At 43.1% G+C, this 72,089-nt stretch overlaps 1 protein-coding gene across 1 annotated transcript; it reads left to right on the forward strand.

Annotated features, from left to right (window-relative positions):
- The first annotated feature begins 11,903 nt into the window (after positions 1 to 11,903).
- On the forward strand, positions 11,904 to 57,987 carry LOC101603270 (zinc finger protein 420-like). The gene is given in 6 exon segments (XM_045139163.1): positions 11,904 to 12,015; positions 13,303 to 13,368; positions 15,116 to 15,242; positions 15,745 to 15,837; positions 18,243 to 19,577; positions 55,929 to 57,987. Coding segments are annotated over 6 exon segments (2,871 nt in total). The 5' UTR covers positions 11,904 to 11,955; the 3' UTR covers positions 57,119 to 57,987.
- Positions 57,988 to 72,089: the final 14,102 nt, after the last annotated feature.

A 72,089-nucleotide genomic window follows, 5' to 3' on the forward strand; every position in this document is an offset into this window, starting at 1 on the left:
GTTATAGAGACACTGCAGAAACTGACTCAGCCCTGGAGCCTGCTAGCTCAGGCAAGTCCTATTTTCTTTTGCTCATAGTCCAGAGGTATTCCAGGAGCTGACTCAGGCCCCTGGGCGGCTATCTTCCCTGGCCACATGTCAGGGTTGCCGTTGATTAACAATCCTTTGTTCCTAGTTTTCCCAGAAGTCTTTCCTGCCTCTCTGGGAAACAGAAACTTAGGCCTAGCTGTCAAGATCCTCTCACTGTAGCCATCATTATGATCAGTATTTGTTTCTTGAAGTGGCATGCAGAAAAACACAATTTTTTCTATGGTTTTCATGATTGGAAAGCTCTGACCTGCAGAAAATTATGCATCAGGAGACTCAGACAGAAATGACAACTGTGTGGTAGTAAAACTAAATTAAAAAAAAAAAAAAAGCTACAAACAACACAGGTTACAAAGGAATACTGCACAGGGTGAAGACAAAATCTCCGTTACATGCAGGTGCATGGATGAAGCTCTCAGAAATAAGGCAAATGGAAAACAGCATGCCACCAAAAAATACTCATCTTTCTACCTAATTTCAGGTCAAATCACACAGAGCTAAGTGGTATGTGACCACATGTGGTAACTCGACAAAAAGAATCAAGAGAATAAGACTTCCCACAGCAGAGACTTGGCGGGAGTACTAATCACAAGAGTAACGAGAACTTGGAGCAAAGATTTGACCACAGATTTAAGAGCTGTCAAATGCCAGGTCACTAAAACTAATAACAGCTGAGCCAGGAAAAAATATGAACCAATGTGGAGCTTGGATACTGTGTTCCTGGAATGCTCTATGCTCAGGAAAAGGAAGGTCCCAGGTCTGAGGTTCCTAAAAATGTAGGCTCAGGGCCCCCTCCTATGGATGTTACAGGGTCTCAAAGAGGACCAGGGGCATCAGTATAGATCAGCAACCAGGCAAAGACAACCATCTTTTATTCAGTTCAGAAAGCAGAAGTGCATACTGCTCAGAGATATTTAAAAATCCCAACTCTGGGCACTAGAGAGATGGCTTAGTGGTTAAGACACCTGCCTGCAAAGCCCAAGGACCCAGGTTCAATTCCCCAGAACCCACGTCAGCCAGTTGCATATGGTTGTGCATGCATCTGGGGTTCTGCATCTGCAGTAGCTGGAGGCCCTGATGTGTCCATACACCCATTCTCTCTCCCTCTCTCTCTCTCTTTCTCTCTGTGTGTGTATGTGTAATAAATAAATAAAAAATATTTTTTAATTTTATTAGCATTTTCCATGATTATAAAAAAAATCCCATGTTAATTCCGCCCCCCCTTTCTCCTTGAAATTCCATTCTCCATCATATTACCTCCCCATCACAATCATTGTACTTACATATATACAATATCAACCTATTAAGTACCCTCCTCCCTTCCTTTCTCTTCCCTTTATGTCTCCTTTTTAACTTATAAATAAAATATTTTTAAAAGCCCTTAATCAATGTGATTTCTAGTTGGAAAAAAAGGTATATTTTATCAAAACAAGCAACAGCTCATTATGAAGATTGCCTTTTAAAATTCCAAGTCACAGGCTGGAGAGATGGCTTACTGGTTAAGCGCTTGCCTGTGAAGCCTAAGGACCCTGGTTCGAGACTTGATTCCCCAGGACCCATGTTAGCCAGATGCACAAGGAGGCACACGCGTCTGGAGTTCATTTTCAGTGGCTGGAGGCCCTGGCTCACCCATTCCCTGTCTGTCTGTCTGTCTCTCTCTCTGCCTCCTTTTCTCTTTCGCTCTCAAATAAATAAATAAAAATAAACAAACAAAAAAATTAAAGTTCCAAGTCATCAAGGACAAGTCAAGGCTTCTGCAGGTAAACCACTTTTCTCTTTGGACCAGTGTTCTTTTGGTAAGGACAGATTTTAAACATTAATTAAATGTTCATATTGAGTCTCTAGATGAAACTCTAATTGCAATTAATTAAGCTGAGAGAATACCACAGTACCATTTCCTCCCTCACCCATTTCCAGAAGTATATTCAAAGATTAAAAAAATGAAACTCAGAAGTTTTAGTTGAAAAAATACTTAAGAAAATTTGTCTTTAAGAGCCTTTCTTCTTTTTTTTTTAATAATTAAAACAAGTGCTTTCTTGACTCCAATGAGCCTGTTTCAAAAGAGTCTTCCAAATTGTAGGATAATGGGCAATATAGCAATAGAATTGTGGCTGGCCACAAATATCCTTTCTTCTTTCTTACTTCAGTTTTAATTCTGAAAATATTATGTATTTACCTGACTTTATTACATTGTTCTGAGGGTCAAGATCTAGTCAAAAAGCAAGCAATTGGGATTATGTTCTGAACATTATTTTTTATCTCAAAATTGCCTTAAAAATTTTAATGTATTTTGTTTTGAACATGTAGCCATCCAAAATGTGAACTTGCCAGGTGTGGTGGCACACACCTTTAATCTCAGCACTTGGGTGGAAGAGGTAAGAGACTTGCTCTGAGTTCAAGACCAGCTCGGGACTACATGGTGAATTCCAGGTAAGCTTGGGTTAGAGCAAAACCCTACCTTGAAAAACAATAACAACAACAACAACAAATAAAATGAATTAAATATATTTAAACATCAGCTGAGGTGATTCCTGGGTTTGGGTAAAATACTGACAAAGAGGCTAATGATGGCAGTAAGTGGATAAACACTAGCTGCTGCCTATCCATCCCAGCCATTTGACAAAGGAGTTATGACAGTGATCAGAGAAGATGATACTCACTCCTTCTTCACTGTGACTTTCAAAAGGTTGCCAATGGTCAGTCCCTTTACAATAATAATTTGTTTCCCCTGCTCCAGAGAGTTATGATAAAAACTTCATGAAACTGGACTGGAGAGATGGCTTAGCAGTTAAGCGCTTGCCCATGAAGCCTAAGGACACCGGTTCAAGGCTCCATTCCCCATGTCCCATGTAAGCCAGATGCACAAAGGGGGCACATACATCTGGAATTTGTTTGCAATGGCTGGAGGCCCTGGCGCATCCATTCTCTCTCAATCTGGTCTTTCTCTGTCTATCTGCTGCTCTCATATAAGTAAATAAAAACAAACAAAAGTAAAAATAAAAATAAAACTTCATGAAATGTTAACACATTGGAAAAGCAGTATTTGGGGCAACCCAAGTCTGTATATGGTCATTCATATTTGGCTGCAGAATAAACTGTTTCATTCTGTTTCAGATGAGACCTGTGCTTTTTTGTTGACACAATTCCCATTTTCAAAGAGACATGTGAACAGGGCAACATGTCATAGCCACTCCTTCAGTTGTTGGTATTTAGTTCATTGTGGGACACTTGACTACCCAGGATAAGTCATTACAACTGCAGTACTAACATTACTATTTGCAAATATCACAAGAAGCCATCTTAAACTTGAGGCTATTTGAAGCCAAAAGGGTTGTGTAGCTGTCTCATAGGGTCATCACTTACATTTATTCCTTTAATTTTTTCCCCTTTAGTTTTTTAAAATATTTTATTTATTTATTTGAGAAGGAGAAAGAGGGAGAGAGAGAGAGAGAGCGAATGGACGCACCAGGACCTCCGCCACTGCAAATGAACTCCAGATGTGTGTGCCACCTTGTGCATCTGGTTTACATGGGTCATGGAAAATCAAACTGGGATCCTTTGGCTTTGCAGGAAAGCGCCTTAACCACTAAGCCATCTCTCCAGCCCTCCTTTAATTTTTAAGTTATTTGCATGCCCATTATGGCTTGCCACCTAACTTCAATAACCAATAATATTTTCCCTCATGAATTTTTATCATTGCAGCTCTCCTCCCCTGTTATAATGGATGCTCTTCCTGGGATCTTGCCACACTAACTACCTAAGTTACAACACCACCAGTGGATAAAAAAATGCCTTAAAAAAACATGTCAGCACTTCCCGTGGGGAGAAAGAGCTGACAGGCATTGGTGATAATGAGGAACTGAATGGAAGGTGATGGAGAATATTAACTTAGAAGTTTGTATTACCAACCAACACAAGAAAGGTTCCTCGGAGAGTAACAGGCTCGTCTCACATTACAGGATGTGGGTCTTTGAACAAGTAAGTGATCCTGAGTACTGCGAGAATCTTCAATCTGTGTCTAAATTATCTGGTTAGAAACATGTGCCTAAATTCCATCCACTTACAAATGACCCAGAGGGAAAGCCACTCAAGGGTTCTTCTAGAGAGGGGAACATTTTGATTTACATGAACCATAAGAGTTGGCCCAGAGCTGGAGAGATGGCTTAGGGGCTAAGCGCTTGCCTGTGAAGCCTAAGGATCCCAGTTTGAGGCTTGAGTCCCTAGGACCCACATTAGCCAGATACACAAGGGGGGGTGCATGCATCTGGAGTTCATTTGCAGTGGCTGGAGGCCCTGGCATGCCCATTCTCTCTCTATCTATCTGCCTCTTTCTCTATCTGTCACTCTCAAATAAATAAATCAATAAAAATAAACAAAATTTAAAAATAAATTAAAAAAAAAAAAAAGAGTTGGCCCAGTAGAAATACAGAGGAATGAGGCTACCAATATAGACTTCTTGCCAGGCTCTTGTTTAGCATGCAAAGGAACCTGGGTTTGATCTTTGGCACCACAAGAAAAACACAAAGCATTATTGTGTAAACACTGTTAAAACTACTTTATTATATGACATTATCATCTACAACAGAAGTAATGAGATGCCAGTTTGGGCAGACAAGAAGTGGGTAGATTTGGGAAAAGTAAGTACTGAGTGTGAATTTCTGAAATTATCAGTCATTAACCCTGAAGAAGTTGTGTAAAAATTTACATCCTGCAAGATTAATATAAAAACAATTCTAGGGCTGGAGAGATGGCTTAGCGGTTAAGCGCTTGCCTGTGAAGCCTAAGGACCCCAGTTCGAGGCTCGGTTCCCCAGGTCCCACGTTAGCCAGATGCACAAGGGGGCTCATGCGTCTGGAGTTCGTTTGCAGAGGCTGGAAGCCCTGGCACGCCCATTCTCTCTCTCTCCTTCTATCTGTCTTTATCTCTGTGTCTGTCGCTCTCAAATAAACAAATAAAAAATTTAAAAAAAAAAACAAAAAAAAAACAATTCTGAAAGTTGGCATTTCTGTTGTATATCTGGGACACTTTTTTTTTTTAATGCAAGCCCAACAGACTGGCTTTTTTCTTTATGCGAAAGAGTAAGAGAGAGTGGGAACGAGAGGACTGGCCTGTCAGGACCTCCAGCTACTGTAATCGAACACCACCTTGTGCGTCTGACTTATGTGGGATCTGAAGCGTCGAACATGGGTCACAAGCAAGCACCTTAACTGATAAGCCATCTCTCCAGCCTGAAACTTTTGATCAATAGTGATTATGTGGAGGTGAGAGGGAAAATCAGAACTCCATGGATCTAAATCAAAGTAGGCACAGTAAAGAAAAGGGACTAGAGTATGGTAGGATATTGACCAGCTTATATAATATAATTTCAGATTATTTGGGGGAATGGGAATTATGCATGTAAGTTACTAAAGTCAATGTGAACATTCAAGAGATGGTTTTGATCAGGTGTGGTGGCACATGCCTCTAATCTTACACTTGGGAGGCAGAGGTAGGAGGATGGCCATGAGTTTGAGTCTACCCTGAGACGACATAGTGGCTTCCAGGTCACCCTGGGCTAGAGCAAGACTCTGTCTAGAAAAAGCAATAAAAAAGAGAATTCCTTTTGGTTGGGTGGCTTGTTACTACAATGAGAAGGTAACTACAACTGAAAAATCAACACCCAGAGTAAAGTAATTGCAGCTATGAACCTCATCCTGTGGCTTCTAATCTTTGGAACTGATTTGCAGAAGGAATGTGGAAGGATTTTAACTTTGAGCTATAAAAGACTTCCAGAGCTTAACAGAGCTTAACAAACCATTCTGGTGAGGGTTTGGAAGATCCAAAGGCACAGACAACTGTGGGCTGTGGAGGCTTGGTTTATGAGGTCTCAGAGGGGATAAAAGGTCTTTGCCAGGAACTAGGCTAGAAGTCGCATTGTCTGGATTGTGAGAACTTTAGAAAAATTGAAATTAGAAAAGAGTGGACTGGTGTGTTTGGCAGAGCAGAATTTAGATATTTATAAAGTTTGTCACCAGAGGAAATGTGAACTGGGTTTGGGGGGTCTCGGGCCAGAGACTGTTCCTAGAGCAGCATCACTGAGGCCAGGGCAGCTGCTCTGCATTGGGACAAGGGGTGTAGAGCTGACTCTTTTCAAAGGACAGGGGCTGGAAGAAGAGTTCTGGAGGAAGTGTGCTTCTGGGGAACGGGCTTTGGAGTGGGATAACCCAGATCCTCCTTACCAGGGCTAGCTAACTCTCTTAACTTTTTATTGTCTACTTCCATACATATACAAAATAAACTGATCATGATCCCCTCCCTCCACTCTGCTTTGTTCCCACCTCACCTGCACACTCGCCCCTACATCTCTTCTTTCCAGTCAGTCCCTGTTCTATTTTGATTTCTTCACTTTCCAGTTTGATGGAGGTTGTCTTGTGTAGGTAGCATGAGCCACTGTGAGTTCATGAACGCAACGGGACTTTTCGGAAGACAATATTCAAAAGCACTCCTCCCTTCCTTTGGTTCTTACATTCTTTCAACCACCTCTTCTGCGACAGTCCCTATTCAGCTAGCTCACTCTTGCTGTTGCCTCCTGGCTGCATGATGGCAAGATGTGATGCTTAGCCTATGCTATACCATGCCGTGACGAAACTTAGCCTTGAGAGTGTAAGCTGAAATAACTCTTTTTATCTCATAAACCGCTTCTGTCAGATGTTTTACCCCAGCAAGGTGAGAAGATAAGTGCTCACCCCTCCAATGGTTGGATTTTCTCATATTATGTCTTATGCTGGCCACCAAAAACAAAAACCGTATCTTCCCTCCTCCTTTAACCCTCTTTCATGTCAGCTTCCTTTTCTCTGGTGTTTAATACTTTGGAATACCTGTGGTCTTTTGAATAGATGCCCCCCAACATTTTCGGGATATTATGAAAGCCTTTAATTGAGATCTCCAGCCACCTGGAGGAAGTGTCATGGGGCAGGTCCTAGGTCACAGCCCTAAGTGTGGGGATGGATTTAAAATATCAGTTTAAAGATATGAGTGGTGAAGCACACCTTTAATCCCAGCACTTGGGAGGCAGAGGCAGGAGGATCGCTGTGAATTCAAGGCCACCATAATGAATTCCAGGTCAGCCTGGACCAGAATGAGACCCTACCTCAAAATAAATAAATAAATAAAAATAAAGATATGCAAGGTACTGGAGCTTTGCCTGGGATTCCTGAAGAATGCTTGCTTACTTTTTGGTGGTGCCTTCTCCCTTTCTGTCTCTGTCTTGGTCCTGCGAAAGGCAGCTAACTTCTCCTGCCAATGTGGAACTTCCCTTGGATCTGTAAGTTTCAAATAAACCCCTTCTTTCTCCCATAAACTGTGTCTGGTCTGGAGGTTCATCCCAGCAACCTGATACTGTCTGCCACAATGCCCCACAGGAGCCCCACAGGTAGAAGGGCTTTGCCAACCCTGCACCCTCCTTCACTCTGCTCCATGGCTCTGCCCAGCCTCACAGCCCAGCTACAAGGATTTGGTAAAGAACATCTCACTGCCCTCTCACCACCCCTACCCTCTTGGTTCTACTTTCACAAAATATCTTCTGAAGATCACTGTGACCTGCCATTTCTTTTCATTGTGTACAAATTTACATTCATGAAAAATGTCACTGACATTTTGATAGGTATCGAATTTCCACTGTATCTTGCTTTTTGTGGCATGGGCATTTTAAAAAATGTTAATTATTCTAAACCATGAATATGAGATACATTACAATTGACTCATGTCTTTGATTTTTTTTTTTTTTTTTTGAGGCAGGGTCTCACTCTAGTTCAGGCTGACCTGGAATTCACTCTGTAGTCTCAGGTGACCTTGAACTCACAGCCATCCTTCTGCCTCTGCCTACAGAGGGCTGGGATTAAAAGCTTGTGCCACCACGCCCGGCATCAACTCAGCGTCATGGCTGGCCTCTTCAGAGACAGCCCCTGGTCCATATCAATCTGCTGTCCCTGGGGCTCACCTGAGCAGAAGGTAGGTGAAGGTGAGCCATCGTAAGCTTATTCATGCGTTTATGTGGAAGAGTTTCATTGTGCCAGTTTTTCACTTTCTTGGTTCAATTTTTTTCCTAGTATCTAATTCTTCTTGATACTATCATAAATCACTTCCTTGATTGCTTTACTGCTGTGGATGTAAAGTAATGCAATTTGTTTCTAACGTCCTTATTATTGATTTTTACTCCCTAAAACTTCATGGAGTTCATTAATTTAACATTCTTTTGCTTTTATTACTATTTTGGTTGAGTCGTTATGGTTTCCTATCCATGGGATTTTGTCACTTGGAAATGTTAATAATTTTATTTCTACCCTTCTGATTTAGGTGTTTTTTATGTCTTTCTGTTATCTGGAAATTCGAGTAACTACATTAGTATTATGTACAAATGATGAATGTGGGCATACTCACTCTGAATCATTTCTGGGAGAAAATGATTATAGATTTTTTTCTGACAATTATAATTCCAGGCAAAATACCCCTGAGTTTCTAAATTGTGTCACTCTGAGAGCGAGTCAAGTCCCTCTGTGACGCAGTTAGGGTGACTGGGCCCCCGAAAGTAAGAACTGGGGATGTCTTCGGGCCTATCCTTGCGCAGTCCACTTGGCTAGCCATCAAAGGACCATCAGATTCTTTATGTCTTGCCTAAAGGAGATCTGTCTTTCCACAAACAACCCGGGAACCTCCTGGGATGGGGGTCGATTTAAATCTAACCATGTTAGCTCGAGGGCAGCCCCCAGAACTCGGTGTCATGGCTGGCCTCTTCCAGGGACCTGGTGCGTATCAATCCGCTGTCCCTGGGGCTCCCCTGAGCAGAAGGTAGGGGAAGGTGAGCCGTCGTAAGTTTATACATGCTTTTGGGAGGCTGGATCTCCCCTGAACCTCCAGATTCTAGCCAGCATCCCTGACAGACGCCCCACGACGCACACAGCCCTCTCCTACCGGCTCCCGCGCAAGGGCTTGTGGGAAATGTAGTCCCGAGGCGGCGGTGACGTCACAGCGGGGCTCGGCGCACGCGCGCTCGGCGGCGGCCCTGGAAGTCGTCGTGGGCGGCGGCGGCGGCGCTCCGTCCTCCACCATGAAGGTGGGTCGGGATGACGTGCGCTGCGGGCGGGCGGCGCCCGGCGCGGGGCGGCGGCGGGGCGGGGCGGGGTCACCTGAAGGCGGGTCGAGGGAGCCCCGGGGCGGCGGGGCGAGGCTCAGGGCGCCGGGCTACGCGCCATCGGCGGGCTCCTTGCGGTGCGCATGCCCGGGGGCGCGGGCGGGGCGGGGCGGGCACGTGACCCGGCGGGGGGCGGAGCCTGTGCTCCCTGCGGCGGGGGTCGGGGGTCCCCGTACCGCTGCTCCAGGCGGTTCCGCTCTTCCGCATCGAGGCGCCATGCTCAGTGTTGAAGGCGCTTGCCTGCGGAGCTTAAGGACGCAGGTTCGATTCCCCAGGACCCACGTGAGCCACACGCACGGGGGGCGCACGCGTCTGGAGTTCATTTGCAGTGGCTGGAGGCCCTGGTACACCTATTCTCTCTCTCAAATAATAAATAAGATAAAACAAACTTTAAAATAATAACCGAGGGCTGGAGAGATGGCTTAGCGGTTAAGCGCTTGCCTATGAAGCCTAAGGACCCTGGTTCAAGGCTCGGTTTCCCAGGTCCCACGTTAGCCAGATGCCCAAGGGGGCGCACGCGTCTGGAGTTCGTTTGCAGAGGCTGGAAGCCCTGGCGCGTCCATTCTCTCTCTCTCCCTCTGTCTGTCTTTCTCTCTGTGTCTGTCACTCTCAAATAAATAAATAATTAATTTAAAAAAAAGAATAAAATAATAACCGAGTTTCTAAGGACAGTGTTCTGTGAGGGAGATTGGGTGCTATTGCAGACTTTTGAAGCACCGTGTCATTTAGCTACATCTTGTCTCAAGCACAGAGAAGTCGTACTTGTGACTAATTTTACTTATCTGATCTTTTATTCTGTTTAATTTATCCACTTGACCCATTAGTATAGTAATCAGACTTTTTGAATTACCCATGGTAATTCCCACACCCATGCCATTTTTGGTTTTGTTGATTCTTTTTCACTGCAAAGTGTGATTCTTCTTTTCTTCCTGCTTTTTTTGTGTAGTGTCTCATTTAGTCTCCCAAATCCTAGTTCCTGCCGTGTTTTCATCCGTGTTTTTGTTCAGTGTCTTGGGTTTCCTTCACACCATTCCAACCATGCTGATGGTGTTGGGCACAGATTGAAATTCTTTCACTTTCTAAAATTATTTAGCTTCAAATTACATCTTCCAGAAACTTAAGTCATAAATCCAGTTGGTAGCTTGACATCTCGTATATTATCAGTATGATGTGTTAAAGTCAGTTACACTTCTGCTTATTATTATAATATAAAGCTTTCATTTCCCAAATGTCCCTTTTCTTCACCAGTAATGTAGTGGGCCTGAAAATAAATCTCCTTTTTGTAATTGACAATCCACTATTCCTTGCAAAATTTAGAAACATATTCTTCCTATATTTTGGGATTAAGAATTGGCTCAGCACTTAAGGTGCTTTTGATGGTGTGATTCAGGTGTTCCCCCTAAAGTTAGATGTTCCTAGCTGATGGAGATTTGGGAATTAATGCCTCCTGGAGGCAGTGTAGTGTTAGGGGCGGGCTTATGGGTGTTATAGCCAGTGTCCCCTTGCCAGTGTTTGGTACACTCTGCTGTTGCTGTTGTCCACCTGATGTTGGCCAGGGGGTGATGTCCACCCTCTGCTCATGCCATCGTTTTTCTTGCCATCATGGAGCTTCCTCTCGAGTCTGTAAGCCAAAATAAGCCTTTTTTTTTTCCCCAGAAGCTGCACTTGGTTGGGTGATTTCTACCAGCAATGTGATCCTGGGTGCAACAGTCCTTAAAGTGCTTGCCTGCAACGCCTAACTACCTGGTTTCATTTCCCCGGTACCCATGTAAAGCCAGATGCACAAAGTTGCACACACATCTGGCGTTAGTTTCCAGTAGCTGGAAGCCAGGGCACACCTGCTCTTTGTCTGTCTGTCTTCTATCTCTCTGCTTCCAAATAAGTAAGATATTAAACAAAAAATGACTATTTCAACGAAAACTTGGAAAGCTATATCTGACACACAAAGCACTGAGTTTTTCTTTCACTTTGTTGTAATTGTCTCTTAACAACAATTTAACGTAACCATCTTTTTTTTTTTTTTTTTTTTTTTACAGATACAGGTCCCATTATAGCAAATGTCATAGTCAGCCTTATGTTGCTGGGATGAAGGGCATTTATTTGAAGCTTGCAGATCCAGGAGAAGTTCCAAAATGGCAGAAGTTGGCCCCTTTCACAAGTCCTGCACAGAAAGGGAGAAAGCAACCACCCCCAAAAGCAAGAAAACAGTCTTGGGGACTCAGACAGAACTTGGGCATATTCAAGTCCATCCCCACCCTTTAGAGCTTGACCCAAGGATCCTCCCACAGTGACACCTTCTCTAGCCAGGTGGCTGGAGATCTAAATCACCAGCTTTAATAAACTCCTGAATCTATTGAGGACATCCATTCAAACCACCACGGCAAGCATTTAAACACCGCTTTTGTTAAAAAGCATCGATGCAGCAGGATAAATGTTTGGCATTTCTGTGTACATCTTCTTTATTTTTATATATTTATTTGAACGTGACAGATAAAGAGGCAGATATATAGAGAGAGAGAGAGAATGAGGGAGAATGGGTGCGCCAGGGCCTCTGGCCACTGCAAATGAACTCCAGGCACATGCATCCCCTTGTGCATCTGGCTAACGTGGGTCCTGGGGAATCGAGCCTCGAACCAGAGTCCTTAGGATTCCCAGGCAAGCACTTAACCGCTAAGCCGTCTCTCCAGCCCATACATCATATGTCTCTTTCAGTTGCCTGCTTGCCTTTGCAAGAAAGCATGTCAATTACTCAAGGAAAGGTGAGAGCATAAAAATAAGTCACCTTCCCAGTGAGCTTCAGGAGCATACAGCCCTAAATGCAGAGTTATCCTTGAAGGCAAGGTTGTGCATGGCAGCATGAGAAGTCGTCCATCCCTTAAGCAGCAGAGACTTCTGGGCCACCTATTCATAAGTGTAAGGGCAGAGTGTCTTCTGAGACCCAGGGAGCCTCAACCATGAGCTCTTATCCCCGAAACAGTTTACATACATTCAACATACAAAGGCAGAGAGTAAATATGCCCAAATCATGTGGGATGGGAATTGGCAGTCTTAGAAATGTTCACACATTTTATGTCTAATAGAATAATGAATGATGGATTTTGTGAAAGTTGCAGATACTCTTGCCTTTTTGCTTTTCAGATGTGAGGTACAAGTGCCTCAGGTTTTTCTTTCTTACTAGATTTTTAATGATTTATTTACGTATGATTAACAAGATGTTTCATATAGATATGTATGTGTTGGTACCCTCTTTTCCCTTGTCCCTGCCCCCGTTCTGTTGGAGACACTCCCTGTGGGGTTGTGGTTTATGAGTTGTGGGATCAGCAGTCAGTTATTTTGGGGGGAAGGAATGCCTCTGGGCATGATGTCTCAACCTGTGGCTCTTAAAATCTTTCCGCCTTCTCTTCCACAAAATTCTCTGAGCTGTGGTGGGTGAGTTTTAAGTCTACTCCAGTGATGAGCTCTTAGTAGCTTCTGGATCTCTGCTTTGGTAGGTGTTGAGTATCGTTGGGTCTGTCTCTTCCCCCTGGCACTGATTATCAGGAGCAGCATGGAGCAGCACTCTTGGTTCGTGCCCCCATGCCTCTGTGAAGTCAGCTATGGCTTGGCTGAAGTGCCAGGGGCAGTTTATCTCCTCTAGTCTCACTAACTTCTGAAAAAGAACAACAGATTTCCACGTCTGCCTTATGCACCCTCTGATGCAGGAATTGGGGACCCAGGGGCACTTCAATTAGGAAGATGGAGCGAGGGGGCTGCTTCTGCAGCAAGCTTGCAGGGTCCACGCAGCCCAAGCCTCGTTTTTCTTTTCTATGTAGACAAAAGCAGTGCTTGGATGTTTGGTTTGAGAAGTAAGTGCCTCGTAGGTTTTTCTTATATAGACAAAATCAGAGTTCAGGTGGTTTTCTGGGTTCTTTGAACACTGACACTTTCTCATTAAAATCATGTCAAGAAAAGTGGGAAATAGAAAGCCCATATTGTTCAAGCTAAAAAATTAATTGTAAGTCCACACAAGGAGGTGCTTGATGACCCACATGTTTTTATGCCTCTAGAGCCACAGTCACAAGATGCAGGAAGAAGCCCTGAGGAGGGAGGAGGAAGAATTGGGTGGTTCTCAGGTAAATTTGCTCCAGAGAGGGCAGTTTGTCCAGTTTTCCTCCCAAAGTACTTATATTTGAATCATGCTATCTGTACCTCTCAGATTTCAATTAACTATTTTAACTGCATTTTCCCTCCTTTTCCTGTGACAGACATGATCATCTCTGTGAAACATGCTTGTATAGTCAGGTTATTCTCTCTTTGTTTCACTCCACTGTAGTCTTCTATACCAACAATTCCTTCCTTAAAATACTGGCCTGTTGTATGAAAACTACTTTCTCTTTGATGACTGCAATAAGGGAAACCATTGATACCCTACACTTCCATTGTGAATATGTGGGTCGTTATGCAGAAAAGTATTGTATTTACATTCTGTCTGGTTACTCTATTAGCTTAATGCATCTGACTTAATAAGAGCACGTTGAAAGAGATATACATTCATTTCCCAAACTCAGAAGGTTTTCTAAGTAATCTTTTTTTCAGTGCTAAGGACAGGTGAAATTTACAGGTTTCAGAAAGAGAACTTCAGACCTACAGTAAAACCACTGAAATGAAAGGCCATCACGGGTGCTAAAGACAGCAAGTAAGAGCTAAGCAGAGCAGAGTGAAGATGTCGGCAGTGACGCAGAAGCAGCGTCAGGCTTGGGGAAACTAGTGACATTGGGAAATAGTGACTGTGGGGGCTCTGACGGCCAGAGGAAGAAGCGTAGGGCACGCTTGCACTGAATGGTGACTGTAGGTGTTCTACATATTGTACCTTTCAGAAACCTAGAAGATAGGGGTTTGGACATTTCAACTAGAAGAAAATAATAAGACGCTTGAATAAGTATACATGTTTAAACTGATTTACATACTATACAAAGTAGGGATATTACATACATAGTATTCCATTAATATGTAAATTCTTTGTGTCTTATTTACCAATTGAAAATGAACAGAAAAATACTGCTCCCATAGATTCTTTTGGGACAACATACACTAAAAACTAAGTATGGTGTCACAATTTAATAGTGCTAGAATTCTGGAGTCCAAGAGAAGACGTCAGGAAGTCAAACCCTGTTTTTGGAACATAGCAAAAATGTAGGAATGAGAGGTGAGAGGAAGAGAAAATGAAAGTAAGGAAATGAAAAACTTACAAGGATGTCTAGCATATTAGAAACATTTGTTACTGCTGAAGTTGCTATTTTTGTGAATGTTCAAATTTTTAAAGATTCTTACAATTTAGTTTTATCCATAATTTCTTCCTTTCTTGTTCTGCCTTTTGACTACTCAAACTAACATCCCTCCGTATATAGTCATTTGCATCACTTCTGAGACTGGGAGATATTTACAAACCCAGAACTCGGGGCAGATCTACTTTCACAATCTAAATTTTAACTGCATTTCCTATACATGAAGTATCTTTCACGTGTGAGAAATATATACAGCTTGTGTTATATGTACATATACACACATGTACACACAAAATCCATATTCTTATGTTTACCTTCATGCTATACTTCATATTTTACTAAAGTGTAATAGGTATATGAGCTTACTGGATCATCTGTAGCTGTCTTTCCTTAAAGCTGGATCAGGAATGAGATAATCTCATTGAATACACAAGTATCTTGCTAATTACTCTCATGTCAGAAACACTTTTGCTTCTTTATCTTGGGCAAAATTAACAATTCTGTTTATAATACCTGATAGGTGTTTATTATTGGTCTGTAGGCTATTAATATTGCTATTTTATTTGGTTACTTTATGCTATTCGTTTACTTTCAGGAACTGTTGTCCTTCAGGGATGTGGCCATTCATTTCTCTCCAGAGGAGTGGGAATGTCTGGATCCTGCTCAGTGGGACTTGTATAGAGATGTGATGTTGGAGAATTACAGAAACCTTGTTTACCTGGGTGAGGATTCCTCCATTTTGAATTCTTAATTCACTGTCAACAGTTCTTTCCTTTCTTTGTAGAAGGTCTCATGGGAGCTTGCACCATGAATCTGATTAGTGTCAGATTCCTGCTTCCAAGGAAAAATGAGGGTGTTATTAGTATAATTAAGATAAGTTTTGTATTGTTTCTTGTGGTTTCAACCTCTTCATTTATTTTGAAAGTGTGTATCCTTCACTATAGTGGTGATTGTAGAAATTCAGTGGCATAAAGGTATGGAGGAACACACATTATAAGGTGCTTACCCCTCAGTTTCAAGATTTTTGTACTTGTAAATGAAACTCGGGATCTAAAAATTATAAATTCTTATCTTTCAATATATATGTCAGGAAACACTTAAAGAAATAGCTTTCTATAGTCTTTCATTATATCTTCTCTTTTCTTACAAGTGCAATACTGATATGGCAATGCTTATTTCCACAAGAACAGCATATATGCCTCAGTATACCTTTTCTTCCAACAGGTCTTGTTGTCTCCACGCCACACCTGGTCACATTTCTGGAGCAAAGTGAGTCTTGGAGTGTGAAGAAGCGTGGAACTGTAGCCATATGTCCAGGTATGTAGGAATAACTGAGGCAGAGGACTCAAGTGAGAAACCCAAAGACCCATCAACAAAGCAGGATGTGAAATGTAGGTTCAGAAGCTCTGTTTTGGGGTTGGTGATTTAGCTCGGTGGATTGGTGCTTGCCTAGCAAGTGTAAGGCACAAAAAAATAAAAATAAAAATAAAATCACACCAAAAAAAAGCAGCTCTGTTTCAGTAGACATCGTTTTAGGAGTCTCGTTTGGCCATCATGTTTTGAGTCCTCTAAGCCGCCTCCTTCTCTCGCAGAGGTCACTTCATGTATTTATAGTGCCCTCTGAAGTTGTTATTTTGGCTGTGAGCGTCTAAATTATGATAGACTTTTCATTGCTTTGTAGACCTTAAAAATATTTGCACACCTTTCTAAAGATGAGGATGTGAGCCATTATTATAAGTTTTTGGGGGGGTCTAGGAAGACGGCTCAGTAGTTAAAAGCACTTACAAAGCGTACTGGCTTGTTTTGATTCCCAGGTCACCCTCCCAAAAGTGACACAAGTATCTAGTGTTAATTTGTTGAAGTAAGAGGACTTGGCATGCCCATACATAAACACACCTATGCAAATAAATAAACAGTTAATTAGTTAATTTAAAAATGTTTCTGTAATTTCATTTACATGTTCATTAATTAAAATTGTCTTGTCCAAGCTCTCTGTGAATAATTATTGTATGTTCTTATGACACTGAATGTGGATTATTTAAAATGCATGTCCATGAGAGTATATAATCATAACTGATAAATGTCTAAAGCATTTTTTAAAATACTTTGATATTCTGTCAGTGTTTCAGGGTTTAGGTTCTCCTAGTTTAGAATTCCATTTTCTGTGTTTTATTAATTCTTTGTCTGAATTCCCTCACATCCATTGACATGTTTAGATGTCATCCATATATTATGATTAGATAGCAGTTTGCCATACTGTACTCTTTAGGACAGCAAAAATAAGAAAATGTCTATGTGCCCTATGTAGATCTATTTCAAATAGAGGTGTATGTTTTTACTTCCCTGTGTAAATGTTATTCCTATTTTCAGGCCATATGTATTTTCTTTCTTCTCTGGTTAGACAGTGGTTCTTTTACCTGAAAAATGAATATTCCTAGAAATTATGCTAATTTCATCATCTATTTATGTTGCCATTAGTGAAACTTCTGTCATTTCAAGTTAATTTGTAAATATTTAATACTTTGGTATCTCTTTAATTGACCTATTTTTTTTTATTTGAGAGTGACAGACACAGAGAGAAAGACAGATACAGGGAGAGAGAGAGAATGGGCGCGCCAGGGTTTCCAGCCTCTGCAAACGAACTCCAGACGCGTGCGCCCCTTTGTGCATCTGGCTAACGTGGGACCTGGGGAACCGACCTCGAACCAGGGTCCTTAGGCTTCACAGGCAAGCGCTTAACCGCTAAGCCATCTCTCTAGTCCTAATTGACCTATTTTAATTATGGCAAAAACAACAAAAAATACTGTTTTACTGATCTTAAATGTACTATTCAAAGTTAAACACATTCAAATTGTAGTACATCATATCTTTAAATATTTTGATTTGCAAATGGGTGTGTTGGGGGCGGTGTCAGGGCCTTTTGCCATGGCAAATGGAACACTACATGCTCGCACCACCTTTTGCATAAGGTTTATGTAGAATGCTTGGAAGAAGAGCCCAACCCTTCCTTCAGTCTTTGCAAGCAAGCATCTTTAGCTGCTGAGCCGTCTTCCCAGCCCTCTGTGTTATATCCTTAGAAACTATAATTTTCAAGATAGAATACTTTCATTAAAACAAAAATAAGCAGGGTATGATGGCGCACACCTTTAATCCCAGCACTGGGGAGGCAGAGGTAGGAGGATCACCGTGAGTTCAAGGCCACCCTGAGACTACATAGTGAATTCCAGGTCAGCCTGAGCTAGAATGAGAACCTACCTCAAAAACCAAAAAAAAATAAAAAGTAAAAAATAAAAAGTACTTCTGCCTCAATCTAATCTGTCATTCTATCATTCAACGTCTTGGTTTACAAATTCTACTTTAGATTTTTCATGTATGTCCAATCCAATATCTTTGCTTATATAATGGGCTAATTTATTTTTGTATAACAACATTATTTATTATAGGTATTGCAAAATACCTATTTAATTTTTGAAAATTATACAAAGTTATATATCCCATATTGTCTTCATCTCATTTCAGGGGAAGGTTCTGTTGTTTCCACCTGTTGTATATTATGAATAATGCTATAGTGATTACAGGTGTGGGCATGTACATAGTTTGTGATTTGAGGGTAAATTATATGGGAATACAACTGAGAACGACATTTTCCTACTAAAAGTAAGCATTATGAATGGAAAGGATGTGGCTGCACTTTTATTGAAACCTCAACCTTTACTCAACAGATACCAAACCTTATAAGTGTACGGAATGTGGCAAGGCCTTTGATCGGAATTCAGTCCTCGTTCGACACCAGAAGATTCATCGTAGAGAGAAACTCTACGTATGTGAGGAATGTGGCAAGGGCTTCAGTGCTCACTCGAGATTGTCTAAACACAGGATCACGCACACTGGAGAGAAGCCCTACAAATGCGCGGAGTGCGGCAAGGCCTTCAGCTGCACGTCCAAGCTCAGTCAGCACCAGAAGATCCACACCGGCGAGAAGCCCTTCAAGTGCGCAGACTGCGGGAAAGCCTTCATTAGCTGCTCAGCCCTGACTCAGCACCAGAGGATCCACACCGGCGAGAAACCCTACAGGTGTGCAGAGTGCGGCAAGGCCTTCAGCTTCCGCACGTCCCTCTCCAAACACCACATCATCCACACGGGAGAGAAGCCTTACACCTGCACAGAGTGCGGCAAAGCCTTCAATTTCCGCACAGCCCTTTCCAAACACCAGATCATCCACACGGGAGAGAAGCCTTACAAGTGCGCAGAGTGCGGCAAGGCCTTCAACGTCTGTGCAACACTCACCAAACACCAGAGGATTCACACTGGGGAGAAACCATACAGGTGTGAAGACTGCGGCAAAGCTTTCAAATGCTCTTCCAGCCTGGGCCAGCACCAGAGAATCCACACCGGGGAGAAGCCGTACAAGTGTGAGGAGTGCGGCCAGGCCTTCAACTGCTCGTCCTACCTCAATAAGCACCAGAGGATCCACACCGGGGAGAAGCCCTTCAAGTGCAAAGAGTGCGGCCGGGCCTTCCACTGCTCCTCCAACCTGAATTACCACCAGAGGCTGCACACCGGCGAGAAGCCCTACCGGTGTGAACAGTGCGGCAAGGCCTTCACCGTGTGCTCAACCTTCAACCGGCACCAGAGGATCCACATAGGGGAGAAGCCCTACAAATGCAAAGAGTGCGGCAAAGCCTTCAACCACTCCTCAAACCTCATCCAGCACCAGACCATCCACACGGGCGAGAAGCCGTACGCGTGCAGGGAGTGCGGCAAGGCCTTCAACCACTCGTCGAGCCTGACGCAGCACCTGCGCATCCACACGGGCGAGAAGCCCTACAGGTGCGGCGAGTGCGGCAAGGCCTTCAACTCGTCCTCCTACCTGCACTACCACCGCCGCACGCACACCGGCGAGCGGCCCTACAAGTGTGAGCAGTGCGGCAAGGCCTTCAACAACTGCTCCGCCTTCATCCGGCACCACCGCATCCACACCAGGGAAGAGCCCTAGGAGCACAAGGAATGCGCGAAGGCCTTTCATAACATTGCAGCACAACACCAAAAACATTAAAGTATAGCCGGGCGTGGTGGCGCACGCCTTTGATCCCAGCACTCGGGAGGCAGAGGTAGGAGGATCACCGTGAGTTCGAGGCCACCCTGAGACTCCATAGTGAATTCCAGGTCAGCCTGAGCCAGAGTGAGACCCTACCTCGAAAAGCCAAAAAAAAAAGAAAAATTAAAGTATAAACCGTCGATGCAAATCACGTGCTAACCTTTGATGTACGATTAGGCAGTATCAAAAATTCACACACGGGCAGCTGCACAAATTCAAGTGCGGGAAATGCTTGATTGTTCACATCTTAAGCTGAGAGATTTTCGCCTTGTCGAGAAATCCTGCAAATATAAACAAGGTGGCAAGGCCTGTCATTTTAAATTGATCCTTATTAGTCATCGGTGAATTCATATTGGATAGAAATTTTATACATGGAATGACTCTGGAACTTGTCCAGTAACTATACATGAAAAGATTCAGGTTATATTGCAAAAATTGTATAAGTGTAGGTGTAAGGAAACCTTCGCTCATAAGAGAACTGTTGTGCAAGAAAGATCTGAAGAACGTGTGGAATGTGGCAACATGATGCTTAAAATTCACAGGATATCCGTATATGATGTGATATAAAGAAGTCATCACGGACAAGAGAATCACGGATATAACAACATTTCCGTTAGGATATCAATTTATTATGTCTCCTTATTAAAGCCTCACTTTTGAAAGATGAATGAAGCAAAACTCTCAGATGTGCCACAGAATTTTTAGTTAATTTATTTTGAGCCCATATACTGGATTTTGAAACATTGTATGTGGAAATTTAGTAGTTTTTTAAAAAATAAATCTGAGTGGTTATTAATACATTATTCCTGTTGTGTATTGAATGGCATGCCACAGACATTAAAATATTTCATCCCAGGGAGGTAGATGACATTCATATACTACTGAGGATGAATGGAATGACCAGCCACTCTTTCCCCAGTGTCAGTGTCCTCCATCCAGTTCAAAGGACTTTTTTTCTTTTTTTCAAGTTTCATTTTTCTTTATTTATTTATTTGAAACAGAGAGGGAGAGAGAGAGAGAATGGGCAACTCAGGGCCTCTAGCCACTGCAGAGTAATTCCAGGCACATATGCCACCATGTACATCTGGCTTACATGGGTCCCAGAGAGTCAAACGTGGGTCCTTAGGCTTCATAGGCATGTGCCTTAACTGCTAAGCCATCTCTAGGCCTAAAGGATTTTTTTCTCTTATATATCGTGTTTGTTTATTCTCTCTCAAAAATTATTTGGGCCAGGCGTGGTGGCGCATGCCTTTAATCCCAGGACTCAGGAGGCAGAAGTAAGAGGATCACTGTGAGTTCAAGGCCACCCTGAGACTACATAGTGAATTCCAGGTCAGCCTGGGCCAGAGTGAGACCCTACCTTGAAAAACAATACACACACACACACACACACACACACACACATATATATACACACATATATGATAATTATTTGGATTGGGGAATTTATCTCATTGCATGAGCACTTGCCTGGTAAGTGCAAGGCCCTGGGTTCAGTCCTCAGCACCCCTCCAGAAAAACCCCCCAAAATCATAAAAAGACCACAGCCCTCCAAAAAAGAGAACTAAAAATTGCTTAGAATTATGAATTCTATACAATTATAATTATGCCCTTTTAAATCTTATATTATCAAGTTTGACAATATTTTTTATTTATTTAATTTTTTGGTGTTTTGAGGTAGGGTCTCAGTCCAGCCCAGGCTGATCTGGAATTCACTCTATAGTCTTAGGGTGGCCTTGAACTCATGGTGATCCTCCTGCCTCTGCCTCCTGAGTGCTGGGATTAAAGGCATGTGCCACCACGCCCAGCTTGACAATATAATATTTTTAACATACCATCCCTTTTGGTCTACAAAACACATACAAATGTACCTGTTCTGTGAGGACAATTGCTTGACCTTGACACATCAAGCACCGTTATGTGGCCCTGAGTGCATCCTCACTGCAAGATGACATGATTCTTAATAGTGCTGTGAGTTTGTGGCTGGTCTTGGTCTTTGTCAAGCCCTACATTAAACCCTTTTCATTCATTCATGATCCTAATCACACTTACTTGGGTTTCTCCATTGATGGTGGCAACGTCTAGTTAGTTGATGCATGTAATCCTTATCAAACAACTTACAGACACTCATCATCATCTTAAGTAGGAATGGTTGCGTTCTTGAATGACATTTCCTTAGTCTCCAGCCGCAGCTTCCATCTTTCACATATTCCGGATTTTTGTTGTTGTTGTTCTTGGTTTTGGTTTCTCAAGGTAGGGTCTCACTCTAGCTCAGGCTGACCTGGAACGTATTCTGTAGTCTCTGCCTCTGCCTCCCAAGTGATGGGATTAAAGGCATGTACCACCACACCTGGCTGGCTCTCAAAACATCATTTTTATGGTAAGATTATTTAATATCCTTGACGCCGTTACAAAATGGCTTAACATTGGAAATTATTAGCTTTCTTCACCCTGTTGTGCAATAGAGCAGTCTCTTATCAGTCCTTCCCAATCCCCCTTCATTGTCTACTTTCTACCTTTAGGAAACTGATACTGTACTTTGTCTAGGAAGGTCAACTTTTAAATATTACATATTTGTGAATACACACTATTCTAGGTGTGGTTAATTTCACTTAAAGTTATATAATTCCACATTATTGCAAAGGACATAATTTCATTATGATTTCAACCTGTTCATGCATCATGGAATTACTTGGAAATTTGTATGAAGCACAGAAAACGTACATATGTAACAGATGTTCCATGCTACCTAGTCATGTGATTACTGAGGAACTGCCATTCTGTTTTTTGTAATTGATTCGTTAATTCTCACCCACATTGTATAAAGAATCATTTTTCTCCACATCATTATCAACATTTATCTTTGGCCTTGTTGATATTAGCCATTTTGTCTGCCATATAGTAATATCTTATAATATTACTGTTCATTTCCTAAAGATATTGACATTTAGCTTCACACATCTGCGGTGACCAGTAATATGTCTCATTTTGAGAAATCATCTACTCAAACCTTTTGACCAATTTTGAATTGGATTGTTTTGTTTTTGATATGAGTTAATACAAATATCAAAGTAAACCAATGATTCATTGTGCAGGTAATTAAATTGATCTCGATGCTACATAGCAATTAGTTACTCTCCACCGGGTAATTACTAAAACATATCAGTGAAGCCTTTCTAGAATAGCTTAAAATTATAATTAATAATAATTATCTCCACCCTCCCTAGTCTTTCTTAGTTGAACCACAATTGTACATGATGGTGTTGATTCTGCTTTTCTTTTTTCTGTTTTTTCAAGGTAGGGTCTCACTCTAGCCCAGGCTGGCCTGGAATTCACTATGTAGTCTCAGGGTGGCCTTGAACCCATGGTGATCTTCCTGTCTCTGCCTCCCGAGTGGTGGGATTAAAGGTATGCGCCACCACACCCAGCATGGTAGTGTTTATCTTGGAGGTGTTATACATAAAAATATGACCCAGGGCTGGAGAGATGGCTTAGTGGTTAAGCGTTTGCCTGTGAAGCCTAAGGACCCCGGTTCGAGGCTGGATTCCCCAGGACCCATGTTAGCCAGATGCACAAGGGGGTGCACGTGTCTGGAGTTTATTTGTAGTGGCTAGAGGCCCTGGCACACCCATTCTCTCTCTCTCTCTGCCTCTCTCTGTCACTGTCAAATAAATAAATAAATAAATAAATAAATAAATAAATAAATAAATATAAACAAAAAAATTTAAAAAAAATAAGACCCGCCTGCCAGTTAATTATAAGTTATTGGATTTTGCTCAAAAAAAAAAAAAAAAACCAAAAAACTCTATTTTCTACTTTTTACTTCTTGTTTGACACATGGTTTTCTGTATGGCAGGCTGGCTTCACACTTGCCATATAGCCACAGATGACCCTGACCTCCTCATTCTTGTATGTCCACCTCATAAATGCTGGGATTACAGGCAGATGCCACAATGTCCGGTTGTGGGTTGTGCGGGGGGGATCTAACCCAAAACCTCGTGCATGCTAGTCAAGAACTGGGTTCAGAGCATTGAATTCTCAGCGAGAAGCAGCTCAAAGAAAGAAGGGGCTTATATAGGCATCTAGTCCCAAGGGGTCAATTGCACCATGGCACCAAGAACACGGAAAGTACAAACGTCCGGGCATCACGTCCTGTCACATCAGCCAGGAGAAACCAGCAAGAGTGAACTCGCTGGCACTGGCAAGAGGCCTTTCCTCTGCCTAGCCCTCTGATTATCCCCTCCTTTGCTGAAGCAGTCCAATGGACCCTTTCCTGTGCCGTTGCATCTCTGTTATAAGAGGTTTTACCCATGTCTGCATCTTGATGTCTGTCCCATGTATTTCTCTAGCAGTTGCAGAGTTTCAGGACTTATACTAAGATTGGTGATCCATTTTCAATTGATTTTTGTGCAGAATTAGAGATGTAGACCCACTGTCATTCTAATTCATATGAAAATCCAGTTTTATGGCATAATTTCTCAGCGAGGATGTTTCCCCCTTCTCCAAGGTATGTTTTGGACAGTGTGGTGGCATAGACTCAGGCGTTTTTATAAAAATAGAGCTTGTGGGCTGGAAAGATGGCTTAGCGGTTAAGGCACTTGCCTACAAACCCGAAGGACCTCAGTTTGATTCCCCAGTACCCACGTAAGCCAGATTCTGGAGTTTGCAGTGGCTGGAAGCCCTGGAGCACCCATTCTCTCTCTCCCTCTCTCTCTCACTCTCTCTTTCTCTCCCTTTCTCTTTCTCTCTCCCTCTCCCTCTCCCTCTTTCCCACTCTAAATAAATAAAAATAAATAAAATATTTTAAAATAGGTATGGAGAGACGGCTTAGTGGTTAAGTGCTTGCCTGTGAAGCCTAAGGACCCCAGTTCAAGGCTCGATTCCCCAGGACCCACATTAGCCAGATGCACAAGGGGGCACACGTGTCTGGAGTTCGTTTGCAGTGGCTGGAAGCCCTGGCGCGCCCATTCTCTCTCTCTGTCTCCCCCCACCTTTCTCTGTCTGTCCTTTTCAAATGAAAATAAAAATAAATAAAAATAAAGTATTTTAAAATAGAGCTTGTAACTTGGGTCACCTGACTGGAGGAGGTGTCACTGAGGGCAGGTCTTGGAGTCCGGCCCTAAAGTGTTTTGGGGGATGGATCTGGTTCCCAGTCCTAGTGGGTGTGTTTACAGCAGTGTCGGCTTTGGTGGTCCACGTTTTATGATGCTGGCTGTTGGTGATGTGTCTCTGCTGGGATCCTTGGATCCATTAAAGGCAGCCAGCTTCTGATGGCACTGGTGGCATTCCGCTGGACTCTGTGATCCTGAAATAGACCCCCTTCCTCCCACAGCTGTGTCTGGCTAGACACTAGTCTCACCAGTGAGGCACTGACTACAACCCACAGCGTCCTCAAAAATTAAATGCCTGTGGGTACGTAAGTTGATTTCTAGGTCCTCTGTTTGTTTTTTATTTTTTTTGTAAAATATTTTTATTTATTTGAGAGTGACAGACGGGGGGTGGGGGCAGAGAGATAGATAGAGAATGGGCGCCCCAAGGCCTCCAGCCACTGCAAACGAACTCCAGACGTATGTGTCCTCTTGTGCATCTGGCTAACGTGGGTCCTGGGGAACCGAGCCTCGAACTAGGTCCTCTATTTTATTCTGCTTACCAACATCTGCTTTTGTGTCAGCGTCCTTCTGGCTGCTTACTGCGGACATGCAGGGGGATTTGAGGTTAACTGTGGCGATACCTCCACTAAAGATTGCTCCTGACATCCTGGGAATTTTGCTCTTCCATGTCAATTTCACGATTTTTTTTTTCTAGCTCTGTGTAGAATACCATTGGAATTTTGATAAGCATTATGTTGAATCTGCACTTAACTTTGGTTGAGATTAGACATTTTCACAAAAGGAATTCAGCCTAGTCATGAGCAAGGAAGTCTTTCTCTCTTCTAGTATCTTAGCAATTTATTTGTGAAATGTCTTAAACTTTCACTGTAGAGATCTTTAACATCCTTGGTAGGTTGAATATCAGTTGTTTTAAAGCTTTTGTTAGAATTTTTTCCATGATTACTTGTTCAATAAGTTCATATAGAAAGGCTATTGATACTTATGTTATTATTGAGAATTTTAATACATGAACATACAGCAGTTATATCACGTTACGTTCCCTTAACCCTTTTCTGTCCCATCTGCCTCATCCCCCATCCCAAGGACCCTCTTTTAAGGTACGCCTCCCTGTTTTGTGGTCACCTTCTTTTTGTCTTTCTTTATCTGCTATGTCAAACTGTTAATGTGCTCAGAGCCTTGCTTGTCTTACCAGGCATCTGTAACCACCATGGGGTCACAAATGCACCCACTTTTAATTCACTTAGGAAGGCCAGTGCCCCCAAAGTATATCTATATCACTTGTGGCTCTTATATTCTTTCGACCTTCCCTTCCACGGTGTTCTCTGAGCCTCGCAGTGTGCAGTAGAAATCTGTCGTGTTGAATGCTTGAAAAAGCTCTTTATTTTCTGCTTTGATGACTTCCGAGTCTCCTCTGTGCCAACCACCACCTCCATGGAGATGGTTCTCTGGCTGACAGTGAGAGCAGCTCTGCTGTTCTTTCCACAGCTGCGTCTCCTGAGCCCCGGCCGGGGTGACAGAGCTGACTCACGCAGTGCCACGCGTTACGGTTCTGCTTCTCATCACTGTGATGAGTCGTATGTCTCCCCAGCTATGGACAGTGCTGTGCTGATTTTTATTCCGCTACACTGTTCAGTGCTCACTGGGGCTAGTTTTCCAAATACATGGGAAAGGTCGTTATATGGCATGGACTCAGCCACTGAAACGTCTTGTTTTAGGGGTATAAACAAGCCCCAACACTTGACCTTCTCTCACTTCCTAAAGACCATCGTCTCATGTTTAGTTGATGATATTATCAACTTCTTCCAACGTCACATGTCAAATGGAACAGTATTTTAATTCTTTTTTCACTGAATTATGCATGCATTTGTAAAACAAAAAAAAAAAAGATGGCTTTTTATGAACACATGAGAGAAAAGCAGAAAATAATCACTGGCACCAAGCTCTACAAATGCCTTTTACCTCTTCTTCCATATTTTCTATGTAGAAATCTTACCAGAATGACTTTTGCTTGGGATTATTCCACTCAGGACAGGTAGAGATGTTCTCAATCACTGCTTCCTCATCTTCCTGGTCCTAAGATTCAGAACTGTGGGATGCTGACACAGGGACCCTAAACTACATCTCTCAGGGAGATTCTAAAAACTGTTAGGCCCTGGGGCTAGAGAGATAGCTCAGGAGTTAGAGGCATTTGCTTGCAAAGCCTGTCTCTTTGGGTTCAATTCCCTATGTCCCATATAAAGCCAGATACATATGGTAGCACATGTACCTTAAGTTCATTTGCAACAGCATGACTCCCTGCCTCTTGCAAATATATTAAAAATACATTTTAATTATTTGCATACTGTCTGTAATTATTTTGTTTGTTTGAGAGAGAGGGGAGAATGAGGCAAAGAGAGAAAAGAAATAGAATGGGCACACCAGGGCTGTCAGCTACTGCAAATAAACTCCAGATGCATAAGCCACCTTGTGCATCTTGCTTACATGAGTCATGGGGAATTGAACCTGGATCCTTTGGCTTTGCAGGCAAGTGCCTTAAATGCTAAGCTATCTCCCAGCCCTATTTTAATTGATTTTTATTAGACATGAACATATTTAGTATATAAGCAACACATGTTGGTACCATCCTTTCCCTCCTCTCCGCCCCTTTTCTGGAGAGGCCTTATTCACTGGGGATGCAGGTCAACCCCATGAGGATTGTGGGTCACGCATTATGGGGGCAGCAGTCAGTTATGGGGGAGAGGGTTGGATGCTTTTTGTGTTTTGTACTATTTTGAACCTGGTCTATTTTGGTTACTGTGACCTTCTTCTTGTTGGCTCCTGAGGTTGGTGGTTTTACTGGTCTATGTGGAGTATTCCCTCAAGTATTCTCTGTAAGTTTGGCTTTGCGTTCATAAAATCGCAGAGTTGACTTTTTTCATGGAAAGGTTTTCTTTCACCATCTATGATGAGGGACTTATTTGAGAGTAGCTTGGGTTGGAAGCCATAGACTTTTACACTTTGAAGTGTTCCATCTGGGCACTTCTGGCTTTCAGGGTGTCCACTGAGAAATCTGAGGTAATTCTGATGAGATTGTCTTTGTATGTTGTGAGTTATTCCTCGCTTGCTTCTTTTAACACGCTGTCTTTGTTTTCCTTGCTAAGAGTTTTAACTATGATGTGTCTTGGAGACTCTCTTCTTTGGTTCTGTCTGTTTCTTGTGTTCCGTGGACTTCTTGTATCTGGATGGGCCTCTCTTTGGGGAGATTTGGAAAATTTTTCTTGACTAATTTTGGTGAATATGTTGTCTGTGCCTCTGTCCTTGATGTCCTCTTCTTCTGGTATACCCATCGTCTGGATGTTTGGTCATTTTAGGGTATTCCACAGTTCCCTGGTGTTCCGTTCACTTGATTTTTTGAACTTAGCAAAGCTTTTGGCCTCCCGATCAATTTCTTCTGTCTTGTGTTCCAGGTCAGAGCTTCTGTCTTCCACATGAGTAACTCTGCTGGTGAGGGGTTCTAGAGAGGTGTTTGGTTTTTTATTATTATTATGACTTATTTATTTACTTATTTATTTTTGGTTTTTCAAGGTAGGGTCTCTCTCTGGCCCTTGCTGACCTGGAATTCACTATGTAGTCTCAGGGTGGCCTCGAACTCACAGCAATCTTCCTACTTCTGCCTCCCGACTGCTGGTATTAAAGACGTGTGCCACCATGCCTGGCTAAGAGGTTTTTATAATTTCTATTTGAGTTTTTGTTTTCTGTTGTGTTATTTTGCATTGTGTCCATCTCTTTTTTGAGGTATGTTACAGTCCGGTTCGCATTGCTGTTAGAAATCACCTAACCAAGAGCAGCTTCTGGGAAAAAGAGATTTATTTTGGCTTATAGGCTCGAGGGGAAGCTCCATGATGGCAGGGAAAAACAATGGCATGAGCAGAGGGTGGACATCACCCCCTGGCCAACATAAGGTGGACTACAGCAACAGGAGGGTGTGCCAAACACTGGCATGGGGAAACTGGCTATAAAGCCCATAAGCCCACCCCCAACAATACACTCCCACCAGGAGGCATTAATTCCCAAATATCCATCAGCTGGGAACTTAGCATTCAGAACACCTAAGTTTATGGGGGACACCTGAATCAAACCACCACAAGGTATAATTTCAATTCAGGTTTGATTTTCTTGATGCTTCCTGAAATTTATTCTTGCATTTGATCAAGTCTTCATTAGGCTTATCAACTAGTTGTTGAGATCTTCCATTTTTTTGACTCACATTCAGTTTATTCATATCTCTTTGGAGAGTTGTAACATTTTCTTCAATCAATTTAAGCCTGTTGTCAAAAGCTGAATGCTCTAGATGATTCTGTTCAGTTTCTTTGATGCAACCTTTGGTTGTTTGATGATTTTTCTCCAGCTATGTGAATTTTTTGATTAGGGTCTCAGTAGTTGTTATGTTTTCACTTTGGGAATGAATTTCTATCAATTTCTCTATGATTTTATTTGAGGCCTCCATGGTATGACTAGGCATCCTTGGTGGAGATCTCACAGTTTTCTGATTTTTGTTGGCTTTTTTGTGCTGTTGTCTACCCATTTTAGGAAGGCTCTATTTTACTGAGGAGGAAGCAAGTGTTTGTCCTTTGGCCCATGCACCCTCTGACTCATGTGGATAGGCACGTTTGTAAACAGTAACTAGTCAGGACACCAGAGCAAAAGGCCTGATTCCACAGCTCACACATGGACCAAGGCTCCCCAAGAAAGGCACAATGGGAGCTACCAGGACCATGGGATGGGGAGGAGCCAGGGAACAGGGACCTGGATGCTCTCTGCACCGCTCCGCCCACACAGCCCAGCCCAGGGAATGTGGACCAGGGGACTGGGAGGAGCCGGGAAACAGGGGTCTGACCTAGGCACTCCACACCACTGTGCCCACCTGCACACTTGTCTGCACAGGGAACCGGGAGCTGGGAGGAGCCAGAAAACAGGGGTGTGGTGTACTCACTCCACACTGTCCTTGCAGGGAAACCAGAACTAACCTATATTTTTCTCAAGGTAGGCTCTCACTCTAGCTCAGGCTGACCTGGAACTCACTATGTAGTCTCAGGGTGGCCTCGAACTCACAACAGTCCTCCTACCTCTGCCTCCCAAGTGCTGGGATTCAAGGCGTGCACCACCACGCCCAGCTCAGAACCAGCCTATTTTAATTTTTTAAGAGCAACAAAATATGTGAATGTGGCTTCCCAAAGGAATAGCTGGATACCATGGAGATCAGAAGAATGCATTGGGACGAATTTTATATAAGCAACTAGCCTTCCTTCCTTACGTCTTCCCTTCTACCCCTACATCCTTCTTTTCTTTTTATTTGTTTGAGAGAGAGGGGGGAAACACAGAGATAAATTTAGGGGTGTGCCTGGGCATTCTGTCATAGCACACACATGCACACACACACACACACACACACACACACACACAAAACACAACACTCCAGATTCATGTGCCCCTTTGTGTATCTACCTTTATGTGAGTACTGGGAAATTGAACCCAGGCCAGCAGGTTTTACCAGCAATTGACTTTAACTGCTTTAACTATCTCTCCAACTAGCTCCACTTCATTCATTTTCCCCTCCCAATACCTTATTTTGCCCCGTGTTCCCCAGCCCCCTTACAATGAACATTTTTTTTTTCAAACTAGTCCCTCCTATATTCTGATGATGTCTTTCTCCCCTCCTCCTTATCCATGATGAATGTTGATGGGACCAATATTGTGTAAGTCTTGTAAGCAAATAACTTTTGAGACAAGGAAATTATCTTTCCCCAAGTTTCAATTACTCAGACAGGCCCTTATGGTTAACGCAGTTGGAATCTATTATTGAGTACAACAGATAAGTAATTTTTGGGCATGCTCTGTCTTCTCAGAGTTGTGAAAGGGAGAAAACTGCCCCCAGAGGACTAAATAAACCATCCAACTCAGATTGGGCAAAATCCCAACTCACTTCAAGTGGATAGAGGGGACAGTGAAATGTCTCAGGATCATGTAGTCCTTAAGTCAGGGGGTAAGTGTGGGGAGACATGTCATTTGATAGCGGTGCTGACACAACCCTTGAGTGAGATGTGTGTGTGTGTGTGTGTGTGTGTGTGTGCGTGTTCCAATCAAAAGAGTTATCGTCCACCCTTCAGATGGAGTCAGCAGATGCTTGTAAAATGCAGTCATTCAGGACAAGGCACAGTCTGAAAAATCACATAATATAGAGTAACTTAGAGTAGAGCCCAGCCTGAGCTTAACAGATACATGAGTTGGCAAATTAATTCAGAAAACATCAGTATCTGCTGTATTCAATTGCTACAGTGGAAAATTGTTTCATATCTGGTTATCTGTCCTCGAGCACTTGACACTGATTTATATCAGAGGGGCCTTTGAAACTCTCAGCAGACTTCACTTATGATTAGTTGGCCACCACATAATTTGTTATCATTAAAATGGGAAGCTGGGCCGTGGTGGCGCACACCTTTAATCCTAGCACTCGGGAGGCAGAAGTAGGAGGATCCCCATGAGTTTGAGGTCACCCTGAGACTACATAGTGAACTCCAGGTCAGCCTGGATTAGAGTGAGACCCTACCTCGAAAAACCAAAAAAAAAAAAAAAAAAAAAAAAAGTGAAGTGTTGAGTTTACTTTGTAAATGAATAAATAGACAGATTCGTGTTTCCTGTTGGGCTATGGATGTCTTGACTGTCAGCTTGATTGCATCAGAAATGACAAAATAAAAAGATATGCCCAACAGTTGTGGACTTAATGTTGTAGCTCACACAATGAAAACTGCCAGCAGTTTATGTAACTGGTTAAAAGTACAGATCAGAGGAAGAGCCACTGCAGATCAGCTGGATTACCCAGCCTCTCTTGGCTCAACGCTGATGCACCAATTCAAAGGCTCAGGGGCATTGTAACTCCGGAGAGGACTTTCCATGTAAAACTCAGTCCTTCCACAAGTCCTGTGCCACGACTGTAGGAAACGGATTTGTGAGCTCAGTGGCTCTTGGCATTGCCATTCTCTGTACACCTGACCTTGCCCTGGGAGCTACCACTGCTCAACGCGAAAACTTAAACGCAACTGACTTCAGTGGACCTCCAAGCAACCGAGGCCCAGCAGCAACGCGGAGTCTCCAGCGGTAAAGTCAGTGTACTGACTTGGATGGACGGCGTACACAAAGCCAGGTTCCTAACGCTGTGACTCCTGCAGACCTTTGGTACTACACAGTGAATCACAGGATTCCCAGAAATGAACTAGGCAGGCAGCCTACAGGGTGGATTTTGATTTTTTTTTTTATTTATTATTATTAAGATTGAGCTTGAAACTTGGAGTCTCCAGTGGGCAGAGTCCTGCTGGGGAAGAGACTGTGAGCGGATCCAGTCGTCCAGCCCTGCGAGCTGTGCGGAGAGAGGCAGTTTGAGTTCTGGCCGTGTTCGCTGGCTGCCGGTGGGGTCTCTCCACTGTTGTCGGTGGAAGTGAGCGGTTTCTTCTGTCATTACCAGTGTTCCCTTTGGATTCTGTAAGCCTGAAATAAGCCCTCTCCTCCCATAGGTGGGATTTGTCCCAGCAACAATTGCAACTCATACTAAGTTCTTGCTTGATCTGTTCAATCCAAAGGATTCTACAGCAAACAAATGATAGACTGCTTTGAATCCCAACAACAGAAGGAAGGGCTCTCAGCCGATTTCAAGAGCCATTTTACAGATGCAGAGTCCTTACAATGAAGCGGAGGCCACGTCTCCTTGAGGAATGACCTTGATACAGTCTCAGAAAGTTTTATTGGGGGCTGGAGAGATGGCTTAGCGGTTAAGGCGCTTGCCTGTGAAGCCTAAGGACCAGTTGGAGGCTCGATTCCCCAGGACCCACGTTAGCCAGATGCACAAGGGGATACACGCATCGAGTGCTAACCGGTGGTCTGTGGCTGGGAGGTTTTATTGGCCTTAGGATGTGGGTAGGAGCATCCTGTCTACAAAAATGAAGACAGGGAAGGAGAATGTGGGAGCTGCAAGCTGTCTGAACAGTTTTTTTGTTTGTTTTATTTGTGTTTTTTGATTTTTAAAAATATTTTTATTTATTGATAGAGAGAGAATGGGTGCCCCAGGGCCTCCAGCCATTGCCAACAAATTTGAGATGCATGTGCCACCTTGTGCATCTGGCTTATGAGGGTCCTGGGGAATTGAACCTAGGTCCTTTGGCTTTGCAGGCAAGTGGCTTAACTGCTAAGCCATCTCCTCAGCCCTGTTTGTTTGTTTGTTTGTTTGTTTGTTTTTAGTTTAGAGTCACAAGTCCACAAGCAACTTCTTGTTTGCCTCTGATAGAGAGGCAGCTGGTTCTCTCCAGGCAGACTGGCTCAATCTTGTTTTTGCAAGTCTTCAATCTCAAGGCAAATCCCCCGCCATCGGTCTGGGGCCTGTTTGCTGACTCCTTCAATCCTCACTCAGAAAATTCCTCATAGACATGGCCAGAGACTTTATTCTACAGTGCCTCTTAATCCTGTCAGGCTGACAACCAAGATTAACCATCACAATGGAAACAGTGAGAACATTCAGGGCCTACTGGGCACTTGCTCTGAATTGCCTCTGATGCCTGGAGACCCCAAACAACAGCGTAGCCCTTCAGTTAAAGTAGGTGCTTATCTAAAAGTAGAAAAGGGAAGTAACTTAGGAAGGTCAAGTCATCAATGGGAGTTCTTGTCAGAGTCAAACTCATGATGGCTTCATGAGGTCCTGAACACGTCCTGCGGTTATTTCCCCACTCATAGAATGTACGAGATGCCATTAGAAGTGGTGGGATTCCCACGCTGGCTCTCTAGCCTAGGGAATGAGGGCTGTTTTGTTGTAAAGGCCATATGTGAGCTAGTAGAGCTGCCTCTACCAGAGAAAAAAGAGAACCAAAAACATCCTAGCATCTTCGGTGGAATTTCATCAGTGGCTTCAAAGGTACACAGTGGTGGTTTCTACCGTATCTTCCTTTAGCTGGCCAATCTAGTCTGCATAGACAACGAATGGATCTTAGGAAATTATAGCTTGTTTCTGGTAACTAGAGTCAAACAGTGACTCCATTTGCAGCTGGTGTACAAGATGTGGTTTCTCATGCTCCCTCCAGACACAAAATGGCCTGGATATCCATGACCTCATAGTGCCTGACACTACCTACACAAGACCATCATAAGAGGAGGGAAAGATCACATCAAAACAAAAGAGAGACTGATTGAGATGGGGAGGAGATATGATAGAGAATGGAATTTCAAAGGGGAAAGTGTAGGAGGGAGGGTATTACCATGGGATATTTTTTGTAATCATGGAAAATGTTTTCAAAAATTGAGAAAAAATAAAATAAAATAAGATTAAAAAAAAAAAGATGTGGTTTCTTTACTTGGGCCAATTAACACATTGCCTGGTTCCTCGCATGCAGATGCTGATCTTGAAAGTGCTTTGTTTTGCTGAGGTTCTAATCCCAACACTTGGGAGGCAGAGGTGGGAGGATTGCCTCGAGTTTGAGACCACCCTGAGTCTCCATAGTTAATTCCAGGTCAGCCTGGGCAGGTAGGAGAATTGTCATGAGTTTGAGGCCACCCTGAGACTACATAGTTAATTCCAGATCAGCCTGGGGCAGAGTGAGACCCTACCTCGAAATACCAAAAATAAAAAAATAAAACTAGCCGGGCGTGGTGGCCCACGCCTTTAATCCCAGCACTCGGGAGGCAGAGGTAGGAGGATTGCCATGAGTTCAAGGCCTCCCTGAGAAGACAGAGTTAATTCCAGGTCAGCCTGGACCAGAGTGAGACCCTACCTCGAAAAACCAAAAAAAAAAAAACACTTTTTTTTTGTTTATTTTATTTATTTATTTGAGAGCAACAGACAGAGAGAGAGAGAATGGGCGTGCCAGGGTTTCCAGCCACTGTAGACAAACTCCAGACGCATGCACCCCCTTGTGCATCTGGCTAACGTGGGTCCTGGGGAATCGAGCCTCGAACCGGGGTCCTTAGGCTTCACAGGCAAGCACTTAACTGCTAAGCCATCTCTCCAGCCCCCCCAAAAAACTTTTTAAAAAGCTTTGTTTTCCAGACATACCCATAAGGACCAACAACAATAATTTGCATTTACATAACACACTGTTGTATTTCAGGGACACACACACACACACATAAACTTATTGATTTTATTTATTTATTTATTAGAGACAGAGGGAGGGAGAGATAGAGAGAGAGAATGGGAGCGCCAAGGCCTCTAGCCACTGAAAACGAACTCCACACGCACACACCACCATGTGCATCTGCTTGCGTGGGACCTGGAGAATCAAACCTGGGTCCTTAGGCTTCACAGGCATGTGCCTTAACTGCTAAGCCATCTCTCCAGCCCCAGGGTCATATTAATATTACAGATCTCTGTCGTTCCTTAGTTCACATGGAGTTTTTATTATTATTAAGTGGAAACTTTGTATGGCTACATCATATGTTGGTACCATCCTGTCCCTCCTCCCTGCCCCCACTCCACTGAGGTCCCTTCTCACTGGGATCACTGGTTTCACCATGTAGCTGTAGGGTCTGTCAGCGTGGGGAGGGCTACGTCTCTGCATACCCCTTCCCACCCTGTGGCTCTCCCATTCTTCCCACCCCGTCTTCTCCAAACGCCCCTGAGCCTTGGTGGGTGTGCTTTCATTCTGCGTCAGCGTTGAGTTCTCAGCAGCTTCTGGCCAGGCGTGGGGGCGCACGCCTTTGATCCCAGCACTCGGGAGGTAGAGGTAGGAGGATCGCCATGAGTTCGAGGCCATCCTGAGACTACATGGTGAATTCCAGGTCAGCCTGAGCTAGAGTGAGACCCTCCCTCGCAAAACAAAACAAAACAAACAAAAAACAGTTTCTGGATTTCTGTGTTAGTGAGCTTTGAGTATCCTTAGTGTATGTCTGCGCCACCCTGGCTCAGGTTATCAGCGTTGCCAGGGAAGCAGAACCCTTGCTCATCTTCCCATGCTTCTGTGTTTCCACCCGGCCCTGGGGTACTGTGTGAGAGGTGATTCACCTCCTGTCAGGGAGTCAGCTGTCTACTTTTGTCTCATGGGTAGGCTGTGGTCGTCTCCAGTTCTCACCACTTTGTGAAAAACAAAACATTCTCCTGTCCTGATCTCACTCTCCTTTGGAGAATGGTTACTGTAGATTTTGATAAGTGTAGCCTCACTTTGGGACTAAATCTAGTGGGAGCTTCTCATTGGAGTACATTATCTTGGTCTCCATAGGGTAATGACTTGGCTTCTAGTTCCGGTTACGGGTTCCTTTCTGCTCAGTGGGTCTCACAGCCAATCGAAGAGCCATTGGCTACCCAACTAGGGTGTGCACCCCTACTGCACAGGGTGAACGTCTTGTCAGCTTGGTTGTTTTCATATAGCCATGTCCCCTGCTCGTTCATATCATTGTTGGGTGATTTCTACCAGCAACGTGAACCTGACTGCTACAATAATCAAGAATTTAAAATGTCTTTTAACTGAAGAGATATTAATCATGACTTCTTAGATTTTAAATATAGCATAGAAAATGTCCACTAATTTATTTCTCAAGCACTTTTCCCGGAATATATCCTTCTGTACTTCTTATGTAGATAATAAATATGCCATAGATAAATACAAGCCAAGACCCATATGAGAGAAAACATGTGTTGTCTCTCTGAACCTGGGTTAATTATCTTACTTAGTATGACAGTTTCTGGTGCCGATCTAGTTCCTTTGCTACAACCAGTTCACTTTGTATTCCTAGAAACAAAACCCCCTCCTGTAGTTAGCTTCACATTGATGGAAGAAAACACGTGAGCATCTTATGGGAGGAAAGGGTTTATTTTGACTTACAGACTTGGGAGGAAGCTCAGTGGCGGCAGCAGGAAACAGTGACATGAGCAGAGGTGGACATGACCTTCTGGCCAACATCAGATGGACAACCGCAGCAGGAGAGTGTGCCAAGCACTGTCAAGAGGAAGCTTCCTGTAACAGCCATGAGCCATCCCCAACGATACACGGCCTCCAGGAAGCTTCAATTCCCACATTGCCACCAGTTGGGGACCTCAGCATTCAGAACTTGTCAGTTTATGGGGGACACCTGAATCAAACCGCCACACCACCTGACCTGTGATTTACAAAATAACTGTTTCTGCATTCCAAGTTGGGGGTGCAGAAGGAACCTCAAGGTGGAGAACTCTTGAATTTCAAAATAATCTACTTAGGACAAAGTTTCAGATGAGAGAAGATACAAGAGACTGAACAAGGAAGGTCAGACCTAATGCATCTTGAAATCCTAGCACTGATCCTGGGCCTAGTTAGTCCATCCCAACCCTACTAAGGATCATGTCAGCCAGGATGGCAGAAGCAATGCTTATCCAACTGGGAAAGAAGCAGAGGAAGAAATTGTATGCTCACAGGGAGATCTGTAGAAAAATACTTGGCTTAGTCTGTGAAAGAACAAAGACGGGATATGGCTATGTAAAGCTCTCACAAAAACAAAAACTTGGGCTGGAGAGATTGCTTAGTGGTTAAGTGCTTGCCTGTGAAGCCTAAGGACCCCGTTCTAGGCTCGATTCCCCAGGACCCATCTTAGCCAGATGCACAAGGGGGTGCATGCATCTGGAGTTCGTTTGCAGTGGCTGGAGGCCACTAATAAATAAATAAAAATAAACAAAAAAAATTTTAAAAAAACTTATACTAATAGATCTGTGGATGCAGGGCTAGAAGAACAGATGAAACAGATGCAAAGACCTTCAAACAGACTTCGGGGGTTTCTTTTTAAGGAAATAGTACAAAGAATTTTTAATATGTCCAAAGATTGGCTCACTGTCTCGGCCAATACAAGTACAATATGTACACTAAAACTTTTTCTAACTATGGAATCTGCTCCATTTATGTCTCACACAGAAGTTAAGTTTACAAAATCAAGTTGAGGCATATACATATATAATATTGAAGTGCTGGGTATGGAAGTAAAGGCCACATATATATTCTAAGCAAGTGCTTTACCACTAAGTGCCCTTCTCATCTTTTGTTTTCCTTGTACTTTTTATTTTGAGGAAAGATCTTACTAAATTACCCAGGCCAACCTTGAGCTATCTTTGGGGCTCAGGTAGGCTTTGAACTTGCCACCTCCTGCATCAGGCTCCTGAGTATCTAGGATTTCAAGCTGGAGCCAACAGGCCTGGCATCAACAATCCTTTCAAGGGGCTGGAGAGATGGCTTAGCTTTAGGCACTTGCCAGTGAAGCCTAAGGATCCCTGTTCGAGGCTTGATTCCCCAGGACCCACATAAACCAGATGCATAAGGTGGCACATGCAGCTAGAGTTCCTTTGCAGTGGCTGGAGGCCCTGGTGTGCCCATTCTCTCTCTCTGTCTCTTTCCCTCTTTCTCTCTCTGTCGCTCTCAAATAAAAATAAATAAATTTTAAAGACTCATTTCAAAACGTCAGTCATGAATTACATGTAGAGTTATATCTTAAGTATTGCTTGTTTTCTGAGTTGGGTCTCCATCCAGCCCAGGCTAACCTGGAATTCACTGTGTAGTCTCAGGTTGGTCTTTAATTCTCAGTAATCCTTCTAAATTGGTCTCCTGAGTGCTGGGATTAAATGCAAGCATCACTACATCCAGCCTATCTTAAGTATTTTTAAGTAAAATTGAGTCAGTGTGAATTTTTAGTGCTATAGTAAGAATGTATAATAAAATGAATTATTTATTTGAGAGAGGGGGCAGGTAAAGAGGAAGAGAGAGAGAGAGAGATTGACAGAATGAGAATGAACACACCAGGGCCTCCAGCCACTGCAAACTCCAGACACATGCGACACCTTGTGCATCTGGCTTTACCTGGGTACTCGGGATTCAAACCTGGGTCCTTTGGTATTCCATGCAAGCCCTTAACCACTAAAGCATCTCTCTAGCCTTACAATGAGTATTAAACAATAAAAATGACCAGAACAGCCAGGCGTGGTGGTGCACACCTTTAATCCCAGCACTTGGGAGGCAGAGGTAGGAGGACCGCTGTGAGTTCAAGGCCAGCCTGAGACTACAGAGTGAATTCCAGGTCAGCCTGGGCTAGAGTGAGACCCTACCTTGAAAAAAAAAAAAAGAGTAGAACAAATAAAAATAAAATGAATTACTGTGAGACGGCCTACTCACATTCAAACATCTCAACTCATTTCTTCAGTGAGTGTGAGGACTAAAAGAGAAGCCTGGGCTGGAGAAATGGCTTAAGGTTAAGGCCCTTGCCTGAAAAACCAAGGGACCCATGCTCGATTCCCCAGGACCCACATAAGCCGGGTGCACATGGTAGCCCATGTGTCTGGAGTTCGTTGCAGTGGCTGGAGGCCCTGGCATATCCATTTTCTCTCTCTCTCTGCCTCTCTCTCTCTCTGCCTCTCTCTCTCTCAGATAAAAATAAAATTATTTTAAAAAGAGAGAGAGAGGCAGAGAGACAGAGAAAAGCCTACTTTCCCAGGGGTCCCTGGGCAGACAGGTGGTTCAGCCCACCTCACCTCTACGCAGTAGGGATAAAGGACGCCCCATGAAGCAGAAACCACTCGGCTCCCGGCGCCCCCGCAAAGGCTTATGGGAAATGTAGTCCCGAGGAGGGGGTGACGTCACAGCGGGGCTCAGCGCACGCGCGCTCGGCGGCGGCCCTGGAAGTCGTCGTGGGAGGCGGCGGCGCTCCGTCCTCCACCATGAAGGTGGGTCGGGCCGACGCGCGCTGCGGGCGGGCGGCGGCGGGGCGCGGCGGGGCGCGGCGGGGCGGGGCGGGGCGGGGACACCTGAGGGCGGGTCCAGGGTGCCCTGGGCGCCGGGACGAGGCTCAGGGCGCCGGACGCTGCGCCCTCCGCGGGCCCCTTGCAGTGCGCATGCCCGGGGGCGGGGCAGGCCACGTGACCCGTGAGGGGGCGGGCCCGGTGCTCCCTGCGGCGGGGGGCGGGGGTCCCCGTACCGCTGCTCCGGGCGGGGTCAGCTCTTGGGCGCCGAGGCGCCCTGCTCAGTGTTTCAGGCGCTTGCCTGCGAGCCTAAGGATGCAGGTTCGATTCCCCAGGACCCACGTGAGCCACACGCACGAGGGCCGCACGTGGTTTGCATTGCCTGGAGGCCTTGGCGAACCTATTCTGTGTCTGCCTGTTTTTGTCTCTTTCTCTCCCCCTCAATAAATTAAATAAAAAAATTTTTAAAACCCGAGTTTCTGTGACTAGAGTTTTGTGAGGGACATGAGTGTTTGGAATGTTATCCCTGTTGTCTTTGGATTCAGTGGTTAAAAGAGACATTTATTTCCACCACCTTGTCAATAGCAGTATTTTCTGTGTATTATGTAACTATTATGAAAACACCAGTCCTTCCCATTCGATGACATTAGACTGCAGGAAAATAATAACATCCTGCTTTACATTATTTAAAACAGGGAAGGTTCATTGCCTTTCTTGAGATTTATCATCAAGATATAGTTAGTGTTGTTTTTGTTATGTTCTGATGGTTACTTTTGTTGTTCTATGATTTCTTTCAAACTTGTCCCCCTTATCATTTTATTTAATTTTTTAAAAATATATTTTATACCCGCAATAGTGGTGCACGCCTTTTGTCCCAGCATTCAGGAGGCAGAGGTAGGATTATCACCCTGAGTTTAAGGCCACCCTGAGAATACATAGTGAATTCTAAGTCAGCCTGAGCTAGAGTGAGACCTTACCTGGGGGAAATATATATATATTGTTTATCTGAGAAAGAGAAAGAGGCAGATATTTAGAGAGGAGTGGGCGCATCAGGGCCTCCAGCCACTGCAAACAAACTCCAGACGCATGCGCCACCTTGTGCATCTGGTTTTACGTGGGTCCTGGGGATTCGAACCTGGTTCTTTGGCTTTGCAGGCAAGCTCCTTACCCACTAAGCCATCTCTCTGGGCCTTTCTTACCATTTCAATATCAGACTTCCATCCTATTCCCATTGCCTCACTCTGCAGTTCTTGACTGGTCTCAACTGCAAGGTCACTCAGCTGCAGGCAGTGATCAGCGGTCTGGCTTCCCCAGGTAGTCATCAGGTGTCCTGGTCTTCCACAGATTTTGTCAGTGGGACAACAGAAGATGTAAAGTTTCGTACCATTCAGTCTAGTCCATTCTCTTCATCTAGGCACATCAGTAAGACTACGAATGGAGTAGAGGGCAGTTAGACCCCACCTCTCCCTAAGGGGGGGGGGGTGCTAAGAATTTGCAGCAGTATTTAACGGACCATTTTCACCCGTGGCCCCAAATAATTTACCTTTCTTCCACGTTCAGCATATATTTCATATATTTCTCCCAACTAAGTCACACCCTGAGAGCCGCCACCCGCCAGCACACGCCATGCTCAGAGGACGCTGAAGAGAGGCCTGAGCGCTGTGAACAGTTCCTCTTAGAGAACCGAGGTGGACTGCGCACCACCGGCCTCAGCAGGAACTGTTCGGTTGAGCTCCTTCACTCTCTGGTTCCTGGCCATCTGCCTGGTGTTGACAATCCCACATGCAAATGAGTGAAGGGTGCTTTTCACAGTCTACCTGCAGAGCTGGGAGAGTGTTCTGACCAGCTGCAAAGAGGCACTCAGTTGAGAGACTAATTTTTCCTAAAATATTGTATTTCTTTGACAGAGAGAAAGAGAGAGAATGGGCACGCTAGGGCCTCCAGCCACTGGAAACGAACTCCACATGTATGTGCCATCTTGTGCATCTGGCTTATGTAGGTCCTGGGGAATCGAACCTGGGTTCTTAAGCCTTTGCAGGCATGCACTTTAGCCACTAAGCCACCTCTCCAGCCCCTACTTTATTTTTATTTTTTTAAAGAAATTACAGGGTTTTAGATTCACCAGCTTCACATATTTCTTACTTTTGCATCCATTGTACTTCTGATTTGCTGTTCCATTCTCCTCTGTTCATAGAAGAAAGTCTTCAGTTTAATTATTTGTTCAGAAAGTACCAGACCTCTGGCACCCATTCCGTGGGACAGCTCTGCTCTGTAGCCCCCTCTTCTCTGCACTGGTCAGGGTGCATTTTCTCACCATCCTCACTGTTTCCCAGTCCGTCTGCGCGCTCTTTTGTGTCCTTTTGCATCCGCCTTTGACATGTCATACCTTGGTTTTACTGACTGCAGTTTCTGTTCAGATAATCTCCTGATGATTGTCTAGAAGGTTTCTCATATGAGAAGACTTGTTTTTCTCCTGCTCTTCTCAAAATTTTCCCTTTGTATTTATTTATTTTTGAGGTAGGGTGTCACTCTGGCCTGGCTGACCTGGAATTCACTATGGAGTCTCAGGGTGGCCTTGAACTCCCGACGATCCTCCTACCTCTGTCTCCCGAGCGCTGGCATGAAAGACATGTGCCACCACGCCCTACTCTTTCTTTCTAACTTTCCACAGCTGGGTTGGCCTTATATGGTTACACTGGGGTTATCAAAAGATGGCATTTGGGCTGGAGAGATGGCTTAGTGGTTAAGCGCTTGCCTGTGAAACCTAAGGACCCTGGTTCGAGGCTCGGTTCCCCAGGTCCCACGTTAGCCAGATGCACAAGGGGGCGCACGCATCTGGAGTTCGTTTGCAGAGGCTGGAAGCCCTGGCGCGCCCATTCTCTCTCTCTCCCTCTATCTGTCTTTCTCTCTGTGTCTGTCGCTCTCAAATAAAAAAAAAAAAAAAAGATGGCATTCATTTAAACTCCATGTGTTAAAATATTTTAAGTTTTAAGACAGTTCCTAATATTTTTCGTTTCCTTCCCCTCCCCTCTTGTCTCTCCCTCCTCTTTTCTTCTCTCTAATTTTTTTTTTTTTTAAATTTTCAAATCACATCTCATAACCCAGAGCAGCCTCAAATTCCCTATGTGTTCCAGGCTGGCCTTGTACTTGTGCTCCCTATGACTGCCTTTCCCATGGGCTGGGGCACAGCATGCAGCCGAGACCTGGCTGCTTCTTTTCTTTCATCACAGTTGATGTGTCCCGTGGATACGCTGTACCGCTCTTAGTTCTGCTTTCCGTCTTGATACTTGTCTCTCCCAGGACCAGCCTTCTTGTGTGCTGAGGCTTCCACCCAGGTCACCTGTGTTGAACCCTTTGTTGTACTTTGGCCACTTAACCCGTCCATCCTGTACTCATCATGTGCCTGATGATCTCACTTACGCACTCATTTTCCTGACATTCTCCTCGGTGATCTCCTCGTGTTCTCCTTCCAGTCCTTAAGCATTATTACAGGCAGCTCAGGTAATTAAAATAACTTTCTGGTGCATTTTCCACCATTTTTGTTATTGGCATTTTGACATTAGGCATGGCAGTGACCTCTTTTGAACTGGAATTTCTTTCCTTTTTTTAAAAAATAAAATATATTCATATTTATTTATTCATTTATATTGTTTTCAAAGTAAGATCTCACTCGAACCCAGGCTGAGCTGTAATTGACTCCATAATCCCAGGCTGGTCTCAAAGTCTTAGCAGACTTTCCACCTCAGCTTCCCGAGCGCTCGGGTTTGTGTGTGCCACCATGCCCAGCTTCAACTGGGATTCCTATGACCTTTTGAACTTATTCCAGGGACACGTCTCACGGTCTGTAGTTTCTGTTTTCAGTGGCTTTGAATGCAGCATTCAAATTGTACAGCAAATAAAACCAGGCATGGTGTTTGCCTCTGATCTGGTCACTTAGAAAACAGAGGCAGAAGGATCAGACATGCAGGATCATCTCTAGATACATAGGGAGGCCAGCTCTCATCTACAGGAGACCCTATCTGTCTGTCATCTATCTGTCTGTCTGTCTTGTTCTTCCCATTTGCTCTCTGCAGGAGGCAATGCAGAGTTCATTCCTTTCAAAAGCCCTAAAACAAGACAAAAGTTGGATGCCCGTTCCACTCTTTCTAACATCCCAAGAAAGAAACCAAAAGTTTCAAGGACATGTTCCATATCACGTCTTACTTCCCCACACAAGGTCTGGTGCAAGCAAAACATAATTTTCCTCTAAGCTCTGTGCAGTCCTTTGTTGGGACTTGAACATAGTAGACAGCCTCTCCTGCTAGGTCACTGCTCTCCTCTGAGTTGGATTCCAGTACTTTTCCTGCATGTTTTTTTATGAACATTTCCTGGATATGTCACTTTTTTTCCTGAGTTGCAACTTACCAACAATTGGTATATTTCTTAGAAATACTTATTTTAGTACATGTATTATTCTTTTTTTTTAAATTTTTTCTTTTTTATTTATTTATTTGAGAGCGACAGACAGAGAAAGAGGCAGATAAATAGATAGAGAATGGGCATGCCAGGGCCTCTAGCCACTGAAAGGACCTCCAGACGCGTGCGCCCCTTGTGCATCTGGCTAACGTGGGTCCTGGGGAATTGAGCCTCGAACCAGGGTCCTCAGGCTTGACAGGCAAGCACTTAACTGCTAAGCCATCTCTCCAGCCCAGTACATGTATTATTCTTAATATTTTGTCTTTGGGTAATAAAAGTTATAGAGGCTGGACAAACGGCTTAGCAGTTAAGGCACCTGCCTGCAAAGCCAAAGAACCCAGGTTTGATTCCCCAGGGTCCACGGGACATCAGGTGCGCAAAGTGGTGCATGCATCTGGAGTGTGTTTGCAATGGCTGGAGGTCTTGGTATGCTTCTGTTCTTTTACTCTTTGTCTCTGTCCTTGCAAATAAATGAATGTTTTTTTAAGGTTTAGGAATTATATGTCCAACTCTGTGTTGTGATTTCTTTTTGTCTAATTTGTTGAGGTTTTTTTTTTTTTTTAAGCGATACCTGTTGTACATTAGTTTTGAATGGTTGCTATAAGAAGTTAAAATACAAACACTTGCTCTGGGGGGACGGCTCAGTGTGTAAGTAGTAGTACTTGCTCCTTAAGAATGAGGGACTTGGGCTGGAGAGATGGCTTAGCGATTAAGCACTTGCCTGTGAAGCCTAAGGACCCCGGTTCGAGGCTCGGTTCCCCAGGTCCCACGTTAGCCAGATGCACAAGGGGGCGCACGCGTCTGGAGTTCGTTTGCAGAGGCTGGAAGCCCTGGCGCGCCCATTCCTGTCTCTCTCCCTCTATCTGTCTTTCTCTCTGTGTCTGTCACTCTCAAATAAATTAAAAAAAAAAATCCTTTAAAAAAAAAAAAAAAAGAATGAGGGACTCTTGGGCCAGAGACCACTGAAGGTTGACTCGTCCTAAACTGACGTAAAACTCCAGGCACTGTCTTGCATGTGTATGACCCCAGTACTGGTGGTGCGGGAACTGAAGAATTGACAGGGCTTACTGACCTACAAAGCCGGCAGCTTGGAATGTTGGAGAGATCCCTTCTCATTGGAGTGCATGGAAGAGTGCTGGACAGAGACACCCGGAGTCCTCGCCTTGCACAAGGCACACACCCATCAGCATACACAAACACACCCGCATCACACACACAGGATATACATATGTAAAATAACACTGGGTTACACGCAGTATAACACAGTGTACTTAGGGCTCCTGTTTACTACCTCACAGACGATAGAGAAACTCGAGGGACTTCTGTGTAAGATAGCGGCATACCAGCCACACCAAAGCAGCCCAGGGAGGAAACCCAACAGAAGCACACCGAAATATACTCTTCTACCAAAAAGTGACGGAGTATAAATTATTATACACCATGGCAGAGAAGCAGTAGACACCAAGATCTTCCAGAAAGGAGGAAACCAGCCACAATCCCGCCGAGGTGCCAGCAGCCCCCGTCCAAGCGCCTGCCCACCCTGGCGGCGCAGAGCCAAAGAAGCCGAAGCAAAAGGAAGGGATTTTCCACTCACATCAGCCTCCTCGCAAAGCCAAGAAGCCTGAAGAAGACAGCAGGGACCAGCTGAGCAGCTGCTGAAGGAGATCACAAGTGGGACCAGCTGAGCAACTGCTGAAGGAGATCACAAGCGGGACCAGGTGAGCAGCTGGGTACAACTCCAGGCACCCTGCGTAGCCGCCCCTCCCCCACCTGTCAGGGCTTTGAACATCCAGGGGACCTACCCATCCCCAGCCACCTGGCACCTAGAGAGAAAAGTCAAGGTGGGCACTCGGCCTTGGTGAGATTGGAAGCCATTGCAAAAGGTGTAACAGGGCCTACTTATACAAAGCCAGATTTACATGGCTGAGAGCACTGCAGATAATTAGAAAACCCAGGTATCAAGTCAACTCAAGATGCAAAAATCTCTTCATTATAATACAAAAAACAAAAAAAATCAAGACACTATAATCCCAACAAAAATTATAGAACCATCAGAAATGACCTCCAGCAGGACTGATTTAGATGAAATGCCTGACAAAGCTTTCAAAAAATGATTATGTTATGTCCAAGGAAGTGAAAGAAGAAGACTTCTGAAGGAAAACACAGGAAACCAACTTCATGAGAAAAGGAGGTCATACACAGCACAAGTAAGGAAATAAAAATAATGAAAAAATCCCAATCAGAAATAATAGAAATGAAAAACAGTCAAATAGAAAACTGTAGAAAGTCTCACCAGTAGAATGGATGAAGGAGAGAACAGAATATCTAAACTAGAGGACCAGGTGACAGATCAAATACAGTCCAACAAAGAGAAGGACAAACTAATAGGAAGACATGAATGGGAATTTGAAGACATTCAGGACACTATGAAGAGATCACACATAAGAATTCAGGCGCCTGGCATGGTGGCGCACGCCTTTAATCCCAGCACTCGGGAGACAGAGGTAGGAGGATCGCTGTGAGTTTGAGGCCACCCTGATCCTCCATAGTGAATTCCAGATCAGCCTGGGCTAGAGTGAGACCCTACCTTGAAAAGCCAAAAAAAAAAAAAGAAAAAGAATTCAGGGCACAGTAGAAGGAGAAGAAATTCACTCCAAAGGCCTAACAGGTATATTCAACAAATCATAGAAGAAAACTTCTCCAAAGTAGGGAAAGTGACGCCAGTACAGATACAGGAAGCCTGTAGAATGCCAAACAGACAAAATCAGGAAAGAACCTCTCATCGTCATATTATAATTAATAACGACAAAACACACAAGCCAGAGAAAATATATTGAAAGCAGTTAGAAAACTCCAGTCACATATACATGCAAGCCTATCAGAATAACAGCACATTACTCACCACAAACTTTAAAAGCCAGAGGGCCTGGGAATGATACATTCTAATTTCTGAAAGATAACAACCATTAACCAAGGTTCCATTATCCTGCAAAGTTATCCATCCAAGTAGACAGAGAAATAAGGATATTCCACAACAAAAGCAAGCTAAAGGAACATATGAAAACTAAAGCAGTTCTACAGAGAAACTAAAGAAACTCTTCAATGCCTTTGTTATGTTTAAGATCCCTGCTTTTGGAAATGGGTGGGTCTGGAAAGGATTATACTAACTGTGGTAACCCAGGCCCAGAAAGCCACATGTCACATGTTCTCTCTCATATGTGGATCCTAGCTACAAATGTTTAGACTTGTATGTGAGCTGGAACCAAAAATCAGTACCAGAGGCCAGTAATCTAGAAAAAGGCTATAAGGGAGGAAGGAGAGGGAAGGACTTTAGCAGTTGATGTTGTACATATGTAAGTAGAAGGACAGATTACAGGGAGTGGAATGGCTTAAGCAAGGACAGGGAAGGGATTGAGTAAGAGAAGGGTGTGTGTGGGGGGTCAATCAGAATTTGAGATATTGTGAATAAGACATATGAAAGCCTACCTTTTGGATAATGGCACATCCAGAAGCCATAGATTGCTACTAGAAAAATTTCAGTGCCAGGGGATGGGATACCTTCTAGTGAGTTGTTGGTTAGGGAGGTCCCTATTGCCTCCAAAATATTACAGGCCAATAAGGAAAGAACCTCTCATTGTCATATTATAATTAAACTACAAAACACACAAGCCAGAGAAAATATATTCCTTATTTCCCATAAGTAACAGATGATATGACCCTATTGCTGAACATTTCACATGCCTGGGCAGCAAGGTCACTGAGCAATCAAGCTGGTGCTAAGCTGAAAACCTCCCTGTAGACCAGGCAACTGACAGCTACATGACGTCCAGTCCTGTGGACAGAAATTATCAGTGGTGAAAACAGTGGACACAGGCAGCCTCAATTTGGCCAGACAGGACAAATGACCAAACAGGTGCCACGTGTCATGTCTGCTCTGGGGGAAACCAACTGCTCTTTAATTGGACTGAAGGCCCACTCTATGGGAGGGAATACATGGCTGGTACTGAAAACCTACTCAAAAGCCTATGACATGGGAGGTCATGAGCCTTAGGGGTACAAAGTCTGCTCTTGTCTGCATAAATTTATGCATAAATGCATACATTATTCTCACCAAACTGCCCTGGAAGCACTACACTTAATGTTCATATTCAAATATTAATGCTACTCTCACTTCTGGTTAGAGAAGCGTCTCTTTTCAGATGGCGATGACCATTGGGATGACCCAAAAGCAACATAGTTCTGAGAAGAAGGGATGGAGGAGTGTCCAGCACTGAAACATCTCTGTCATACCCTCCAAGGCTCAGGGTCCATTGCAGAAGAGGTGGTGGAAAGAATGTAAGAGCCAAAGGAAGGGCACCACTCCTTACATGCAACTGTCCAGACAGAATTGACCTTGATATCCATGATCTCACCGTGCTAGCAGTACCTTCACAAGGCCCTCATAATAGGAGAAAAATAACAGGGAGACTAGTGGAGAGGGGAGGGGATGTCATCAAGAGCTGCAGTTGTGAATGGGAAAGTGGGGGAGGGGAGGGAATTATCATGATTTATTGTCTGTAAATATAGAAGTTGTCAATAAAAGTTTTTTAAATTCCTGCTTTTTGCACTATATTTTTGTTACATACATATTCATATATACCTACAGGTTGGCATTATATTATGAATTACACTTAGAATACTATAAATTTTTCCTTCAGGGACCATATCATATCCTCTGTTTCTTGCTCTTCAGACTTTCTATATTCTAGGTAATACCCTGGTAAAACTTAACTTACAAAGATAGGACCTAATTATTCCCCCTAGAAGTTTTGAGAAGAGACAAAATTCCACTGGGGACGGACATAATTAATATTTATACATAAGTAATATTTTCCCATGTAAAAATGAGATTTGGAGATTTTTTATGTGGTTTATAAGTAATAGGTGAATAACATTTTTGCTAAAGGTATTAGATAAGATATGAAACTCTATAACTAATTCATCTAATGTTATATATTTAATATATTTACTATCTTCCATCACTGCTCAGGAACATGCATGTAGCTGTGGTATTGAGCTACATTTTAGACACTGTATGTGGATTTTACTCTTGTGATAGAGTTTCTGGGGTTGCCTCCTGTCTCAGACAGCATAGGCAAAAGAGAATTGGTCCCTGAAGACACATCACACTTAGAGCAGTGAAATACGTTACTAGAAACTGGGCCAGAAGCACTTTATGTGATTTTTTTTAAAGCATTTTTTTTTATTTATTTGAGAGCGACAGACACAGAGAGAAAGACAGATAGAGGGAGAGAGAGAGAATGGGTGCGCCAGGGCTTCCAGCCTCTGCACACAAACTCCAGACGCGTGCGCCCCTTGTGCATCTGGCTAACGTGGGTCCTGGGGAACCAAGCCTCGAACCGGGGTCCTTAGGCTTCACAGGCAAGCTCTTAACTGCTAAGCCATCTCTCCAGCCCTATGTGATGTTTTGACAGAGAGTCTGGCTGTGTTCTGCTCATGTCCTGAGAAATTAAACATAGTTGTATGTAAATGTAATAGACTGGTGTGTTTGACCAGAAAATACAGAGTAGTGAACTACAAAAAAAAAAAAAAATACAAACTACAAAAAAGAAATTTTAGAAAGTTTGAAGTCCCAACACAGAAACTGCCACTGCCTCAGCAGCTGTTAAAGATTACCACCACTAAGCCCAGCATGGTGATGCACGCCTTTAATACCAGCACTCAGGGGGCAGAGGTAGCAGGATCACTGTGAGTTTGAGGCCAGCACGGGACTACAGAGTGAGTTCCGGGTCACCTTGGATACAGTGAGAACCTACGTAAAAAAAAAAAAAAGCCAGTGCTCCCTCCAGACACAAAATGGCCTGCATACCCATGTCCTCACAGTGCCTGACACTACCTACACAAGGCCCTCATAATAGGAGGAAAAGATGATGACATCAAAATAAAAGAGACTGATTGAGAGGGGGAGGAGATATGATGGAGAGTGGAGTTTCAAAGGGGAAAGCGGGGGGGGGGGGGGGGGGGGAAGGGCATTACCATGAGATGTTGTTTATAATTGGAAGTAGCTAATAAAAAAAATAATTAAAAAAAAATATAAGCCAATTACGCTTCTTCACTGGGGACAATGGGAAGGATGCCCTCAGGGCAAGAATCAATCCATTGAAGTTTCATACTAGTAGGAATGCAAATTCTTTTTAAAGGAGTGGGTCTAAAGGAAGAATATTGAAAGTTTTCTTGTTCCTTGTTCATCCTCCCTGGTTTGATAGATGTGGTGACACATATGGTCAACATCTGTACACTCATGTACATACAGTATACAAACATGTCACACGCCATAAACACCACACAGTGTTGGTTTGGGAAGTTTGAGAGGCGCAGGGAAAGCGCAGGGAATACAGGGTCTTGACGCTGTGAATGGCTCGTGGGAGCCGCTTAGTGGATAGTGTGAGGTGGGGGTGAAGTCACGCGGGGAGGCCCTGCAGGCTGTTTGTGAAGCTGCGAGGATGAAACGGAAGGAGCAGTGGGGTCCCAAGGAACATGCAGATGCCAAGACTACCAAACGGCACTCAGAGAAGCTGCCAACTTGTGTGCATTTGCACCTGGTGCCGGCACCAGAGAATTTCATCACAAGTCCCAGGTGCTGGACGTAGGATTTGGTATTTGCACTGTCGATTTTCTGTCTTGTATTGGTCCATATTTTCTTGCTATGCCCGCATCCCTCCTTTGTACCATGGGAATATTAATTCTGTACCACTCGATCTTAGAAGTATGTAACGCGGGTTTTAATTTTACAGTGAAGAAACCGGTTTCAGTCTCAGAGGTGACTTTAGACTTTGAATAGAGTTAGAACTGATAAAATACTATGGGGACTTGTAAAGTTTGACTGGATATATTTTGCATCATGAAAGGATCATAAGGAATTGGGGCAGGATGTGATGGTTTGAATGAGATGGTTCCCACAGGCTCAATTGCTTTGCACACTTGGTCCATATCTGGTGGCAGTTTGGGGGAGTTGTGGGGCCTCTGGGAGGTTGAGCCTTGTTGCAGAAGGTTTGTTGCTTGGGATGGGCTTTGACATAATATATCACAATTCCCAGCCTGCTGCAGAAGCAACGTCTGCCTGTCTGGGTGTGCCAAATTCTCCTTGATAATGATAAATGCCCCCCTTCCAAAAAAAAAAAAAAAAACATTATGGCCAAATATATCCTTTCCTTCCATATGCTACTTCTGGATGGGTTTTTCTGCTTAGCAACAGGAAGGTTACTTCAACAAGTGTCTTACTAATATTACCCCACCCTGTGTCAGAAATATTTTAGTGCTCTTTTCATCTTGTTTAAAATCAACAATTGTGCACACAAACATGACAATTTATTTTTGGTATCTGTGCTGTTAAATTATTTTGTTTAATGTATGCTGTTCATTTATGTATTTTTTTTAACTTAGGATCCATTGTCATTCAGAGATGTGGCCATTGATTTCTCTCCGGAGGAGAGGAAATTCCTGCACTGTGCTCAGTGGAATTTGTATAGAGATGTGATGTTGGAAAATTACAGAAACCTTGTTTCTCTGGGTGAGGATTTAATTACATATTGAATTCCTGAATTCTAATTTCTTCCTTTTTTCTGCACATCTGTGTGGTGTTTATGAGGTGTGATATGTTTGTATACTGTATGTACATGTGTGTACAGATGTTGACATACTGAATATGCATGTGGAGGGCAAAAAAAGAACATCGGGTATCCTCTATCACTATTATACTTTATTTCCTTGAGATAAATTCTTTCACTGAACTTGAGCTATTACTTTAAAAAAATATTTAAAAAATATTTTTAAAATATTTTTTTAAATTTATTTGACAGACGGTGGGGGGGGGGGAGAGAGGGCACACCAGGGCTTCCAACCATTGCAAACAAACTCCAGATGCTTGTGTTCCCTGGCTAACGTGGGTCCTGGGGAATCGAACCTGGGTCCTTTGGCTTTGCAGGCAGCCACCTTAACTGCTAAGCCATCCCTCCAGCCCACTTTTTCTCTTTTTGGTCAGACTGGCTGACCAATGAGTTGTAGTAATTCTCTGGACTTTGCCCCCCACCATAGGACTGGTTTTATAGGCATTTGTGGCTCTTGATGGTTATCTTTGATGCCATAGAACAGGTGTTGTTCTCCAGCTGAATCCAGTAGAGTGTCCAAGACACAGAGGTACCACAAAGAGGGCAGGCCCACCAGCAGTGACAGTGAGGGTTAGTAGGGCCACTGAGACACATGGACCAGGGAGCCAGGGTCTGGCATGGTACCACAGGTGGTAGGTGAAAGCGGCTGTCATGCTACGCTCCAGGAGCCCATGGCACAGAGCTCATGCAGCAGCGGCAGAATTTGCTGCTGGCGGATATACCTGGCTTCAAACATCACCCCCTCCCCCCGCAACGTGCTTGTATCATAACAGCTGGGCAGACACAGGAGAAAACTCAGATTAGCTGCCTCTGGCTGTCCTCAGTCACTGCTAGTGACTTCCCCGAAATGGCTCTGAGCCTAGACCACAGCCAGGGCCGCCCTGCCTCCCAGCAGCTGCATTCAGCTCTTTGCCATAGGACAGGTCTCTGTCTCTCATGGCATTTCTCCATTGTTATGCTCCTCCTACTAAGTTGTTAGCTCAGTGTCAACTTTTAATCTCCTTCTTTTGTAGACTATCGCATAGATCTTATCTTGGCATTACTAAGTTTCAGATTACCAACCTCTTAATTTTTCCTTAAAAGAAGTAATCTGGGGCTGGAGAGATGGCTTAGTGGTTAAGCGCTTGCCTGTGAAGCCTAAGGACCCCGGTTCGAGGCTCGGTTCCCCAGGTCCCACGTTAGCCAGATGCACAAGGGGGCGCACGCGTCTGGAGTTCGTTTGCAGAGGCTGGAGGCCCTGGTGCGCTCATTCTCTCTCTCTCCCTCTATCTGTCTTTCTCTCTGTGTCTGTCGCTCTCAAATAAATAAATAAATAATAATTAAAAAAAAAAAGAAGTAATCTGAAACTTACTAGGAGGTTGGTTTAAGTACAAGTAAGATTTTTTTTTTTTTGTATTTTTCTTGTGTTTTTAAGTTCTTTGGTTATTTTGAAAGTGTGCATCCTTGCCTTTAATGGTAATTTTAGGAACTGAGTGGCAAAATCATCAAGAATAAAACGTAAGGTTGCTAGGCATGGTGGTGCATGCCTTTAATCCCACCACTTGGGAGGCAAAGGTAGGAGAGTTGCTGTGAGTTTGAGGTTGCCCTGAGACTACATAGTGCATTCCAGGTCAGCCTGAGCTACAATGAAACCCTACCTTGAATAATCAAAATAAATAAACTTAGGTAAAACTTTTACTAGGTTTCATTATAGTTTTATACTTTTAAGTTGAGCTCACGATCTGAATTTTTAAAATTCTTCCTACATATTCTTATTTCTACCAGATAATATTTAGAGAAATAGTTTTTGTGATAGCTAATCTCTGATTGCCAACTTCACATGATTTAGGGTCACCAGGAAACAAATCACTGGCCATATCTGTAAGGTATTTTCTAGACCATATGAAGGACCAATCCTAACCGTGGGCTGCACCATCCAGTAGGCTGGTTTCCTGGACTGTATGAAAGGAGAAAGGTAACTGAGCTCTCAGCATTCACTAATACCTACTTCTCCTCTGTGGCTGTGACCATGTCATACAGTCTCTTTGTCACTGCCATGCTTTTCCCACAGGGATAAATTCTACCATCTGGAAACCTAAGCCACGCCAAAATAAACCCTTTTAGCTATCATACCTTGCTTCTAGTTGGATATTTTCTCCCCAGCAACCTGAAAGTAGCTGATACAGAAAATTGGTACTGAGACATTGGTACAATACTAGAATAAACCTGGCGATGTGGCTCTTAGTACTGGAATAGCATTGTTAAATCCTGGGAGAATAACAAGCAAGTTGAATATTTTTCTCTTCCAAACAGGTATTCCTTTCTCTAAGCCAAAGCTGATCACGTTTCTGGAACAAAGAAAAGCACTTCCAAGTATGACGAGAGGAGCAGCAGTAGCCATATGCCAAGGTACAGAGGAACGAAGGAATCACAGGGGAGAGGAGGTCTAGGATCCGGTGGAAACTGGGCATTAAAGTGTGGATCTAGAAGCCCCTTACAGTGGAGATCATGCTTCAGGAGTCTCCATTTAGTCCTGTTGCTATCAGAGATCGTCTCTGCCCAGCACTTACTAGCATGGGTTTAGTCCCTTTGCTTCTTTCCTCCGGTGACCACCTGCATGCGCTTACAATGACTTGAAAGTCCTTGCCTCGCCCGTGAGGATACCCATCATGGCAGACTTTATTGTGCTTTTCAGGCCTTGAGAAGGTTCATATTTCTAAAGTCAAACCATTGTAATAGTGTGATAACAAAAATTCTCTAACTTTATTTATGTGCTCTTTGATTGAAATTATCTCATCAGGGCTCTGTAAATAAATATTCATAATGAATGTTTTTCTCCCATACTTACGTGTCTATGATTTAAATTCATTTCAGTACTAGCTATAAACTCTACACACTTAAGGATATTTGGGTATAGTTGATCATGATTTTGGAACTCACGATTCTCTTCTTTTCCAGTTCCCTTGTGCTATTTTTTTTTTTAACCTAGGTTACCTCCCATCAGTTTGTAATACAATTAGATGGAACCTATAAGTTATTTTGATGTTACTTTTCATTAGCGTATTCTTTCCTTATTGTTCTTTTCTTCCCATTGTACCCCCGGCTGACATGGAATTCACTATATAATCTCAAAATGACCTTGAACTCATAGCGATCCACCTTTCTCAGCCTCCCAAGTGCTGGAATTAAAGGACTGTGCCACTATGCCTGGCTATTACTGGATTCTTTAGGTCTATAGGAGATACTGAAATCTCTATGTCTCATAGATCGATTCCAATAGAATACTGCATTTCACTTGCCTGCATAGATATTCCTGTATCATGCCATTTATCTTTGCTTCATTGGATACATATTTTTTTTAATCCTGCTAAATAGATGTTCCTAGACATAATTAAAATTTATTCATCTATTTATAGATACATTGCCTTTATCATATCTGATATAATGGTATATTTGACAATTTTTCATATTCTGTTATATATTTCAGTTTTGTTTTTTAAATTATTTATTTGAAAGAGAGAAAAAGGCAGATAATGAGACAGAGAAGGGGTCCTGTAGGGCCTCCAGCCACTGCAAACAAACTCCAAATGTATGCACCACCTTGGCATCTGGTTTATGTGGATCCTGGAGAAGTGATTCTGGGTCCTTTGGCTTTGCAGGCAAGCACTTTAACCACCATCTCTGCAGCTCATTTCAGTTGTTTTAATTGTAATGGAAACATGTAACATAAAACTTACTATTGTAAGTATTCCTTTCAGATTCTTAGCCACCATGTTTTGAAACTTCTTCGCTTTCAGAACTAAACACTATGCATATGGAAACTTGAGTATTTCTGTCTCCACCCAACCAGTCACTGTCCCCGTACTTCATGTTTTACAAGTTTAGCTACTTCAGTTCTTGTATACATCTAGTCATTCAATACCTGTCTTTCTGTAAAAAGTTATATCATTAATTATAAATGTTAAAAGTTGTCCTTACTATTGATTTTACCATTCACTTGCCTTAGTTAGATGGATATTCTGTCATTTGTATATTCCATATTGTCTCTATCTTCTCAGTTGCATGGAAGTTTACATTGTTTTTACTTGTTGTATTTTTTGGATTATCCTGCAATGATTATATGTCTACAAATTATTACCACCCCCCCCCCTTTTGTGGATTTTCAAGGTTTTGCTCTAGCCCAGGCTGACCTGGAATACACTATGTATTCTCAGAGTGCCCTTGAACTCATGGCAGTCCTACTTCTGCCTTCCAAGTGCTGGGATTAAAGGAGGGTCCCGCCACATCCAGCTCTGCTATTACCATTTTTGTGAGGGTAAATTATGTAGAACTATTAAATAACTGCATATAAATAATGTGGCTAAGCATTTATTAACTCTATAACTTTTATTCAACAGATACAAAACCCCATAAATGTAAAGAATGTGGAAAGGGCTTTGAATGGAACTTTCTCCTTATTCAGCATCAGAGAATTCATACTGGAGAGAAGCCCTACAAATGTGAAGAATGTGGTAAAGGTTTTAATTGTTCTTCAAGACGCAAGCAACACCAAAGAATTCACACTGGAGAGAAGCCGTACAAATGCAGAGAGTGCAGCAAAGCCTTTAATAATTGTTCAGCTCTTGCTCAACACCGAAGAATCCACACTGGAGAGAAACCATACAAATGCAGAGAATGTGGCAAGGCCTTTACTGTTTCTTCAGCTCTGGCTCGGCATCAGAAAATCCACACTGGAGAGAAACCCTACAAATGTGGAGATTGTGGCAAAGCCTTTGCTGTATTCCCAGAGCTTAACCAACACCAGAGAATTCATACTGGAGAGAAACCGTATAAATGTGATGAATGTGGTAAGGCCTTTAAATCCCACTCAGCGTTTTCTAAGCACCAAAGAACTCACACTGGAGAGAAACCCTACAAATGTGAATATTGTGGGAAAGCCTTTAGCTGTTCTTCAAGCCGTAAGCAACATCAAAGAACTCATACTATTGAGAAACCCTACAAGTGTGAAGAATGTGGCCAGGCTTTTAAGTGTCCTTCATACCTGTATCGACATCAGAAAATTCATAGTGGTGAAAAACCCTTCAAATGTGAAGAATGTGGCAAGACCTTTCTCTGCTCTTCAAACCTTAACTATCATCAGAAACTTCACACTGGAGAGAAGCCCTACAAATGTGAAGAGTGTGGCAAAGCCTTTACTATTTACTCAACCCTCACCAGACATCAGAGGATTCATACCGGAGAAAAGCCTTATAAATGCAAAGAGTGCGATGCAGCCTTTAACCTTTCTGCAAACCTAATTCGACACCAAACAATTCATACGGGTGAAAAGCCCTACGTATGCAAACAGTGCGGTAAAGCCTTTAATTATTCTTCAAGCCTGTCTCAACACCTAAGAATCCACTCCGGAGAGAAGCCGTATAAATGCAACGAATGTGGCAAGACGTTTAAGTCTTCTTCATATCTGAATTATCGTCATAGATGCCACCCTGGAGAGAAGCCCTATAAGTGTGAGGAATGCGGCAAAGCCTTCAGTTACTGTTCAGCCTTTATTCAACACTACAAAACTCACACTAGAGAAAACCCCTAATGCAAGGAGTGTGGAAATGCCTTTTGTAATAGTTAACTGTTTTCTTTTTTTAAAGAAAATACTTAGCATAAGAAATAATTATGTGGTGAAATTTTACTCATCAGTAATTCAAATTTGAAAGAATCTTATTCCATGCAAAGATGGAAAGTGTTAACCATTGATCCACATTTATGCAATGTAAAAAAATTCATACATGAGAAAAACCTTAAACATTCAACGTGGCAAAACCTTTTATTCTGCATGCTTTATTGTTAGAGAATTTACAGTGTTGATAAACCTTGCAAATATTATGTGGCTTTCATTGAACATAGCAGAATTCACACTAGAAGAAAATATTAGAAATGTGGGAAAGCTTTTAATAATAGGTCTACATCTAATCAACACCAAAAAATTCAAACTAGAACCTATGTCAATGCAAAGAAGCTTGAGACAAACCCCCAAATCAAATTATGTGGCAAGTTCTTTATCTTTTATCCCATAACATGCATTTGCCTAGTTGAGAATTCCTGACAATACAGACAGTGTGGTAAGGCTTGCCATGGCAGATTGAGCCTCATTACCCTTCAGTAAATTCATGTTGAACAGAAAGCGTATACATGTAGTCAGTCTGGAGTTAACTGTGTCTAATAGGCATTCATGAAAAGGATAAAGGAGCTAATATATTGGAGACATGTAAGTGGAAAGGGTGTGGAAAAGGTTGTTCTGTACTCAGAACTTCGTGGATTTAAGGAACTTACAAATCTGATGAATATCTGGATTGTGGCAAAAACATGGGATATAGCATATAGTTTACAGTACATCGTTTCATGAGTTCTCCTTCAAGAGTGTGTTTGCTTCTTTTATTTCTTTGACTGTACTTATGCTTTTGAATTTTCTGGCTTTTTTTTTTTAATCTAGGTCAGTCTCATTGGAGGCCATTTCTGTTACATTCATCATTTTTGGTGGAATTATATTGCCTTGGTTTGTGTGTGTGTGTATGTGTTTCTTGTATTATGATGGAGAGATTTTTGCATCCTGAGTTATTTCAATGCTTGGGTTTCATGGTTATCATCTGTATTCTTAGACATGTAAAGAAGGAGCCATATTTTTCAGGGTAGGAACTCAAGGTTCAGGGTGTGACTCCTATATTGCACCCAGAATAAAAGTAGGAGTGGCCCCAACTGTTGGATCTAACTGCTATGCAATTTTTCTTTTGATTTCAGAAATTGCTGGTGGGTAAAAGAACAAGTCTGGTAGAAATATGCTAGAGTTTTGGTTATTTAGAGGTGGAAACAGTGTAAGGTGAATTACTGCAAGGACTAGTGTTAACTCTGAAAAGAGACGGAGGGCTTTAATATATCTGGGAGAGGGATGTTGGGTACTGTTTGTTTCTGCAGAAGTTGTTAAGTCTACAGAAGGCTGTACTTATGGAGAATAAGGAGGGGGAACGAGGAGAGGGTGTGGAAAAAGGGTTGGAAAGAAAAGGAAGGTAAAAAGTTGGGGGTTGAAAAGTTGTTGAAAGACTCTAGTAGTAGACTGGAGAAAAAAAAATAGGGCAAACCTAAAATCCAACTTACTAATATGAAACACAAACTATCATGGAGTATGTCTGCTCTATTGGTGTGTTAGTTTGAATGTATGACCCCATAGACTCAGGTGTTTTATTAAAACTGAGCTTACAACATGAGGCCTGAAGAAGCAGGTGCCTGCTACAGTGGGTGTGTCCCTGGGGGCAGATCTTGATGTCCAGCTGTAATGTGTGTTGGGAGGAGGATCCTGACTCCAGCCTAAGGTGTATAGAGAGCAGTTTGAGCTCTGGCTGTTGATGTTTGCTGGTATTGGTGTTTGCTGGATGTTTGATGGTGTCTGTCCCCTTAAATCTGTGAAATGGACCCAGCTTCTTCTGCCATTTTTTGTGTCCATCTTGAATTTGTAAGTCTAAAATAAATCCTTTCCTCCTATAAGCTACTTTTAGTTGAGTGCTTGTCCCACAATGTGAGGCTGAGCTGCAGATTCAATGTAATACCAATCAAAATTCTGAAAGTATTCCTGATAGAAACAGAAAAAAAAAAATTCATTTGGACACACAAAACACCTCAGATGTACAAAAGCCAAAAAATTATACTGGAGGTATGACTGATTTCAAGATATATTACAGACACATAGTAAAAGAAAACAGAGTAGTAATTGAAGAAAAACAGATATGGGGCTAGAGAGATGGCTTAGCTCTTAAGGTGTTTGCCTGAAAAGCCAAAGCACCCTGGTTCAATTCCCCAGGACCCACATAAGCTACATGCACAATTAACAATATAAAGCTATAATATTTCCCAAATAGATCCAGAACAAAGTGAATATGTCTACTCTCACAACTTTTATATGGTGCTGAGGCAACAGTTAGCGTCTCCTGATAAAAAGAAAGGAGAGGCACCTAAGAAAGGAGGGGAGAAGTAAAATGATTTATATTTCCTTCTGACACGATTGTATAGGTACAACACCCCAAAGATTCAACCAAAAATAATCAGAACTAAGTACTCAAGTTCATGAATATTCAGAATATAAAAATCAACATTTAAAAACATTAAGAATAGCTAGGGAGTCTGCTTAGCATGGTAAGTGGGCTTCCTAGGCAAACATGAGGGCTTAGAGGGACCAAGGCTGACTGAGTTTGATATCTCAGAAACCATGAAAATAGCTGGACAGGATCATGCTTGTCTACAACCACAGTAATTTAGGGGGCAAGGACTAGTAAAAACTAGGGCTTCTTTTTATTGTTCATTTGTTTCTTTGTTTGAGGTAGGGTCTCACTTTAGGTCTGGCTTACCTGGAATTCGCCATGTAGTCTCAGGGTGGCCTTGAACATGCAGCAATCCTCCTACCTAAGCCTCCTGAGTGCTGGGACTAAAGGCATGCGCCACCACATCCATCAACATTAGGGCTTCTGAAAAGAGTAGCTTCAAGTTTGGACACAGGCTGTCTCAAGGAAATATGTTGATGAGTGATAGATCTACATATCTTTCTTTGTGTTTTAAAAATCATTTAGTTAGCTAGTTATTTGAGAGAGAATTGTAACGCCAGGGCCTCCAGCCTCTGCCTGCATTACCTTATACATCTGGCTTATGTGGGTACTGGATAATCAAACATGGGTCCTTAGGCTTCACAGGCAAGTATCTTAACTACTAAGCCATCTCTCCAGCCCTGATATGTTCTTTAACTTGATTTTATAGTGTAGTATTTCATAATAAATGTCTGAGTCTATATTCATGAGAGCATGATTATATTTCAAGCTATGTCAGTTATTTGCATGCATTAAAAACAAGTTATGCCGGGCGTGGTGGCGCACGCCTTTAATCCCAGCACTCGGGAGGCAGAGGTGGGAGGATCGCCGTGAGTTCGAGGCCACCCTGAGACTACATAGTGAGTTCCAGGTCAGCCTGGACTAGAGTGAGACCCTACCTTGAAAAACCAAAAAATAAAAGTAAAAATAAATTTAAAAAAAAAACAAGTTACTATCTGTATATTAAAATATATAAAAGGCTGGAGAAATGGCTTAGCAGTTAAGGTGCTTTCCCATGAAGCCAAATAACTCAGGTTCAATTCCCCAGGACCCATGTTCGCCAGATGCACAAGTTGGCACACGCATCTGGAGTTCATTTGCAATGGTGAAGGCCCAGCACCCCCATTCTCTCTCTCTTTTTCTCTCCATCCCTCAAATAAATCAAATAAATAATAAATAAATTTATAAAAATCTATAAAGATAGGCCCGGGGATGGTGACACATGCCTTTAATCCCAGCACTCAGGAGGCAGAGATAGGAAGATCACGGTGAGTTCAAGGCCAGCCTGGGACTACAGAGTGAATTCCAGGTCAGCCTGGGCTGGCTAGAGTGAGACCTTACCTCAAAACAAACACAGATATACCCCTCACCAAACCAAAAACAAAACAAAAATTATAAAGATAATATGGATAGGGCTGGGGAGGCAGTTCAAGTGCTTTCTTGCAAAGCGTGCTGGCCCAGGTTCGGTTCCCCAGCACCCACATAAAGTTAGATGGATACTGATGCACACACCTGTGATCCCACCATGCTTGTGCCAAACGGGAGGCAGAGGCAGAGGCAGAGGCAGGAGAACCCTAAGCTATAGCTATCTGTCCAGCTGCTCTGACTTTTTCTTTTTCTTTTTCTTTTTCTTTTTTTCTTTCTTTTCTTTTTTTTTTTTTTTTTTTTTGGTTTTTCGAGGTAGGGTCTCACTGTAGCCCAGGCTGACCTGGAATTCACTATGGAGTCTCAGGGTGGCCTCGAACTCACAGTGATCCTCCTACCTCTGCCTCCCGAGTGCTGGGATGAAAGGCGTGCGCCACCACACCCGGCCTTGCTCTGATTTTTCTTTGCAGTCTTGCAGTTTGTTCTCATTGGCAAGAGACCTTGTCACAAAGAGGGTGGAAAACAGACCTAGAAATTTTCTTCTTTCTTTTACACACACACCATGGTAGGTGTGTCACCCTGACACATACATCGACACACACGAATAAACAAAATAATCTGTCATGTTTTCAATTTTGCTTGACACTTTTTAACTTGACATATTGGTAATAATCTAATGAAATTCTGTTATCAAAGTTGGAAATGTTGGTAGGTAAAGCCAGTAATGGAGTCACTGAATAAAGCAAAAGATATAATTTGATCACTAAGTAGCAGTAAAGATCTAGCTCCTCCCAGCACTTTCCCCCCATATTTTCTCTTTTAGCTTCTTCAAAACCTGAGGGCTCCTAATGCCTTTTTCTTCTTGTTTTTTTCCTCAAATATTTTTATTTATTTGGGTGAGAAAGAGGCACAAGAGGGGAGAGAAGGGGCATGCTAGGACCTGTAGCCACTGCAACAAATTCCAGATGCATGCTCGACTACCTTGTGTATCTGGCTTACATGGGTCCTGGGGAATCGAACCTGGCTTTGCAGGAAAATGCCTTAACTGCTAAGCCATCTCTCCAGCTCCCGAATGCCTATTTCATTTTAACAACATGGTGTTCCAAACAGGACAATGATGAAATGAGAAGAAAAGGCTGTATTTCCAAGATTTTAGAGCCATGGCTTTGCCTCTGTGGTAGATACATCATTCCAGAAAGCTTTTTTTTTTCTACTAATACATGAATGAATGACACCTGCCCACACACTTCATGTTCATGTCATTTAATTTTGTTTCCATATAGTATGATCTGTACCATGTATTGTGTTAATTAACAAAATCAGGTATAGTTCTTGGAATTTATTTCAATAGTGGGGATTTAACTCATGGTCCTCACATGTTAGGCAAGCACTCTACCCTGAGCTAGAATTGCAACTGCTTAATGACGTTTTAAAAAAAAATGTTTGTGGGAGGGGGGCTGGAGAGATGGCTTAGGGGAAGCGCTTGCCTGTGAAGCCTAAGGACCACGGCTTGAGGTTCGATTCCCCAGGACCCATGTTAGCCATATGCACAAGGGGGCGCACGCGTCTGGAGTTTGTTTGCAGAGGCTGGAAGCCCTGGCGCGCCCATTCTCTCTCTCTCCCTCTATCTGTCTTCCTCTCTGTGCCTGTCACTCTCAGATAAATAAATAAATAAATGAACAAAAAAATATTAAAAAAAAATGTTTGTGGGCTGGGGGGGTGGGGCTGGAGAGATGGCTTAGGGGAAGCGCTTGCCTGTGAAGCCTAAGGACCACGGCTTGAGGTTCGATTCCCCAGGACCCACGTTAGCCATATGCACAAGGGGGCGCACGCGTCTGGAGTTCGTTTGCAGTGGCTGGAGGCCCTGGAGCACCCATTCTCTCTCTCTGCCTCTTTCTTTGTCTGCCGCACCCAAATAAATAAAAAATAAACAACAAAAAAATTTAGAAAGAATGTTTGTGGGAGGGCTGGAGAGATGGCTTAGTGGTTAAGTGCTTACTCCTTACTTCAGCTCAAAATGTCTTCAAAGAAGTTACAAGTCTACCGGCACAGTCAGCTTTTGTCTCTGTCCCTGAGTGGGTGGACTTGTAACAGGACAGACATGTGGAAGCGGTAAGACATAGACCCTCATTGTATGTGGCACTGTTGTCCTGCTCCGTGGGCAGAGGTAGCAGAATATGTCACAGGCAGCCCTAGCAACAGGGTCGATTTCATCTTGAACTCTTATATATCACCGTCCAATAAAGTCGCCCTTTAAAGTATTCATTGGCACGTGTTTTCCCATTTGTGTTTGCTAATGACAATTTTGAGAAGATAAATATACCTTGAAACTCTTATGCCATGCATAAAATCCAAACCCAAGTGATGCTTATAAAAGATTAAAATATATTAAATACATTGAAAATGCACTATAATGATGTGGAGATCAAGCTGTGCCCTGATTTCAGCTACTCCATATTTTGTAAAAGAATGGTGTTTTCCAGCCTTGCCTTAGTCTGAGAGACTTAATTTTACACGGAGCTCTTTGACTTGACTTTTATGGTAGAGGATGTTGATACACTTGGTTGAATGCAGAAATTGGACCATCTGTCTGCTATCTCATACACATTATGAAATGAGAAGTAAACTATTCCTGGAACTATAAATGGTACTAGCCTATACATTTATTCCGACTTAGACCTGTACAGGCATATGAGCATAGTAAAGTCATATCAGGAAAACCAGGTCCAAGAACATATTGGACATACAAATCCAAATAAAGTGTACAGTTCCCTCACCTAGACCTCATAAAAATGGTCACCTAACACTGTCATGACACACTGCTCTGGTCCCATATTCTTAGTATTTCAACCCCAGGTATGGTCAGTACCTCAAGCCCTCCAGAGTGCCAAGAAGAATCTATTTTCAAGGGAAGCAGCCAAAATGCTTATGATGAAAACCAGGGCTCACTTATGAAATGGTCCATTTCATTTACTATACAACATTACTAAGAACCTTGTGAGGAGTTAAAGCCAAGTATGGCAGGAAAGGGTTTGGGTCTGAGGATAATGGATTTAGATTTAGTTTCGTGGGCCAAAGAGTTGATTTAATGTGAGGAAAGAGAATGGTCGGCATGGGGGTGAGGCAGGAGGATTCAAATTCCTTACTAAGGGAATAGAGGTGGAAGTGCTTTTATATATTAAGGCTTTTCAGAAAGGGAGAGGATCTGTCACATGTCTCCCCCAGCCCTGGTGCTGTAGGGCTTAATCAATTTTGAAAACTGCAGCTAGTTTATTCCAATAGCTTGGGCCTTGTCTGCACACAGCTGTTGGGAGAGGGAGAAGGGGAAACCTTAAAATCTAATGCACTCCCTGTGTGCCATCTGATGCATAAGACAGAGAGCTCAAGTGATGACTTTTCTTTTCCTATAACAAACAAAACCTCTACCTAGAACTCCATGTCCTCTAGGTACCGCATCAAACCTCTCTTCCTGAGCTGCTTCTACCAAGAGCTGCTGCTGGCAGCTGTGTCAGTTGACTTACTCCAAGTCCACTACCTTCTCCATGCTCCTCCCACTGACTGTCCTTTAGAGGATGCAGGGCTTTGTGCCTTCTCATGCAATGGTTACATCGCACCTGGCCTTTCTTACCACTCGGCAGCAACATCATCTGCTAACCCACCTTATCTCTTGCAATATTCACTGCTTCCCTTGGTCAGGGTCAGTATAAATGCCACCTGCTGACAGTGTCAGACCCTAAGAAGCCAAGCACAGGAGCCTCATGATCACTCACCCCACTACCCTCTATTTGCATCCATCACCCCAACTGGCCGTCACTTTATGAGTGGTGCATTTTACTTGCTGATTAGTTTGCTGCTTGCCTGTCACCTGTGTGTTCTCCGGGAGCGCAGGACAGTGCCATTTTGTTCACTTAATACTCTCAGTGTTTCAGACTGTGAAAGTGGAACAAATATTAGCAACTTCATGAGTAAAATGAACTGCAAGTATAATGAGAAAATGATCATTTTAAATGAAACTATAACTGCTCTGTGGTAGGTTGAATTGTACGGCCGTATACATGAAGTGTTTTATTAAAGCTTGTCACTTGGGCAGCCAGGCATGGTGGCACGCCTTTAATCTCAGCACTCAGGAGGCAGAGGTAGGAGGATCCCTGTGAGTTCGAGGCCACCCTGAGACTACATAGTGAATTCCAGGCCAACCTGGACTAGAGTGAAACCCTATCTCAAAAAACCAAAACCTGGGCTGGAGAGATGGCTTAGCGGTTAAGCGCTTGCCTGTGAAGCCTAAGGACCCCGGTTCGAGGCTCGGTTCCCCAGGTCCCACGTTAGCCAGATGCACAAGGGGGCGCACGCGTCTGGAGTTCGTTTGCAGTGGCTGGAAGCCCTGGCGTGCCCATTCTCTCTCTCTCCCTCAATGTGTCTTTCTCTCTGTGTCTGTAGCTCTCAAATAAATAAATAAATAAATAATGAACAAAAAACCAAAACCAAAAACCAAAAGCAAGCAAACAAACAAACAAAAAGCCCAAACAAACAAACAACAACAACAAAAAAGCTTGTAACTTGGAAATTTAGGCTCCTGGCTGGAGGAGGTATCACAGGGAGCAGATGCTGGGGTCCAGCCCAAAGATGTGTTTGGGGCTTGGATCTGATTTCCAACCCAAAGGTATGCAGGGAGCAGTGAGTTCTGGGGCCCCTGCTGCTTTTGGTGGTTGCTGGCCTCCAGCCACCACAAACAAACTCCAGACACATACTCCACCCTGTGCGTTTGGCTTACGTGGGTTCTGGGGAATCAAACCTGGGTCATTTGGTTTTGCAGGCAAGCACCTTAATTGCTAAGCCATCTCTACAGCCCACGGCATTCTTTTTTTTTTTTTTTAAATATTTTTTTTTGTTCATTATTTATTTATTTATTTGAGAGTGACAGACACAGGGAGAAAGGCAGATAGAGGGAGAGAGAGAGAATGGGCGCGCCAGGGCTTCCAGCCTCTGCAAACGAACTCTAGACGCGTGCGCCCCCTTGTGCATCTGGCTAACGTGGGACCTGGGGAACCGAGCCTCGAACCGGGGTCCTTAGGCTTCACAGGCAAGCGCTTAACCGCTAAGCCATCTCTCCAGCCCAAGCCCACAGCATTCTTGTGACACACTAACTTGCGGAGGGAAGGAAACAGGTCTGACTGTCAAAATGTGACAAGCATTGGTTCCTACACTGCATTAAATGTTCTGTTTGTGCCTATGATTCTAGGAATTCTTCCATGCACTATTTTTTTTAATTAATTAATTTATTTATTTGAGAGCGACAGACACAGAGAGAAAGGCAGATAGAGGGAGAGAGAGAGAGAATGGGCGCACCAGGGCTTCCAGCCTCTGCAAACGAACTCCAGATGCGTGCGCCCCCTTGTGCATCTGGCTAACGTGGGACCTGGGGAACCAAGCCTCAAACCGGGGTCCTTAGGCTTCACAGGCAAGCGCTTAACCGCTAAGCCATCTCTCCAGCCCCCATGCACTATTTTACAACAGATATGTTTTGCAGTCTTGTCTTTGAACAATCAGAGATTGCCAGTGTAATGAAAGAATATATTTCATTTGACTATATTACATAACAAAGTGCTGCAAAGTTTTAAATTATCCAAACTGAAAATAATATATATTATGAAAAATCAATAAGCAGTAGCAATGATGCTAAGTATCATCTTTCTGATTAAAGGTATGAAAAAAGTATTTATAAAAAGAAAAGACTGAAATTAAGACTTTAAACAAGCTGCCCAAAATTAACAAGAATCAGGCTGGAGAAATGGCTTAGCGGTTAAGCGCTTGCCTGTGAAGCCTAAGGATCCCGGTTCGAGGCTTGATTCCCCAAGACCCACGTTAGCCAAATGCACAAAGGGGGCACACGCATCTGGAGTTCATCTGCAGTGGCTGGAGGCCCTGGCACACCCATTCTCTCTATCTGCCTCTTTCTCTCTCTGTCTGTTGATCTCAAATAAATAAATAAAAATGAACAAAAAAAGTTAACAAGAATTAATGAGCATTGAAGGGTTGGCTGGCCTCCAGGAAAGCAGAAAGACCCAAAGCAAGCAAGATTGAGAATGGATATTTTGAACTTAAGTGATTGGTGGCGGGCACTGTGGTGGTTACCTGCTGCGCCACCTCATGCTTCAGGTTGAGCTCCGGTGCATCCTGCTGATTCCTGTTCATCAGGATCATGCACAGGGCTTGGTCTGTGCTGCTGCCCTGCAATGGAACATGGAGTATTCTCCTAGCCTTCCACCTGGACATATACAGCTGTGTGGTTATCACAGCTGTGGGGTGACTTGTAAATTGATCCCGTCCAAACTGAATATGCACATAGGTTTCATTTTACATATCTTCTGAAGTTCCCGTCTCTGATGGTTAATCTCGGTTCTCAAGTTGAGATTTCAAATCACCTAGGAGACAAACTTCTGGTCATGTCTGTGAGAGAATTTCTAGCCCAGGTTAATGGAGATGAGGAGACGAATGTTAAATGTGGGCTAAATGTACTTTCTTTCTTTTTTTTTGTTTGTTTATTTTTATTTATTTGAGAGTGACAGACAGAGAGAAGGAGGTAGAGAGAGACAGACAGAGAATGGGTGTGCCAGGGCTTCCAGCCACTGCAAACGAACTGCAGACACGTGCGCCCCCTTGTGCATCTGGCTAACGTGGGTCCTGGGGAATTGGGCCTCGAACCGGGGTCCTTAGGCTTCGCAGGCAAGCGCTTAACCGCTAAGCCATCTCTCCAGCCCCTAAATGTACTTTCCATAGGCTACAGCGCTGAACAGAGTCAGTGTAGACAGGGAACTGCATTCAACACCAGCATTCATTGCTGTTTCCTGACTGTACATGCAATGAGACAAACTCTCTCAAAACTTGCCCACCTGTGTATTCCATGTCATGGTGGAATACATGCTCAAACTCTGAACCAAAACAAATTCTTCATCAAGTGTCTTTTGTCAGGTAGTTTATTGGAGCAATAAGAAATGTGACTAATGTGGAACACTGATGTGAAGAATTTAAAGCAGTGGCTTAAAAAGTGATTTTTAGGCTTTTGAAGCTGTAGAAGAGTTTGGGAAGTTTGGGCTAGATAGTACCCAGAATTAGGTTGGGCATGCAGTTCAGTTGGTAAAGAGCTCTTCTAGCGCACACGAATCCCTGGATTAGCTCCTCTGAACTACATCAAGCCAGGAACAGAGGAGCATGGCTGTTAAGAGCAGCATTTGGGAAGCAGAGGCAGCAGGAGGGTCAGTAGTTTTGTTCAAAAGCATCATCCTCTGATACAAAAGTTTCCCTGGGATACAAAGCAAGACTCTGTTTCAAATATTAAAGTAATAAAAACACCAAGAATTCTGCAAGAAGAGATTAATGGGCCATTCTTGTGGGAATTTAGAAGACCAGAATGCTAACAGAATCAGACACTCGGCCCATAAGAATTCAGAGTGAAACAAGGACTCTATCTGGACCTGGACTAACTGACATTTCTGCTGTATTCTGGTGAGGAGCCTAACTTCACTGTGCTTGTGCACTGAGAACTTGAATAAGGCCAAATTCAAAGGCAATGGGTACTTAACTTTGCAGGAGAAAAATTCAAGAGAGGATAGCATTCAAGTTGTGGCATGGTTACTACTTCGGCTTTCATCCCTACCGCAGTGAGAGAGAAAGAGAAAAAAAAAGCGGAGCAGGAAAATATACAACTGGGTGGGTCAAAGAGTGTGAGCAAATTTAAAGCTACAGGCAAAAAGAAGTCTAAAGAGCAGCTGCAATTGTCAAGGAGATGGGCAGTATTAAAAGGAAACTTGGGGGCTTAGTGTATAAACTGCACAATTCAGATCGCCAGGCTTGGTGGAAATGCTTTGATCACTTTTGTAATCTCAGTGTGCCTATGCTGTGCAAAGGGAGGTAGGAGAATTACTCTCTCCTGTCATAGTGCTACCTTCATGCTTACCAGAAATACTGTGTTGTTATTCTGTGTGCATTATAATATAAAGACTAGTATTCCTGTCACTGAATAGTTGCTCAAAACTATGTTGAAGAGTATAAACAAGACTTAGAAAGAATAAGTAGGTTGCTTGCAATGACCAAAAAATAATTGAGTATACTCTTCCCATTGCCTAAAAATAAAATAAAATAAAATAAAATAAAATAAAATAAAATAAAATAAAATAAAAGATCTTCCTTATGGAGATATGGTCTCCCCATGTAGCTTAGGCTACCTTCCAACCCACAGCAATCCTCTTTCCCCAGCTTCCTGAATGCTGGGATTATAGGTATATGCCAATATGGCCAACATTTTCTCAGGTGATTACAAGGTATGGTCAGATATACGAGAACAGCTGCAGTTCAACCTGTCTTGTATTGTATTGCGGCATTAAATGAAGGCAAGCCACTCCTAAACTGTGGTAAGCAAACTGGACCAGTGCGATCTGCCCAGTTATTTTACTTGTAATCCTTTACATTTATTGTTGACAATTTAATATATGTGTAAAATGTAGTTTGAACATATTTCCCTCCCTTATTACTGTCTGTTATGTCCTTCCCATGTAACTGCTGGTCTCTGTCTTTCTGGTTGTTCCCTGATTTTAGATAAGGAGGCAGAAACTTTGTAAGGATCAAAGAGATAGCAAAAGTTTGAATACGCTATCAAAGAGGTAGCAGCGTCACCAGGAAGTGGTCCTGGACATCTGAAGGGCTTTAAGGGGGGGGGATTTGCTAGGGCTATAATTTAAGTATGCCTCTGGTTTGATTGGCAGGTATGGGTTATATAGGCTATTCTCCATTGAGCATGTTCCTTCCCATGATATGTCTGATTTGCATGATCGACGTGCCCAGTTATACACAGAAATAAGACGGTAAGTAGGAGATTCTTCCTAAAAGGTCATTTAGAAGACACGGTTTGCCTTACTGTGCATGCACATCCCAAACAGGCTGCCTAGTCCCCTGCTGGTGTGATCCTGGATCATCTAAGAACTAGTTTGAATGGGCACTGATCATGAATAATGGTCACTAAGGATTGGAGAAAAGTAATATTGTTTAAAGTGGAAAACATGTACAGACATGGGGGGGTCCCATGTTTCCAACAGGTTTCTGGGAACAGTATGTATGAGAAGAGTGTGTTTACGCTGAAGCCACGTCGTAACTGGCTAAGTGTTCCTGATGCCTGCTGCCTCACTTCATTCTCACCCATTTCTCTTCTTCCCTTCATGTCCCTTTTCTGCGGCACACAATAGGAGAGTGGCTGGGAATTTATTTACTGGAGCGTGGACAAACTACCAGTAACTAAAACATTTTTTTTAAATTTTTTATTTATTTATTTGAGAGCGACAGACACAGAGAGAAAGACAGAGAGAGGGGGAGAGAGAGAATGGGCGCGCCAGGGCTTCCAGCCTCTGCAAACGAACTCCAGACGCGTGCGCCCCCTTGTGCATCTGGCTAACGTGGGACCTGGGGAACCGAGCCTTGAACCGGGGTTCTTAGGCTTCACAGGTGAGCGCTTAACCGCTAAGCCATCTCTCCAGCCCTAAAACATTTTTTAAAAAATTCTTATTAGATGATTTAAATTTATACACTGACAACTAATGAAATATAAAATTCATCCAAATCAAAATGAAACTTGAGCTGGAGACATGGCTTAGTGGTTAAAGCACTTGCCTGCAAAGCCTGAGGACCCAGTTTCGATTCTTGGGCACCCATGTAAACTAGATGCACAAGGTGGCACATGCATCTGGAGTTCCTTTGCAGTGGCTACAAGTCCTGGTGCTTTCTCTTCTCTCTCTCTCTCTCTCTCAGATTAATAAAATATTTTAAAAATGAAAGTCAGTGGAAATAGTTTAATATTTTACATATATGACAAAACAGAATACCACAGCACTTTCAGTAATATTTCAGTAACATTAGAAGGTGAAATGTACCTGGGAGTAAATTTGAAAAACAATTGCTAATATAAAATAACCAAGATTTTAAGATATCTCATAAATAAGCAGCAGTTAATCCAATTAGTCATGACCTTGAAGGTTTTTAAACACAGCATAGATATCATTTACTGAGATTTTTTTCCCCCCCATCTCATGGGACTCTTTCTATTTTCAGGTAATCTACCTTCCTTTATTCTTTAGGTATATTTGAAAATTACAAGCTAAATATGTATATGAGAGAGAACATGGGATATTTCACTTAATTTACTGGGACAGAATACCCAAGCAGAAGCAGGTTATGGGAGGAAAGGATTCATTTCAGGCTTACAGTTTCAAGGGGATGGTTTTATCATGGTGGAGAAGGAATGGCAGAGCAGGTAGCTGGGGCATCACAGCTTCACACAAAGCAGGAGAGAAATCATATTTGTGAGTAGGTGCTCACTACTCAATAGGGCTGGGCTACTAATCAACACCATGATCCACCCCCAGTGACAGAACTCCAGCAAGGTTTCACTTCCCCAAAGCTCCACCATCTAGGGAGAAGGTTAATCATAAACCCCTGAGTCTTGGGGGACATTTTACATTCAAACCACTATTTTATTTTATTTTGAGGTAGGGTCTCACTCTAGTCCAGGAGGTCCTGAATCTCACTCTTTATTCCTAGGTTGGTGTTGCTGAACTCATTAGTCAAGAGGCAGATTATGTTGATTCAGTTTACACTCTTCACACATGTTAATTAAGCCAATTCCCCTTTTCCTGACCCTCTCAACTACCCTAGCCTCCTGGCCTTAACCCCCTGGGGCAGAGTTCACAGGCTGGAATTCTGAGACAATGTACTCCTCCAAGTTGTAGCATTGCTGGGACAAATCACTTGGCCATAAATTGCTTGTGTGGAAGGAAAGAATTTATTTCTTCCTTATATTTTTGAGAGGAAGTTTCATCATGGCAGGAAAAATGCGAGAAACAAAACAAAACAACAGTTGGGGGATCACACCTCCCCAACAGCAGAAGGAAATAGTGGGGCTGGACTATGACATCACAGTGCCTCCCCCAGCAACACACTTCCTCCAGTAAGGGTCTACCTCCCGAAGGCTATGATAGCTTGCAATTAAGTATGAGGCTTAACCACGAATGCATGAGGCCATGTGGAACC

Source organism: Jaculus jaculus, chromosome 21, assembly GCF_020740685.1.
Source record: "Jaculus jaculus isolate mJacJac1 chromosome 21, mJacJac1.mat.Y.cur, whole genome shotgun sequence".
In the NCBI taxonomy this organism is placed as follows: Eukaryota; Metazoa; Chordata; class Mammalia; order Rodentia; family Dipodidae; genus Jaculus; species Jaculus jaculus.